General features: G+C 41.5%; 2 protein-coding genes across 2 annotated transcripts; one reads left to right on the plus strand and one right to left on the minus strand.

Annotated features, from left to right (window-relative positions):
- Positions 1-18,245: 18,245 nt before the first annotated feature.
- On the minus strand, positions 18,246-44,577 carry ccdc85al (coiled-coil domain containing 85A, like). Its single transcript, XM_079673715.1, has 4 exons — positions 43,580-44,577; positions 40,906-42,010; positions 21,155-21,212; positions 18,246-19,299 (listed from the first exon to the last, which is right to left on the minus strand). Exons 1-4 carry the CDS (start codon positions 43,823-43,825, stop codon positions 19,281-19,283), a joined length of 1,428 nt encoding a protein of 475 aa, XP_079529841.1. The 5' UTR covers positions 43,826-44,577; the 3' UTR covers positions 18,246-19,280.
- Positions 44,578-45,721: 1,144 nt separating this feature from the next.
- On the plus strand, positions 45,722-59,381 carry sec23b (SEC23 homolog B, coat complex II component). The gene is made up of 19 exons (XM_079673611.1): positions 45,722-45,903; positions 47,721-47,948; positions 48,747-48,804; positions 48,939-49,025; positions 50,699-50,935; positions 51,828-51,907; positions 52,029-52,173; positions 53,882-54,040; positions 54,296-54,411; positions 54,499-54,622; positions 54,751-54,831; positions 54,953-55,042; positions 55,278-55,384; positions 56,163-56,316; positions 56,490-56,567; positions 56,716-56,877; positions 57,009-57,095; positions 57,580-57,801; positions 58,457-59,381. The coding sequence occupies exons 2-19, from the start codon at positions 47,728-47,730 to the stop codon at positions 58,544-58,546; spliced, it is 2,298 nt and encodes a 765-aa protein (XP_079529737.1). The 5' UTR covers positions 45,722-45,903; positions 47,721-47,727; the 3' UTR covers positions 58,547-59,381.
- The last annotated feature ends 4,382 nt before the right edge of the window (positions 59,382-63,763 follow it).

Below are 63,763 nucleotides of genomic sequence, written 5' to 3' on the forward strand. Positions count from 1 at the left end.
CTCTCCACGAGACCGACACCTCATCCAGCATCTCCGGGAAGACTGGAAGGAGTTGCCTCTTTGTCCTCGCTGCAAGGGGCAAAGTCTTCCCCTCGTAGCGAGACCTGGAGGTCTCCTTGGCCATTTCAGGCCATAGGATGTCCAGCCTGGACGCGGCACGTTGACACACGGCCTGCAGGTCCATACTCAGACAGGGCAAAGCTGGTGCGCTATCGCCCGGGAGAGCAGCCATCGCTCCCGGCTTTGCAGCCTGAGCTGATGACACGAGGACATCATCGTCTTGCTCATCCGAGTCGGAAAGGAACTCAGAGGTATCCTCTTCGTCCTCCATGTAGTCCAACTCCAGGACATCATCTGCGGGCGAGACCATGGTGAGGTCCAGTTGGGAGCCCCAGCTTGACACAGCGCGGGGCTCTGCTCTCGCGGCTGTTGCCGCCAACGGGTCCCAGCCTGACACGGCGCGGGGCTCCGGTTCAGCAGCTGCCGCTGTTATTGAGCCCCAGCCTGACACAGCGCGGGGCTCAATCACCGCGGCGGACGCCCCCATGTCTTGATTGCCGGCCGACGAAACAGCGGACATGAGGGGGTCCTGTCCCGACAAGCTAGCTTGGCGTGCTAGCCGTCGGCAGAGGCTCTTGATGGTGAAGCGGGCACAATGCCCGCATGAGCCGGGGTTGTCGATAGCCTCCTGGGCGTGTTCCAGCCCGAGGCAGGACGAGCAGACCTGGTGTGAGTCTGTGCCTGATATCTTCAACCCGCAGCCGCAGAGCCGAGGCTCCGAGTCCCTGACTCCTCTGGTGTGAGGGAGAGAAGCGTCCATCTCGTTCGCCGTGGTGACGGCGTGGTAAGGACCCGCTCGTAACAGGTACGTTGCTGAGAAAAAATCCTTCCCCACCTGTCGTTAATCCGGAGAAAAAAACAACGGTGTAGAATTTTATTCTCAAAGAATATTAACTGGTGTGTTAATACCCTTTTTATCTTCCCCTCCTCTGGTGTGACAGAGAAAAAGAAAAAACCGTCCCCACTACCTTGGTGTCGGTAGTGAGGAAAGGCAAGCTAGTAACAGGTGTGTTACCAGCTTGAAAAATCAAAACCTTACCTTTAATTCCGAAGAAATAAACGGCGAGGTAGATTGCAACACGAACTGGTGTGTTAGTATTAACAGTCTTCTTGCAGAAGTATATATAAAAGTAGCCGGCGAGCGCCCGTCGACCGAAGTTAGCTTGGATAGCTTGGTTCCGTCTGTGGATTGTGTGAGCTAGCCCGGCTACCAATAGAGATGTGCTCTGAAGCGAGAAGAGGTGTTTGAATGATGCATGCGGCGTAGCGCAAGCTACTTATAGGGGGTAGATTCCCTGACGCTGACGTCAAGATCACCAGCCAATCAGGATTGGCGTAATGAGATTGATGCTTCTGTTTGCTCCGCGATGAGGCGCATCCCATAGTGAGACATCGAACGGAGTGTTACGAATGAGAACAGTGTTTAACAAAGGAACTGGCCCTAAGAGGGACTACACAGTCCCCTCTAGTGCTGCGTACCGGTACGCCGGACCGGTACTGGACTTGTAAAAAGTTTCGGTTCAAGTCCGGTTAAAACCGGAACGTCGGGAACCGGTACTTACGTATATTCTCCTTTTTGTTCTAAACCATCTAAAACCTTCCATAGATCGAGAAATTTGCGCTGAGTAAAGATGAAAAAACATAGTTTTGGCTTCTGATATGGCGGCCATTACTGAACTTACGAAGTCTCGCAAAATATCGCAACTGCTCGCGAGATCTGTGTGACGTCAAGGGAAGCTGGCTTAGACATAGTGGACACTGACAGCGTGGGATGCTGGTTGCCATATTTGGGAGTGTAGCTTACTGACAGCATGGGATACTGGTTGCCATATATGGTAGTGTAGCTAAGCTAACTCCTTTGTATGTATGGTGATATAGTGTCTGCCGAAAGAGCAACACTTCACCCAGACAATGTCAATATGCTGTTGTTCTTGAACAAGAACCCATAGACTTGTACTCTTGCATATTGAGTCTTGTATGTACATCACTATGTATGTAGTTGTGTTGTGTAGTTAGTAACACATGTAGAGTTCTAGAAAAGACATGGTGTAGACACAAGTTGGAAGGGGGCACAATAAACCTGACGAGTTTGAATTCGAGTTGATGCTGAGTTTATTTTCAATTGATAATTAGCTCAAAATAAGTTCACTTTAGTTACTCACACAACTTGACACAAGTCCGGACTTATAAGTCCGGACCTGAACCTGAACCTCTGGACCTGAGTCCGGACCTGAACCTGAATGTGAGTCCAGGTACACAGCACTAGTCCCCTCTTAGGGCAGAGCTTGTGGTTCTGCTGTTTGAATTTTTCTGCTGTATAAAAGTGCAGAGTGGTGGTGCACTTGCTCATTGTTCTAATTGGAGAGTAGTCTCCTGGTGTGATTTTAAAATAAATCTGGGTGTCGTCTGCATAGATGTGATAGCTTAGATCGCTCTTTTTAATAATTTCAGCCAGAGTTAGCATATAAATATTAAAAAGCAAAGGTCCTAAGATGGAGCCTTGAGGAACCCCGCATGACATATTTGTCAAAGTTGATGTGTAGTTGCCTATTGAGACAAAGTTTGTTCTTTCCTTTAAGTAGGTACTAAACCAATTTTGAGCTGTTCCTGAAACTCCCACCCGGTTTTCTAGATGGTCTAGCAATACGTTCTGGTCAACAGTGTCAAATGCAGCGCTGAGATCTAATAATACTAACACTGATATTCTGCCACTGTCTGTGTTCAAATGAATGTCATTTAAGACCTTTACAATTGCAGTTTCAGTGCTGTGGTTAGGTCTAAAGCCCGACTGAAACACATCAAAACCGTCATTTAAAAACATGAAATGACTCAACTGTTGAAAAACAACTTTTTCAATCAATTTGCTTAAAAAAGGAAGGTTCGATATTGGCCTGTAGTTATTCATTATGGTTTTGTCTAGGTTATGCTTTTTTAGGAGCGGTTTATTTACGAAAGTTTTCAGGGCCTGTGGAAATACACCTGATTGAAGAGAGTTGTTCACTATATGTAGTATATCTGAGGCCATGCAGGGAAAAACAGTTTTGAAAAATCCTCTCGGAATAATATCGAGGCTACAGGAGGAGGATTTCAGATGTTGGATAATGTCTTCCAGGTCATCAGCATTTATCAGACGGAATTGTGACATGGTGTCTGAATTGGCTTTAGGTGAACACAGGGACAAAACATTAGCTGTACCTGATGCAGAGGCACTGACTGCCTGTCTAATTTGCATGATTTTGTCAGTGAAGAAGGAGACAAAATCATTGCAGGCCCTGGTGGATAGAAATTCTGGAGCTACTGAGACAGGGGGGTTTGTTAGTCTGTTGACGGTAGCAAACAAAGCACGTGAGTTGTTTTTGTTTTTGTTAATGATGTCAGAAAAGAAAGACTGTCGTGCCTTTTTATTTCCTGATTATAGACGCAGAGTCTCTCTTTATATATTTTGAATTAAACTTGGAGATTTGTTTTTCTCCACCTGCGTTCAGCTTTTCTGCACTCAGTTTTTGCTGTTCTCACAGTCATGGCTTTTCTCCATGGAGATTTTTTCTTGCTAGATACTTCCTTTATTTTAATGGGAGCGATGGCATCCATGACATTTGTTATTTTAGAATTAAAATGATCAACTAGCTCATTTACTGAGAAGTTAGCATGGGCAAGTGAGGGAGTAAAAATCTGAGCAAACATTTCCTGTGCATTTTCAGTTAAGTGACGTCTAGTGGTTACCTCTTTCTTAACAATTGTATGGACGGTAATATAGCCCTCAAAGAAAACAGGAATGATCGGAGAGCGCAACATCAGTCACTACAACCTTAGAGATGTTCAGACCCTTTGATAAAATTAAGTCCAGAGTGTGCCCCTTATTGTGCGTCGGACCCTTGACATGCTGAGTCAGTCCATAGTTATCAAGAACAAAAAACAGTTATTTTGCCCCTCTGTCCTGGGGATTGTCAACATGGATATTAAAATCACCAACAATGACTAGGCGGTCAAAGTCAATACACACTATAGACAACAACTCGGTAAAATCATCAAAAAAGCTTGCACAGTATTTGGGTGGTCTGTACTGTAGATGTTTAGGAAAAGAGCTCGAGAGGAGCATTTCAACTGAAGGGCCACATAATCAAAAGAAGCAAAGTTTCCATACATAGTCTGCTTGCATTGAAATAAATCATTAAACAAAATAGCTACTCCATCCCCTCTCTTATGCAGTCTTGCCTAATTCATAAAACTAAAGTTGGGAGGAGTTGATTCTATAAGAACAGCTGCACTGTTGTTTTGGTTGTTTGTCTAACCAAGTTTCAGTTAAAAATATAAAATCCAGATTGTGCTGGGTGATAAAATCATTGATTAAAAATGATTTACCTGCTAAAGACCTGACATTTAATAGAGCCAGTTTAAATGGGTTTGATATACTATCACTCTGACCGCCCGTGATAGACCGTGGAGCACGCGGAACTTCTGTTAAATTCGTCAAACTCAAACAGATCCTTTTGGACTTTCTTTTTCCAACCTGAGTCACCAACCTTCTGTGTATGTTGGTTAAAACAGAAATGGGTCGCTGTACTGGCATAGAAGCGTCTGGTCGTTGGGTGTCGCCAGAGAGCGAGATGGCAGGCGTCAGCAGCATCGGCGAAGAAGAAAAGTTTCTAGCAGTGGAAACGGTGGCCTGAGATGACACTGCTGGAAAGGGGGGTGTCACAGTCTGTTCCATCTTTCACCAGTAGTTTTCCATTCACCTGTCTCACCTGTTAACCACACCCACGTTTTTGCTCACTCTCTTTCTCTTCTGCACCCATTAGCTTCACTGCCTGTATTTAAACCCTCACCAGACACACACCCGTTGCCAGATCGTACTTTGCCTTCATGCTAGTCTTTCACGCGTTTGTCACCAGATTGCCTACCCGGTTCCGACCCTGCCTGTCCCCGACCTGCCTGCTCTGCCTGATCCCTGATCCTGCCTGTCCTTGGACTATCCTGCCTTGCCTGCTGTCTGACCCTGCCTGTACCTATGTTGACCGCCTCGCCTGCTCCCTGACCGGCCCTGACTCACCTTCTGCCCGCTGTCCTCGGTTCGTTTGCCTGTACATCATCCGGTATTCCTCTGCTCTGGCAGGGGTTAGGGCTGGGCGATATATCGAGTTTACACGATACATCGTGGATTGCACTACATGCAATGTCGTAAATGACCACATCGTGAACATCGAGTATTATGTTGTCAAATCAATTTCCCGCCGCGGCCAAAATTAGCTTTCCTTTCTCCCTCATAGACACAGTCACACACGCAGGCACACACGCAGGCCCCGTCTAACTTGCACACAAACATTACACACATGCACAGTGACAGAGAGCAGGGCTCGACATTATAAATGGCCCGCTGGCTCGGGAAGCACTATTTAGACACCCCGGGCCAGCATAACGTACTTTACACTTGCCCGCTCGGGCCACTAAAAATATTGCTTAAAAAAAATAAAATTGTCCTGTGGTATTGGTATTTTGACAAGCAATGTTGTTAAATTGTTTCGTTTATTAACGCTACAACATAGCGTTTCGTGAGGTGGTTGTCGTTGTTGGGTGAAAAGCAAACAGCTGTTTACTGCGGAGCCAGTGCGAGCAGACTCCCGTTTTCCCGTGAAAAGAAAGTCACCGGAGGAGTTAAAGGAGAGTGACAGGGAGCATAAAAAGAAGAGGGAGAGAAAGTTTCAGCCAGCTTGATCGATGGATTTGTTTTCTAGTGGTGCAGTGACGCGTACTAAAACCCTTTTATAATCTATCGATTAGATTTATGATTCGAAAATTATAAAAGTAGGGTAGACATGTGGATATTATCCGGCTGAACAAAACGTGCATTTATCAAACAGGTTTGTTTTCCACAGACCTTATTTCCAGCTATTTTCCAAAACCCTATGGAGAAATCCCATTGCTTTCTTGTCGAGGGAACCAGCAGCTTACTTCCTGGTTTTAGGACGCGTCACTGCACCTCTCAATATGATGGCAATATAAACTAGGTCTTCTGTCGGCTCTGTACATCAATGCCGACCTATGCTGACAAGTAAGTGAAGAGTAGACAATATAAAAGATATTGGCTATAGGGAAATGTCCCAGCAGTTTAGGAGAATGAAGGTTCTAATCTAATCTAATACATAGCCATTACATGTCTAACTCCTAATAATGACAGGAAGACAGAAAGCGCATTATACTAATAATAATAATACTACTCATAATAGCAGACATTTTTGAACAATGACCACAATATCATTATTTTAATAAACCAAATATGAACAATTGAGGAAAATTAGGAAGAACTGATGGTTCAAATGTTGTAGTACAAGTAGTAATGTAGTTAGTTCATAAATTACTATTGCAACAAATGTGTTAATTTTCTTCATTATTATTCGTCTTTTTTAATGCAGACATATGTTGCAGGGACTACTAGAATCATCATACTGGCGTGACTGTAAACATCAAGGGGTTAAATAAAAAAATGTATGTGTTTTAGAGGACATTTCAGAATGTCGCGATATATATCGTATATCGCGATATAGTCAGTAAATATCACGATATCATTTAGAGACCATATCGCCCAGCCCTACAGGGGGTGTGTGGAAATGGAGGGGAAATAGTCAGGGAGACGTCTGAACAGTGTGATGCATGTTAGCCGCTAGCATGCGGCTACCCAACCTGCTGGGGTGGATTCCATCAGTGTTGAAGAGGGCGGGTCGGTCACAGAATAGATTAAAATTGTCAATAAAACCTAAATCGTGAGCTCTGCAGGCGGATTGGAGCCAAGTGTGGAGGCTGAGGATCCTACTGAAACGCCCTGCTCCGCGGGCCAGAATTGGGATCGGACCTGAGATAAAAACCGACTTTTCACAGCTCCGTAGAAGATTAAAAAGTTTCTCAAAATCATTTTTTGTCAGCTCTGACTACTGGCGGGCTGTGTCATTCGACCCAACGTGGACAATTAGTCCTTTTGACAGATGACGGGAGTGAGTGCAGCAGCCCCGGGAGTTTATCCAGGATTACCGGGACTGTGACTCCAGGGAGACAGCGTGTGGCTGCATTGAAGAATCGGATGTTTCTGTTTATGGAATCCCCGATTATTAATGTGGTTGGGGCGAAAAGGTGACAAGGGCTGCCAGTCATTGAGGGTGTGGTGACCGAGCAGGAGAGTGTTGGGTGAGACAGTAACAGCTGGGCTAGGAGAGGATTTCCTTGCCGGCTCAGGGCCCGGAAAACTTCCCGAGTGTCTCAGCACGGCCTCTTTGAGGAGTTTACGACGTGAGGAGGTCGCCAGATGGGATGAGGGACGCCGAGTTGACTTCATAGTGGCCTGGGAAGCAGCAAAAATACTGTCGGCTGCCGGCGCAGGAGTTGCGGTGTCGGCAGGGTGCAGATCTGGACTGGTCAGTGCCACGGAAGCATCAGCTGGATGGACCGGATCATCTGGAAGGGTCAGTGCCGCGGGAGCATCAGCTGGATGGACCGGATCGTCTGACAGGGTCGTGAAGCGGTTCTGAAGGTGTAGGCGAGGCGGTGAAGTCTCCCCATTCAATAAGCTCCTGCGCACCACCTCAGACCACTACTGCTGATGGCCAGGTGTTGAGGAGTCGGAAGGCCGTGGACAGGTGGAAGGATCCCACAGAACTGTGTCATGGATAGCTGTACTGAACGAGACAAGCTGCTTAGACTGCACCGATGCCACCTCCATGAGACTGGACACGAGAGAGTCTTTTTCTTTCAGCTCGTCAGAAAGCCGTCTGATGTCCTTCTTAAGGTCTGTTGTGTATTAGCTCTCTGAAGTAGCACATAATCCCCAGGGTGTTTTGATGGCATTTTTTAGTGTAAAAGGTTAGGGCAATTACTGTCCCATGCACCAATGCCAAACTGCGTCAAGCTTTATACATATAAGCAGGGGTGGCTAAATGTTTGTAAGCAGGAGAGCTAGATGCTAACAGGTAGTGGGAGCCTGTAAAAAATTTGACTGTCTTTGTCCGTGTCAAAAGCAAAGAAAGCACAGCCTTTTTGCATTGTTTTCCAAACTGAAACACGCTTTTACCGTTTTGTCTTCTCTTTGCAATGCTTGATCGATTTGAAACCAACACACTCTCACTCCATAAACGTCCAGGAGTGACGCTTGATCAGGGTCCCGTGGCGTGCAGTTGTGACGCTCCTAGGCTCCTTCAGCTTCATAAAGGGACGCAAATAGCTTTCAACTGATTGCAATGTATTCCCATCTGCGGCGGGATTTGACGCTCATGGAAGCACGGCATTCGTTTGTGTCGGCTGCCCTTAAAGGCAATGTGAGCGTCCATTCCCATTGGATAATGGAGAATTGTACACCCGGAAGTAAGTATTCCCCTTACTGTCGATTGATTTTACAGTGATATCTGCACTACTCATCGACTAAAAAACACCAGATTATCCTTGTTAATTACACAACATTGATTGGTTTAAATTGTGTGCAATGCTTTTTTATTTTTCCCCTTCGATTTGGAGAAACAAATATTTTTTCGGAGTAAAGGATGGCAGAAGACACTACACTATCCAGAATCCCCAGCTATCGTTTAGGACTACACCATGTGCTCTGTTTGACAAACCCCGTGATTAGTTCTCAAGCTCTGTGATTGGTTGACCTCCAACTGCATTCCATTAATTCCAATGGCTGGCGTCTATGTCACGTGATCTTCAAATTTCTCCCTGCAGAAAAATAAAACATGGCCGAACTTCGTTTTACTCTCGGTGGAAAATGCCTATTTTAAAGTTAGTATGGCCATTAAAATGCGTTTTGATGTCATTTGATGCGAGAAATATGAGTTGTTATTTCAGATTATGCGTGCAGTGGATGTACACCGCTGTTCTCTTCTTATTAGCGTCATCGACAATATAATCCTTGAATCCAAACTTGACTATTTTTTGAGTAACGCTAGCCGCTGCCATGTTAACTGACACTCTTGCCTACTAGTGGGTTGCCAGGTTTGCGCGCATAGCGCTATAGTCACCCAATCACATTTCGAAACAACTAGACGTAATATCTCAATACAAAAACAAACGCAAATATTTAATTTTAAAAAGTCAAGTCCATGAATACAAAGTCAAAGTCAAGTCAAGTCTTTTATCAATGTAAGTCAAGCAAGTCTCAAGTCCAAAAATATGCGACCTCAAGTCTGACTCGAGTCAAGCCATGTGACTCGAGTCCCCACCTCTGGTATCTCATGCGCACGAGAAAGTATATCGTGCGCACGAAAAAGTATATATCGTTCGCACGAAAAACTAACCCATTATCCCGTTTTTTTTTTAGAAAGTTACCGGTGCGCCATGGAGGAAGTGGAGCACACAGGAGACAACCATTTAATTGCAGACTGTTATGTTTACGTGGGGAAAGGACAGTGCATACATTATTTGAGATATATTTCAAACTCAGACTTCATTTTAAGGACATTTCGGCCAGGGGTTTGTGGTTAAAACGTAGCAGCCTGCGGTCACTCCAGGAGGCAGCGGAATATGAGGGGCCGTGTAGGCCAAAATTCAAACTAACCTTGCACACACACTACTGAAAACATCTAGCCTTGCACACACACTACTGAAATACTCTCACATTCACTACTGAACACCTCACACACACACTACTGAAAACATCTGGCCTTGCACACACACTACTGAAATACTCTCACATTCACTACTGAACACCTCACACACTACTGAAAACATTTTATAAGCAAGACAATAAATGGCAAAGATATGTAGAAAATAAACGTATTTGAGATACGTTCATAACAAACGTAACATGGGAGAAAATACGTTTCTAGCTAAACGTAATTGAGAATGCAGTTTAGTTCTGTGGGAATGTAATTTTTAGGAGACAGCGGCGGGCAGCATTCTTTCGCGATCTCAAGTCGTCTACAACAGCGGTTCTCAACTGGTGGGTCGCGACCCAAAAGTGGGTCGCGGACCCGTTTCGAGAGGGTCGCGGATGTGTGAGTGAAAGAAAAAAGAATTGGAATTCTTCTTTTTGGGGGGGGGGGGGGGGGGGGAAGTCAAACTTTTATTTTGAAGGCCCGATTTTCTAACGCTGTGCATGCAGTAGGCGTTGGACTGGAAGTACCGGAGACCATAAACGGTTTTGAAAACTTCTGTCACATAGTGATCATCTTCTCAATAAAATATCTTTGCTGATATTTTTGCGAGTCTTCTGGCCAATCAGAATCAAGACTGTTGCCGGAAGTCCCCACGGAGAATAACTTTGCGGTAGAACTCTTCTTTATACATCCATGGGTAAAACTTCAGATAAAAATGAACACATAATGAAATATGACCCCCGGTTAGATGATTGACAGGTCACAGAACAATGGGAGCTATCTACCCTTACCCACAATTTAAAGTAAGTCACACAGACTATCTCCTCTTTACTCTTATCGCAGCAAGATGTCAGAATGAAGTGAAAAACAAACAATGGCATAAAATATTATTAATATGTCGTGTAGTAATACATTTATTTATTTTCTTCTCAGAGTGTACCAGAATGCATAGTTTGTTAGTATTTCTAAAAATCTTCAGCTTTGATTCCATCATCTCATTAAACCTTTTTTAAAAGCATACTTTAGTTCTGTGAAGGGATATAAGGGATATATGCACTGTACTTCACTTGTATTAATATTGTATGCTGAAAAGCGAATATATTACAGCACGTTTTTTTGTTGAATATATTTGAGTGCTTCAAAATGTTGGGTCGCGATGTATTGACCAAGTAAAAAGTGGGTCCCGAGGCCCATGCGTTGGAAAAAGCCGACATAGGGGACCTTAACATAACGTCAACATAGGCCGACCTGGGGGTGAGGATGTGTTGGTGTGTGAGGTTTTCAGTAGTGAATGTGAGAGTATTTCAGTAGTATGTGCGTGAGGTTAATTTATAGTTGCATGTGTGAGGTTTAATTTTCAGTTGTGTATGCGAGGTGTTCACTAGTGAATGTGAGAGTATTTCAATAGTGTGTGGGTGTGAGGTTAATTTTTTGTTTTGTGTGTGTGAGGTTAATTTTCAGTTGTGTGCGTGTGAGGTGTTCAGTAGTAAATATGAGAGGATTTCAATAGTGTGTGTGTGTGTGTGTGAGGTACATTTTTAGTGTGTGTGCGAGGTGTTCAGTAGTGAATGTGAGAGTATTTCAGTTTTGTGTGTGCAAGGCCAGATGTTGTCAGTAGTGTGTGTGCGAGGTGAGTTTGAATGTTGGCCTACAAGACCCTTTATAGCGGAACGTGTAACTCAGACTCTGAAAGAGCAGCACCAGCGCGCAAAGAGCTTTTACGCACCGCCTACACTGTGTTTACCTTCATTAGAACAGCTAAAGAGTGACCGCAGGCTGCTACGTTTTAACCACACACACCTCTACACCAGTGTTACAAAAGTAACAGAGTTACAGTAATGTATTACTTTTTGCTTTAAGTAAATGGAATGCATTACTAATGAAATGTGGGTAATATACTACCCGTTACAATTCTCAGTAACGCAGTTACAACACATTTTAACCCGAAATTAAATGGTGTTTTGTTTTTTAAGAATTCACCAACATCGCAAGACATTCAGACACCAGAGAAACATTGTGCGGGTAGATTAGTAAACCTGGTGTTTACGTAAGGGATAATGTGCAGCGAGGCGTCATTATGAGGAAAAGAAGACCCGACAGGCTGATCATGGAGCCCAAAGCGAAGCGGAGGGATATTCATGAGCCTGAAGGTTGTTCTTTTTGTCAGACCATTTACATGCACACAAATCTATATAACACACTAGAGGAAAGGGAAAATCCCAAAAAGCCTAATAGGGATGTTTGCAGATTTGTCAGGACAAATGCATGGCTGTCTTACAATACAACCCCAGTGCTGGTTATCAAAAGCCTAGAAAATATTGTGTTGTGATGACACCAGCACGACAAGACAGATGAAACACCCTGTCTAGAAGGAGCCGTATAAATGTGTCCCCACACTGAAGTTTGTTTAATAAGCCCCTCCATTCCAGCAAAGATATAGCACGAGTAATGAGAGATCTGTTATCTCTCCGTGGCCATTAGCCTTAGTGTGTGAAGTCATCAGAGGATGTAATTAACTCCTATTGTACTAGAGATGGGTCATTAGCCAGGAGTCTTAGATGCGTGTAGCGTTGACGTTATTTGGTGGTGACCTACATAAGGGGTGAGACGTTAAACACTCTTTGTTGTGAGACTGACAAGCTGTGTTGTGACGCAAAGCCTGTGATCACGCTGGAGTTAGGTTTTTTTTATGTTCACCTACAGCATGCAGATGAGGCTCATTGTTTCTCCATTTCTTATGCGAAATCATTCATCACTTTACGGAGAGCTTTTGTGAGTCACAGATATGGAAACAGTAAAATGCCAGTCTAGGTCTCATGCATGTGTGCATTTATTTAAATCAGTGTAGCTTAACGATGTCCCCAGAGAACCAACTGTCAGAGTGCAAGGAGAAAATCATAAAATGTTTTTCTTCTTCCTTCCTGTTCCTCCACTTGGCCTGTCTGACGTGGTTTACATTTCACACCACAGGGAGCTTGCTGTGATGCCAACCATTTACATAAATGAATGAGGTTATTTCATGTAGGAGAAATTTGAGACTTTGCAGTGTTACTGTAAATCATAAAGGGAGGATGTGTTTGTTTGTTTCCGTTGTATCTAGATGATCAATCATTGAAAGCCCCATTGATATCCTTGCTGCTGTGTAAATGTAATAAAACCCCAAACATCCTGGCAGAGCAGCTGAGGCTGAGTATTTTGACAACAAGCCACACGTAGTCATACAGCTCCCTGAAGCCACATGAGACGTGGTCACAAAGGGATTCAAGCAGCTGTCAAAAGCTGTATCTCGAAAAGGTGCTTTTTGTTTGATTATGGCCAATTGTCATTTTCTTAAAGGTGACCTATCATGCAAAATTCACTTTTGTACGTCTTTTATACATGAATATGTGTCCCCGGTGTTCCAGGGAACTCACCAAGTGTCAGAAAACGCAACCCTCTCTATTTTCCTCCATACCCAAATCTCTTAAAAAGGGGCTGCAACTGATCTGATACAGACTGATCCAGATTTGAACACTTCTATGACGTCACAGAAGTGGCGCTACGGCTATTGGGCCAATTCCACCAATCAGGAGGAGACAGCCACGGACATTGCCGTTCGAAAGCGCTGGAGACGCTGTAGTACATATGCCAGGCCTGTAGATGGTGCTGTTCTCACAGAATCAGCCCATGCAAAGACAGTGTTGAATTGAGCAAAATGAGGAATGGCTAAAATGCATGATCTGTTTGGTATTTTGAAAAATAAAAAGTATAAATATGCCTTATATAGGTATGGTCGTCCACTATATTATTAAAATATAGCATGATAGGTCCACTTTAAGTTGTATTGTTTAAAGGTGGGGTATGTCATTTATTTCAGAAACACTTTTTGTTATATTCCATGGAATGCTCTTAACATCCCAATAGCAATGAATATATTAAATGCTTTGACAATAAATACATACACAAATTTCATCTGTGGAAGCCGTAGCGCTGTAAAAACCACGACCAATCATTTTAGCCGGCCCGGCTAAAATAACTGGATGGCCTACCTGCCTGTCAGCCTTCCATCTGTGCACAAACTTATCTCGTGCCCTGATTGGTCATGTGCGCGTTCATGTGTGTCGGAGGAGGGGCTCTGTAAAGAAGTCTGAAGGAAGAGGCAGATTTTTTTCGGCTAAGTAGTTTCAAATTCTAGCGCACTCGAGCTGGTTTCTCCAAAATGACATACCCCACCTTTAAGTTAATTTAACCCTTGAAATGAACATCTCTTTTCTTTGGAGACTTGTCCAAGACACCACAAAAGTTACAAATTCATGTAAATATAAATACAACAGACAGGAAATACAATCCTCTGAATAGACAATGAAGAGACTCAATCCAGCTCAAATAACCAGTTTGATGAAGAACGAACAGTAACACTTTTTAATGAAGATAATTTGCGAAGGAGGAATTCAATTGACTTCTGTATTTATGAACCTATATTGACTTATAGTCTCAGGTTAACTTGACAATCTGAGGACTACCTCTCTCGGTTAAAGGGTAACTCCCTTTTATTACAACTTTTAAAGTTTTGCTTATTAGAATTTAGGTCTTATTTTTATTGTTAAGGATGTATTTCCAGTCGGCAATTATAGTATTGCATTCACCAATTAACAAATGCTGAGATCTCTGAACTCAACAACAGTATGACAAGGTAAGAAACACACACAATGTAATTCAGTTTCTTTGGGTCAGTTGATGTGTTCGAGAAAAGTAGAGGGGAATTAGTTCAAATGGCTGAACGCTCGCTTAGCATGTGAGAAGTAGCGTGATCAATGCCAGAGGACTTTCAACCCCTTCCTCTCTCAGTCTGAGAAACTGAAACATCTGTGTCTGGTACGCTCATTTTCAAATCAAGAGGTCAGCAGTTAGGTCCAACCTTCTGCAGTCAACATGCCGAAGTGTCCTTGGGCAGTACACTGAACCCCAAATTGTTGGTAGTCTACAGTATTGAAGTGTTTGTAGGTTGCTTTGGATAAAAGCTTCAGTTAAACATGCAATGTTAAGTAAAAATGTATAGCAGACAGACAGGAGTACTTATCAAAGTCACCTCGTTATTCGAGACGACAGAAGCTGCTTCGGTCTGAAAAATGTACGGAAAAGGTTTCTATTGAAGTTATTATGACATAATTAAAGTTGCTACGAAAGGTTTGCGGCTGCTGTTTGGTGCATATGTCTGCTGGGGGAGTGAAAAAGAGTGATACCTTGACTTTTACCTGAAGGGCACAGATTCCTAGGAAGGCTCCAGGGTGAACACCAAGTACTCTATGAAGCTACAATGCCCTGAAGTGCTCTTCACAGAAGGAGGAACACTGCGTCCTGACAAAGCTTTTGTTAAGACTGGTGAGCCACAGGGACTGAGTCAAGTCGAAAAAAACAAGCTTCATTTTTGATGCAGTTGAAGGGAATGCTGTTCCCTTTCAGGCCTTGGAGAAGGGCTCCAGTCTCAAATGTTGAGTTTGGATGCTGAAAATGACGACAGCCGATGATAGGATGACAATAAATCTCTACTGGGAATGCATCACTCTGGAAGTATAACTCGTGTTTATGTTTGTTTGCTTTATATTGCTAAGCATACAAACAGTATGACTGAACCCATGGTTTTCATACTTCCACCTGACTTTATCCTCAAAGACATTTTTTGCGGGTTTACCTTCACAATATGTGTAATGTTAAGGAGCTGCAGCTGAAATGTTTTCTTCTGCCATTGAACTTTACTTTACTTTTCAGTAAAAGAGTCAATCTGTCAAGGATTGTTGTATTCACTTTGGCACTTCCATTCAAACCCTTAAGTGTATGTTTCTTTTGTGTTCTTTTTAATGCACTTAATAACATCTATCTCCATTTTCTCTACTCATTACCTCTGTCAGTGACATATGATGTTGTAATCTTCTTGTTCAATGATGGATTAAGAATATTTTGGTCATAAAGCCTTGACAACATATGCCTATTGACCGTTCAAATAAAAGTTATTATCTTGAGCAGATTGACAGTAAATACCACCGGAGACCCCACAGTCTGAAGTCGAAGTGTCACTACAGTATATCGGACTTCAGCTGAATGCATTTGCATGTGGAATGTGTGCTGCTGCAGTAGTTCATCTTGTGTTGACAGGTTTTCTCCGGTTGATCGACCGGTCATCTGGGTAGATTACATGTCTGATCTGCACGTTGATAGATTATAGCGACCCTGCAGCCTGAGTATGGTTATCTCTGGCTCTGGTTCTGACTGGTGTCCCGTTGCTCTCGCAGCTGACAGATTTGGTGTGGTGTTTATAATTTACCCTTGCATCGGCTGGGTATGCAGATGGGGAGGATTGACCTGCTGCGACCTTGGAAGAGTGCCCTGGCGGAGGACGACGGCGACCTCGGGATGGGCGGGACGTGCTGCAATGCAGCAGAGCAGATCAGAGGCACTGCATGCTCTCACCCACACACACACACACACACACACACACACACACACACACACACACACACACACACACACACACACACACACACACACACACACACACACACACACACACACACACACACACACACACACACACACTCAAACATAAACTGAGGCTGAACCACACAACACACACTTACTGGACCTTTAAACAGCCAAACGTATACTGTATAGATGCACACAAATCAATAGTAACTCACACACACACACACACACACACACACACACACACATACACATACACATACACATACACACACACACACACACACACACACACACACACACACACAGCCTTCTGGAGGAGCAGGCGAGGGTGTGTCTTCATCAACCTGCTGCTGTCTGGCTGGCTGAAATACACACACCGCCCACATGACTCCGCATATTTAGCAGCACGTAAACAAGCACGTGCTCCCCCACATTTACCTCCACACCCCTTCAAAGATGCTCACAACCAGAAAGAAAATATTCACACACACACACACAGTTTATAGAGATGTGGAAAGCCTGCTTGTACATAGAAATTATATATAAACGGTCCAAATGCAGTTTAACATAATAGATTATGTATAAACACCCATTTAATACAGTTAAAAACACTCATAGAGAGTATTACTGCACTATATAATGGAATGACACATTTTTGCCTCAGAGTTTTTTTCTTACTACTGTACATAATCTACCACAACAGCACCAAAAATAACTTTTCCTCTGCATCTAAGCAACGTCTCCTTATCACACAGGCACACACATATAAATCTTCAATGCTTTTCTTTCTTTCTTTGCACTGCAACAGTCACTGCTTTACAGATAAGGGGATCACTCTTCCCATAGGAGGACAATATACAGCGGTGCCAAGATATCTGATTTAAATAGCAGCACTCCACAGACCCTCATTAAAGAGATTTTCCGGGGCAAAAGAGTAAACCCTAATCACTCTGAGCAATCAGATCAAACCAGATCAGCCTTAGTCAATACTTCAGCCCAGTGGACGTTGGTATTTGCGACGACCTTGTGCTGACATTCATTTATTTCTTGGGGGCGTTCCCATACAGAACCGTATCCATAAAAACTACACACGTTACTTCAATACTAACCATGAAAAAGTATGGTGGTGTTGTATATTTCTCCCTTTGTCAACAATCCAATGAAAAGACCAAACCAACAACGTATTGATCCTGCTAACAAGTATTTCCTGCCAAAGCCTGAATCTTACTGCTCTGTGCTGCAGAGCTCTGTTTTTGTGCTTAAACATACAAAAAAAAAGCCACACTGTTGCTCTGCGTTACATGTTCTCTCATTATTAAAAAGAAACATGGGAACTATAGTTAATTTCAAATCAAGCAAATAGACCAAATAAATACCCAATAATGTGCATTAATCCGCAGCTGGAAATAGTCCCCAATGAATGCGCTAGTTACTCTTGTAGTATTGTTTTCTAAAAACAACAGTGCCCAGCTTTTTACGGAAATGATTCAGTCATTATTTAAAAATAAAGATAATATGTATTACCTGTTTGTAAAGATTAACGTATTCATAGGAATAAATACATTTGGTGCCAGCGAAATGGGTGTGATTGTGGATTTTTAAAGTAAGGAAATTAACTAGCGCATTGATTTTGGTGGAAAATACATTTTCAGCGTTGCCATTTGACCAAATACTAAACACACACACGGTGTGTCGGAAGTCCTTAGTAGCGTAGCAGATGTTGGAGCACAACTGGATTTAGCCTGTTGGTCAGGATGTGAGGGAAGGTGACGGGCGAACAGGAAGTCCCCGTGACTTAACAGGAAATGTTTTCCTGTTTGACTCTATTGTCTCCCAACTGACAGGATGAGACACGGCAACATGTGATGTTTACCATGTGGTGGTCAGGATGTGTTTCTGCTCGAGCTTTAATGTTTAACTTCATCAGAATCTCTTGTTTTTTAATAGCACTTTTGGTTTATTCTTCAGCACAGATATTGAAACAACTGATAAACAACTTATTCTTCACCTTTTTTTGTCATTGTGGTTTATTTATAGATTTTTTTTATGGGCTTCACACCACTCCAATGAGACCTTTGGCTGCAGGGTCAACGCTGCACACACTCGAGTCATTTTAGTTCACTGAAATAAAACCTTAAACAAGTGATACACTTTTACATAAAGAAGTCTGTTTATTATTTGATAGATATATCATATGCATTTTCATATAATAGTTCTAATACCAGTAAGTCAAAAAATAATAATCATATTATATTTTATTATATATATAGATATATAGAAAACTAATCCAATAATCTACTTTTTACTTGGACTTTACTTCCTTGTAAAAAACAACATGGAGATACGTATAATCTTCTCCCCAGCTTCAATATAGCGCTTCAAGGGAGTAAAGAAGATAATACAAAAAAGAAAAGTTACACCTGAACATTGCATCTTATAGAACTAGAACATCTGTCAGCAGCTAGTAATGATGACCATCTCGGTTTAAGACACAGGAAGAGTTTTTTTTCTTTTCTTTGCAAGAACATCTTTGACAAATATGCTTTTGTTTTTAAATTCAGTTGAAATGGCTGAAAACGTTAAAGACATTGGCAATCACGTGATCCGCTGTATGTGGAGAGCAAGAGACAGAACATTAGATTACACCAGTCCCATTACACACTCTGAAGATGAAGGAGGGGAGGCAGAGAGCGGGTAAACAGGGAGGGCAATGAATCCGGCAGGTTATAGAAAGTTTCATTTATGTGCTTCTCCACCAATGGTGTAACATTTGTAAACAGAGGGTAGTGGCACATACAGTGCAGTCTTCTACATCTTCTCCCACCCACCCCCAGCGTCTCTCCCCTTTTTTCTGGGTACTCTCCAGGAGGTAGCCGCGTCACAGTTGGAAGGGAGAGATATCCACTTTAATCCATTTAGCTGCGGCAGTCTTCGTGAGTTTTACCAACCGTACTAGCATTTCCACCAAAACTCCCCCCGTGTCTCTCAAACTCTCAATATGTAGAAATGAAAACATGGAGGCAGTCAGTTTCAGGGCATGGAAGAGGCCATGGAGGACGGACCGTTCTCAGTCCTGGAGGAAGGCGTCCGGCGGTCCTCGTTTCTATCAAGGCCAGAGACGCAGGAGGGCTGGACCACTGTGACCCCCCCTCCGTATGAGGAGCCTAGCTGGTCAGGTGTGGGTCAAGAGGATGCATCAAAGCTGTAGAACAAGAATAAAAAGAACATATGTTTTTAATAATGTGTAACTTTTGTGGGGCCTTATGGAAAGAAGAAGTAGTTAGGTTACCGGTAGAAACAGGATTTCATAGACAGTGGAAATTAATTTTCAATTGTTTTGTATTGATGCTTGGAATTACACAAACATGTCATTACATTTTAGGGTTAGGGTTGTCGCGGACTACGAATTGACATACAGTAGTCGAATCTGATTGGTTACCTCCTGCAAATAGTTGACTGATTCTAGAATAATGTGTGTTAGCCTGCTAGTTTTCCTCATTGTAATTACAACTTCCTGCTGTTCCCCCCCATTTTGCAACTCAAAGAAGGAAAGCAAAAGGAGAGTCAGTGAGACAAAGGGAACAGCTGGTTATACCCACCTCCCCCTGCTGATTCAAACGAAAAATTGCTCATTAATACAAAATGAATTTAGTGCAATGTGTGTGCTACATTCTTATATGAATAAACTGCAAACAAATGTATGTTTTGGTTTTACAACGGTAGCCTTTGGGAGTTCCTATCAGGCCTTACTGAGGCTGTCACCAACCCCTCCAACACATATACTGAATTCAACCTTGAAGGCAACATTCAATTCTTACAATAATCCATCAAATGCTAATGGTAATATCTTGTTAAGAAATGGATTTTGCCATTTGCCAAAGGGATCTTTCACAATCTGGCTACCCTATGATATGGTCTTAGATTGTCCCTGAAATATAAAGCATTAGAATATGATTATTTAACCATAAATAAAGCCATCAGTCACAATGTCTCAGACAGACAGATAGAGATAGATAGATAGATAGATAGATAGATAGATAGATAGATAGATAGAGAGCAGAAACCATATGAAAGCAAGTGGTTCTAAGTAAATATGATGTACGTCACTGCAGGCTTTTGTGTTGCTTATCAGTGACCGATCCTGGGTCTGTCTCCTCCACAGCAGAGAGCCCAGGGACGGCCACGGGCCCCGGCTTTTACTCTGCATTGTTAGCATATCCTTTTTTTGCTTTTCTTCTGAGCTCGCAAATCTACTGACATAAAGTAAACTTTCATCTGCTCCTCACCTGAGTCATTGATATTTTTTTATGAGGCACAGAAGCAACGAGGATGTGAATGAGAAAGAAAAGAAGGAACACTTCAACCTTAAGGAGAAAGGGTCACCATATATGGGAGAACCACCATGAGCATGTGTCTGAATTATGCACATTTGTATGTGCGTGTGTTCTGGCTAGGGGGGGTGCGGCTATGTGCTAGCAGGGAGGCATGTCTTGTCTTGCAGTTATTAAATATTAACACGGCCATCTTGCCCTCCCACTGGGACCTGATTGAAGATGTAGGATGGTGCACGGGGACAGGATTGGGTCACCTCTAGTTCCGTAGTCCCACTGTAAAGCCACTGTGATTACACTTGGGCCAGAACAAGCTTGCGAACACATTACTCATCTGGAGCTGGGACGCTCGGCTAACACAAGGACTGACCCTGCAGTGGCATGGGATCACAACAGAATATAAATCAAGATATTGTGTTGATCACCTAATGATTAGCAGAAGAACAGAGTGAAAATATTTTATTATTTTGTATGATCCTGACTCAGAGACTTCTTATTGTGATCACAAATACCCTAAAACCCAACTGCTAAATGTAAATATATTTAAAGATTTTGTATAAAGGAAGAGGTCTGTATGTTAAAACAGAATAATTGGAGCTAATTACAGGATTAGGGGCCCTCGTGGTAATTTTGGCAAACACAATGACCTTCAATGGCTGTTCTTCTTCTAAATACTTTAATTAACGCAAAATAAAAAAAAGAGACAAAGTCGAGAGAGGTTCTTACCTGTCCCATAGCTTGACATTTCTACAGTTGTTGGTGCAGCAGCCAGCTGATATCAAAGCTGTAACAAAGAAAAAGGAAGAGACGAGATGTCAATGTGTTGTTTTGACAGGATAAGAGCGCCTCAATAATCAGAGAACAATGAGAAGATTGATTCTTGATTGAGTAAGTAGCTAAAGTCAAGAAGCGATTAGCTAAACTTAGCAAAAAAAAGACTGCAAACACGGGGAAACAGCTAGCATGACTCTGTTTCAAGTTCAGCTACGTGGTATAACTATTTAAACTCTTTATCTTTGTGCCCATCGCTTCTGTAACACAAGCCGGAACCCCCTGATGAATAGCTGTTTGACTAAGAATTTGCCAAATCCTGAAATTTCCAAAGACTCAGATGACAGTTTTTAAGGTTTTGCTTGTGACATAAAGTATATAACGTGTTAATTAGTGAGCTTTAGAGTTGCTGTCTGGTGATTTGTTTACTTTGGACAGAGCTGAGATCTGGCTATCTTGGTTTTAGTCTTAATGCTAAGCTAGGCTAATAACAGAGTGGGCTCCATATTTTTAATTTAATTGGATGTTCAATTTGTACCGAGAAGTCAGAATTTCCAATCCGAAAATGTCTACTGAAACCCCCCTGAAGTCCGATCTCTGACCCGGACAGTTGGGAGAACCTCACTAAACTATTACATAAATGTAGCGAAGCATTTATTAATTATGTTTATTAACACTTCTGGCTTATTTGTATGTCATTGGATCAGTTGTACACACAGTACTGTCCAACGTGTATCCATGGATGGGTTGCTACCATTTTTTTACTTGTGTAATGTGTTATCAATTGTTATTGCTAAGAATGAGTGACAAAGCTCAAATCATTTTGTTACAAACTTTACAATTTAGATGCCAGGGAGGAAGAGCTTTTAAAATTCACTGACAAGACAACACAACACTCACTCAGACGGTTCACGGCCGTGTTCTTTAAATGGTGTTTTTTAGAGCAGCATTTACAACTTTTCCACACCCTCGTCTCGTTTGTTTCAATCTCTGCTGCAATGGTGCAAGCGACAGCAACAACCTTCGAAGAAAATGTGAGTCATAATGTACACACACATGCACACCTACGGGCTGACTGATTTAGACCTTAATCTCAAAGTGTATAAAATTTAAGACGAGGAGATAACATGGAACAATAGCAGGAGACAAATGGGGGCTGAACACGGGAGATCGAATCAGGGCTTTAAAATGGTATTTGCGGTATCTCACAGTGACAAGTGTAAGACATCACACTATCGCTATAAACATCATTATCCTTAAACACAAGACAGGCTATGGACTCTATCTTGACATCTGGACCAAAAACTATTGTGCTGCTTTAAATCATCTTGCCAAGAAAAATGTCAAAGTAAATGGTGTTAATCTAAAGCTGTTTTAGAGTATAGGATACACAGTATTGGCCCTCAAACTTACTGTGAGGTTCTGTTCAGAGCTTGGTACAGTTAAACGGTCGAAAAATGCCTTTGCCTTAAGCAGTGCAAGCTCTAAAAGGAAAATGTTATCCCTTTATACCTCCTTTGTCCTTCAAAACAATTCTATTATCCCCCCCCATGCTTGATAATGCTTTCGCTCTTTCTCTCTCCACCAACCATTTCCTCCCCATGAGCCCATAATCATGTTTTCACCACATTTCCTCTCCTTGGCGCGCTTACACTTCTCATTAAAGATTCATAATGCTCGCGTCCGCCGAGATCGGTTCCAGTAGCCACCTTCCTTAAATCCCCTGCCCTTTTCCTTGCTTTGTTTATCTTTGGAGTGAAGAGGGGGGGGTGCAAAACTGCACAGCGAGATATCAAAACTCCTTTAAAGTGTCGGGGGATGCAGAGGTGGGCTGGAGGGTGTTTTTCGTATGGAGGTCAGGATGTGAAGAATGGAATTGATTTCACAGCTAAAGTGGAGCTCATAGACTGGTTAGAGAGCAGTTAATACATGATCCCATCTCACTTCCTTCTCAAACACAAACAAAGTCCACAGGAAGTTTAGCGGTTAGCTATTGAAATGGTAAAATTGTTTTTGTTTGGACATGCTCTGCTAGATTTTAAAAAACATAGAAGAGCCGAGCAATGACATCCAAGCATTTTCTGAATATGTTTTTGGATGGATGCTGGAGTCCTGAAACATGGATTCATGTTGGTTTTATTGAGGCAAAATAAATATTAGGTAAGTGATTTGGTCCAGATGTGTTCCTGAGGATTTTTCAAAATAATCACATGTCTGCAAGGCATTGTATTAACTTTGCCCTCCCCCCCTGTTCCTGAGCTCATTATCTTGTCGGGACGTCCAGATCAGTTTCAAACTTGCACGATATGTTCCTGTCATTGCATAACCTTTTATTTACCTGTACAACAAAGTAGATACAACTGCAATGTTAGCGATTAGCCTTCGATAAAATCAAAATACAACTCCTAAGAAAACATGGAATTCACTACAAAAAACGTATTCAGTAAATAAACGCAAGAAAAATTCAGTTTTTTGTTCCACGTATCAAGCTATCTCCCTTCTGGGTCTGAGATCTCACTCTCAAGCACAATAACAATTAGTCTAAATGGATTTGCTGTCTCAAGGTCTGTCTTGTGATGGAGCATTCCTGTTAACACGCAGCAGGCATGTGCCTCAATCCAAGAGAATCTTTAAAGTGATCAATGTCTGATAAAACTTTTCATGTGACCCCGTCAAGGAGAAACATACAGCACATTTGGCCCGTGTTTGTTGATTTAGTTATGAGAAGGGCGTTAAAACCAAAATTGGATTTAATAGGATGTGAGAGATGTGTAAAAGGGAAGAGGAGTCTGTGTGGGTCAGAGCAAGAGTCGAGGCTATAGATAATGTGATTACTCGAGAATAATGTAGAGCTTAAGCTCCTTTAAATTTCACCTCTGTACACCAGAGCTCGAGTGAAAGGCTCTAAATGTTCCCACAAAGAGATCTGGGAGATTGGCCGGGGAGAAGCTGCTCCCACGCTGCATAAATCACTGCTCCGGGTGAGGAACAATTCTCCCTCTGGAGCCGCCACCAATTATAAACTCCATACCATTCATAATCCTGCAAATTCAAGTTCTATGAAGATCGGTGCATAAGTTTGATTCAAAAGGAAGCTGTGATCAAAATCAGCTCTAACAAAAATGTTGAATGAATGTATCCGTATTCTTCGTCCAAACCAGTAATCGCATTGTTATTGATGTCTGAATCGAGCCAATAAACACATAAACTTTCTCTCCTCACAGATATTCATCTCTCAATCCTCTATGATCTGTCAACCCCCCCTCACTCCTTCTTCTTCTTCTTCTTCTTCTTCTTCTTCTTCTTCTTCTTCTTCTTCTTCTTCTTCTTCTTCTTCTCTCAACCAACAGGATCAATGCAAGGTAATTTCCCTCAGATCTCCTAAAAAACTGCCATATCAATTATTCAGCCTGGCTGTGCAGTGAAGCCTGTGGAGATGCATGGTAGATCAGTGACCTTCCGTTTAGCTAGCAGTCAGTCAGACAATCAGGGAGACAGCCAGTCAGTCAGGGAGGCGGCCATGTAGGAGAGCTACTTGTCTTGACGTCCCTCGGGCGGCTACAGTCAGTGCTGTTACATGCAACTCTTCCAGCACGAGTCTCTGAATGCATAATACAGAGTGCACAGAACACCAAGAGGAAACGACGCAGGATAGTTAAGGATTCAAGTCAATGTTTGGTCAGTCGCACGGAAGGGCCCCAGTCTTGAGAGTCCAGAATTCTAGTCGATAAACCACTTCAGCCCCCGGGGAATTTCATCGCTTTGGTCGTTTCTGCCGCACTACATTTTAGAACCGATATGCTGATTGGCTACACTGGTAGTCAGTCATGGAGGCATAAGCTGTCAGTCCTTGATGGAGATATACCCTTGTGGCTTGTCTTTCTTTTTGTAATAAATTAAAGGGTGAGTAACTTTGTATAAAGAAATTAAAACTTTAAGTTGGCATTTTCAAGGCTGGCATTTTGAAATTCATGGACATAAAGTTGTCGAAAAAAGTTTTTGACATTTTCTACGATACATATACAGTATAACTACATGACTTCAACAACAGGTGTACTACTGCAAAGTGGCTTCAAATGGCAGATGTTATTAAAGGGTGCCCTAATGGGCTTATTCCCAGGTTCATATTTGAATTTTGTGCCTCAAAACGGTCTTTCTTTTCGTCCTACTGCCTGTGCTGCAGCACCTCTTTTCACCCTCTGTCTGAAACCAGAGCCCAGTCTGCTCTGATTGGTTAGCTGGCCGGCTCTGTTGTGATTGGTCAACCGCTTAAAGCTTTCCCGCCCCTTCGCATATAAATGTGAAGCGCGAGTGAGAGAAACTCTCTCTGGAGGGAACTTGGGAAATGTAGTATTCGCAGACCATTTACATACACAGAAACCTATTTAACACACTAAAGGAACGGGAGAATCACAAAAAAGCACAATAGGGCCCCTTTAAGCCAATTTATGATAATAGAAAATGATGCATTGACTCACTAAAGAACACCAAATGAATATACTGAAGAGGGACAACACAAGTTGGGTCTTTTGTTTTAAAGTAATCGCTCCACATGTTTGGATACTTTTTTTGAGTATCAGTTGGGAGGTCATTAGCTTAGCTCAACGTTAAGAATAAAGGCAGCAAGAAACAGATTCACAAATTTCACAAATCTGTATACTTGAACCTCTATACAGTATATCACTAATGATATAATTAATTAATTGCTTTAATCTGTAAACAATTATCTTTAATTGTTTTAAAGTTAACCTTTTGAAGTTCAACTCTTTGCAACAACAATAATAAAAACCTTTCCCAGGATATGGAAATCAATGGCTGCTCTCCTAGTGTTTAATTTTACATTGTTAATATTTAAGCTCACATTAGCTGTCATATAAGACTAAGTAGAGTATGAAAAGAAGGGAATAAGAGAAAAGTCATGCTGCTTCATGTTATGGTAAGTGTCTTCTGACTACTGTGTAAGAGCTATGATGAAGTGATGGCAGCAGGTAGGAACGACCAAGTATTGGAAGCCGGGGCTTCTGCAGTTTGTCTGACTGTGAGGCTGAAGTTCACTGTGGAGAGAGGAGAGCACCAAACCCACTGGAGGAGAGCTGGATAATTGGAGCCCGGCAGGCTGATCAGGGCTAGTGTGTGTGTGTGTGTGTGTGTGGGTGTGTGTGTGTGTGTGTGTGTGTGTGTGTGTGTGTGTGTGTGTGTGTGTGTGTGTGTGTGTGTGTGTGTGTGTGTGTGTGTGTGTGTGTGCGTGCGTGCGTGCGTGCGTGCGTGCGTGCGTGCGTGCGTGCGTGCGTGCGTGCGTGCGTGCGTGCGTGCGTGCGTGCGTGCGTGCGTGCTTGTGTGTCTGTGTGATTATTATTTTGGCTTTGTGATCCCAGGGAGAGTCAAATGGATCTACACACATCTATTTTAAAAGGGAGAGCTAACTCGTGCAACCACGTGCAAAGTCATGCATGGTGTATAGGCGTCACATTGTGTATATACGCAGGAATTTGAAAGCAACATTGTAAAGTCAACGATTATGGCATTTCATATTTAATCAAAAGAGATCAGCAGATCAGGAATAAACAGAATGCCTCTTCTTTGTTGCTTTTGTCCTCCATGTTCAAACCCCCACATCATGTTTTCCAAAGGCTCATGTTGTCAACCACATTGATGTTGTACGCATCCTCCTATTACTCTCAAAGGTAAATGAAATATTTAAGCGGACATTTGCAAGATAAACTGATGTTGTCCCATTTTAACCCATCACTCCTCAGTGCTGTTAAATAAGGCTGGGATTATGAGAGATTCTGATGCATGTGTGTGGGAGATGGGTGTGGTTAAGATGCATTATTTCCCCAGCTGTGAATGATGTTAAGATTTCAATTATCCCAGGATTCTTTGCTGCTTCCTCCAGCGCCGAGAATCTGCATTTAATGGCTTCTCTCCCCTCAACTCTCACAAGCCTTCGGACCTCCAGATCCATGTCCTGAGGCCAAAACTTGTTTACACTCTCTGACACTGTTTTTGGCTCTCGTCTCCCTGGTGAAAACAACTAATCCTTCTCTGGTTGTGTCATGTTAAAACACCCTTTGAAATTAAGACCGACAATAATGTAGTGTATCATAGAATAATGCATTGAAATATAAAATGCTGTTAGTATTTCATCCGATTTTCACGCCTCAGGGATGAGCTGACATTAGCACCTATGCACGGTGCCTTCAGGAAATATATATATATACATATATATATATATTTCTGACTTCAAGGTAAATGAAGAACCCAAAACATTTGTAAATTGTTGAATAATTAACTATTGAAATTCGCAATTACTAATTCAATCATGTCATAAACAGACGAGATGTGGGCGAGTTTCTAAACTGACATTTTTATAATGTTTTGCTGTTGTTCAATTCAACTTCTATTAACTTCAATTCATTAAAAAAATTAACTTGTTTTACTGTTTTGTTTAAGAATTCAGAGTAGGGTGAGTAATTGTTTCAGAAACAACAGGTGAACTATTTCTTTAAAGAAGTGAGAATAATAGTCTTAGCTCTCTTAATGCACAACTAGCTTGTCTATCTGTTGTGCATTTTTATCTCTGATCAAGCAACGGTGATGAGCTGCTTTGCTGCTGCCATCGCTCTGATGGTTTTTACAGCGTCGCCATCTGCTACCATTGTTGCAGGGATAGAACGTGAGATAACATATCGGGAACGTAACGTGTCAAAACCTCTGCAGCTGAAACATTATTATCCCTCCCTTTCACAACACCCAGGATCTAGTTATCCATTTCCTGGGGCATAAATCTCCTGCCCATATTGTGCATTATGTGCATTTGATGTAACGTTATTCCTGACAGGAATGAAAGACAGGAATGTGTGCGGCTCCCATTATCTCAGACGGATGGGCCGATCCCAGGTGGAATGATTGGCACCACTGTCATTATATTTAAATCATTATCCCTTCTCTTTCAGACAGATCTTTTGGTCTGTGAGATTTCCTCCCAGAGATATTTAAATCAATTCCATTACCTCCTACTGCTCCAGACAGACTGGCTCGTTTCCTTTACTGTTACAGAAAAAAATGACCTCTTTCATCCGACTTTGCTTTAGCTGCAGGTAAGAAATGTAATTGAAGGAATTCTTTTCTTACTTTCAACTGCAGTACACGGTAATTTTCTGAGCTGCTATGTTAATTTTTCTTAATAGTTTCTATAAATGTGGGCTGCTGATTTACTGAGTAATATGCCATGAAACTTTGTATTGGTATTTCTTAATAGTCTAGCGCTTAAAACGACATTAATCAGCCTTTTAAAGAAGAAACACACTTTATTTTACAGATTAATAAAAGCACTGTTGCTCGATTTAATGAACTCGTCTGTTTGACCAATATCACCACATCTTGTCTGGCAGCTTCTGGGGGCTAATGTCAGCTGACGTGAGTCCCTTTGTCAGATATGGAAAACATAACATTGTGTTTTTTATCTGGATACATGTGTTACTGATGGTTTAATAAGACAATGCACGCTTTGTATTTGGCAAAAGCTGATGAAGAACGTCAATGAGTTAAATCGTTTTAATGTGAAGGAAGAAAAGTGTTATAATTTCTCTAACAAACTGCATGATGGATAATGTTTTTGTTTTTTTTAAAGTACATGGCCGTTAATGTGTTGATCAGAGTTTTGCCACTTATTTTGTAATGTTAGAGGATTGGGAAGCATTTAATTTAATTATATTTAGCTTGGATGCTGTCCTCAAAATTGGCTCATTTATGTACAGTGATACGTGTTTCAATATACTGATTCAACTGATTTTGTTTGGGCATAGCAGATTATTAAGTATTAGGGACACATTTGAAGACATCACCCTTGACTTTGCAAATCAATGAATCCAGAAAATACTCTGCAGTTCAATAGATACTGAAAATAATTGGTAATTACAGCCCAACTGGTCCCTGACTGTGTTATTTAAATGTTCCCACACCACGCCGCTCCTCCGCTCCCTTCACTGGCTTCCGGTAACTGCTAGAATCCACTTCAAGACACTGGTACTTGCGTACCATGCTGCGAATGGATCTGGCCCTTCCTACATCCAGGACATGGTTAAACCGTACACCCCAGCACGTGCACTCCGCTCTGCATCAGCCAAACGGCTCGCTGCACCCGCACTGCGAGGGGGACCCAAGTTCCCATCAGCAAAAACACGTGGGTTTGCTATCATGGCTCCAAAATGGTGGAATGAGCTCCCCATTGAAATCAGGACAGCAGATAGCTTACACATCTTCCGGGGGAGACTGAAAACTCATCTCTTTAGACTCCACTTCGATCGATAGAATTACTAACAAAGAATTGCTAACAAAGCACTTATATACTAATAAAGGGCTGGCTTATCTAAAGCCAGTTGAGTAGCACTTGAAATGTTTTAGCTCTATGAAACCTGATGTACTTATATGGTTTTCTTCAAGTTTGTATCTTGTTGGTCGAATGCACTTATTGTAAGTCGCTTTGGATAAAAGCGTCAGCTAAATGTAATGTAATGTAATGTAATTTTACCCAAAAGGTTGGTAGAATTAAACAGTTGATCAGACATTATCCCAACATTGTGGCCAATATTCTCTTAATGCTCTTTAGCAAACTCACTCTTTTTACACTGTATTTATCATCAGATCTTCCTTGTATCTTGATAGGAGCCAAACATAACTCTGAGCACCTTGTGCACTTAGCTACATCTGTCCGTCACCCCCCCACCTCCTTCACTCCCACCTGATATCCTCAGACTGCCAGCTCTCTTCATGACGCACAGCTGAAGTAAATGGCACAAAAGCTAAATGTGGTTACTGCTGGTGACTTTTTGACAGAGGTTCCCTGAGGCCCGGCGCTGCCCTCGTGCATGGCAGCCACTCAACTTCCAGTTAATTACCTGGCCTCGCAAGCTAATTTCCTCTTAGCTCAGTGGGCCGTTCCCCACTCCGACCTGAGAGGAAAAAGACTGCTCCCCATTCCACTGGGTTTGCGTGTCTACCGGATGACTGGGGCTTCTGTGGAACATTTGTCACATACCTCTGGGGTTTGGGCCGGAGCGACGCTAGTACATAACTCACACAGCTACTTAGCCGCGTAGCTGCTGGTGCAGGGAAATGTTTGGATGCTTCCTAAAACAGCCAGCTGCTCGACATGTTCATAAAAAACGCTTTAATGATCTGTTTAAATCAATTTTAACGACAAATCATAACAGTTACATCCACCAGAGTGCCAAAATGCATGACACACATGTTCATCCTGGTTAAATCTGTAGCGTACTGTATAATCATTGTCCTTGCTTCCTCCTAATATATAATTTAGCTTGCCAAAAATATGTTTTGTTCTCTTGTTAGAGACATTTCACACTCCATTTCCCATTGACATTACTGTTGTTAGGAGATTTAGCTGGTATTGCAGATATAAGACCAAAAAGTAGCGCACATTATTTGAGTATCACAAGGCAAACAGGCCAAATAACTGTCTTTGCTCTATTGAGGAGAAGCAAGCTATAAAAGAGACGAAGCTGAGGGCGGCTTGATTAGGAATGACAATGATATGCACGAGAGGTAGATAAACAAAATGCCTAATCATGCACTCCCTGGTTAATGGCTGCACTGATGGCCTATAGGCAAGGGTGTTTGGGATAATTGGCCTCAGGTGTGATTAAAAATTCAAATGCCATGATAGCATTTAAAAGAGATGCGAAAAAGACATCCACTTAGAGAAACAAATGTCTCTGTTGGATTTGAAAGACTGCTGGAGCTTTTAACCTGCTCTCATTCCTTCACTGGTTTAAAGCAGAGAACACTGACTCAAGTGTGAATGAGAGATATTTGTAAAACATTATTAAGGTTTTATATAAAGTCTGCAGTGATAGAAACTAAGGATTAGGAGACATGGATGTATAAAGAGAACTGGATACAGCGTTGGACGCGGGACCCCGTTCATTCCTATAAGAGTTGCTCAGTGGCGAATGAAAATGGAGCGACTGTAGATTCAAAAAGTACCCGTATCTGCACTTGTTTTTTCTATAAGCCCCCCCCCCTCCAATTTGCTGCATCACTGCCGTTCTTGGCTCAGTCAGATGAATGTAAAGGGAAAATAAGTTGTAATAGTTTTAGAACATTTGACAACCTTTAGTCACTAGAGATTTAAATAACAAATCCCGATGAAAACGGCAGGAGAGGAGAAAGTTAACGTTTGCTGTTTCCTGTTAGCATGCGGGGAGTTTCACAATCCTGCTTAACTAAGAACAGAACTAACAGCTAGAAAGCATTGAGTTACATTATGAAGAACTCAAGCTATATTCAGTAAGAATGAAAACACTATTGGGCCAAGGTAAAGTAAAGCTTTATCAAGATGCTCCAATTTTAATTTTTTTGCCAAGAAACTTCAATAAATAAGGTTTTATTGACAAGTATATTTCTGGTATCCTGACCCTCGTAGTCTAAACAAGTCAACCGACACAACATCACTCTACTTTGGTGAGCTAAACTCATGCAGAAAGGAAAAACTGGGATGGAAGCAATACAGATGAAGGTTGTCTGGTAATAATACTAATCCATTTGAATTACAGCAGCCTAACTCTCCCTAAATCCTTTCATGCCATGCAGCTGTGACAAACATTTGAGTTTCTTCAAATGTCGCTTAGGCTGTGAGACTTCACAATTTGTCAAGGGGATGCTTTCCATCCATCGCCCTGGCAGACGAACGAGCGAGAAGAGGACCGAAGGGTGGAATCAGAGGAAGAAGAGAAGATGTGTTGCAGAGAGGAAAATGGAGAGGGACCGAGAGGGAGAGGAAGAAAACATCCAGTAATCCACTCAAATACTTCCTCAACCCTATTTCCACAGCCAAGCTTGGCAAACAGCACTTCCTCCGGACTCCTCCAGAAAGAGGGCTTTGAAATCAGAGTTTTCTCTGTGTCCGACAGCTGGTTGTTCACACTGGCAGCCAATTAGGATGGAAGGAGGGAGACAGAGAGATATCATGGCTTTCATAGTGACAGTGGAGAGGGAGAACATTATCTGAGGCCACAGCTTCAGCGATGATTTCCTGTTGCAAACAGGCAGCAGCACTTCTTAATAACAGCCAGAGGAGCTGGATCGTCTCAGCTGATGCAATTAATAGAAGGAGAATGAATGAGACACTCGGATTTTCTTTGCTAATTCGATCAGATAAAATAGCAGGAAAAATGCTACTGTTCTGCCAGTGTTTGTCAGTTCTTATTAAGTTAATATGATGGTGGCACAGAAAGCTTGATGCACTCAAAATTAAGAAAACATGCAAATAGACACAACACAAGCAAATGAAAATACCTCACCAATTTCATGAAAGCTGCACTGCTTTTCAGAAAAAGGTCAATTGTTTCCAGGGAGGCATAAATAACACTGCTTTGACACATACATGCTTGTCGTTTGTGGTATATGGAGTGTTTGAAGCTGGATTTCCATTAGTAATGTTTGAGTTTTCTTCCATTTAAAAGCTACCATAACATAAGTGGCAATGACCAATATGTTTGCTCTATAATGAAGTAAATGTTGATTGCAGAATGGCTACAGAGGTTATAGAATAATGAAAACAGATAGTTACTGTACATTAGTTCCCTATCCTCACTAGCATTGCTTTCAATATTCTGTTATCCACCGAGAAAGGATCGGTTTACTGCACGAAAGGAAACGGTCAACCATTGCGCAACCAAAACAGGAAGAGGATAGCAAGTTTTCCCTCATTAGCTATCCCTAGTTATGAAAGAGTGTCAAATAACTCTGCAGCTGCTATCATAAGAGGAATTGGGAAACAATATAACAACCAGAGTTGCTGTTTAAAACCAAATACAGAGTGTCCGGTGTTGTTGGTACTTGCTAGCCTCAGAGGAAAACTAAAAGCTTGCAGGTTGTTGGCGATAGAAACATTTGTTTATATATAAAGCAGGCATCTAAATCGAGGGATACCATGTAGACACGACCAAACATTTGCTAAAGATAGTTATTTCAGGTGAAAAAGTAAGTTATTGCTGGCTTGAGATGATAAGCCATTGTTGCTTTACCTCAGTGTGAAATTTAGTAACTTTCAGTGTGGTTAACCTGGAACTGTTTTCATACTGCTTTTCATGTATATAAGGCGTAATACGTCTATGTATCGTAGCAACAGTATCTAAAGGAAGCTGAACTTTGACGGTGAATTGCATAATTGTACTAGTGAGTGTGTGTGTGTGTGTGTGTGTGTGTGTGTGTGTGTGTGTGTGTGTGTGTGTGTGTGTGTGTGTGTGTGTGTGTGTGTGTGTGTGCGCGTGCGTGCGTGTGTATGGCAAGGGCAGAGGTTCTCTCACCCACTGTAGCATCTTTTTTCTCCCATGCAGCCAATTTTTTCCTCCCCCCCATCATCTGAGTGGCTTAGGCTAATATGCAGAACTTGTGATTGCTAAAGCAGAAAACATGATTAAGTCTCTCGTCTTTTTGAAAAAGACCCTCTGCAGCGCAGAGATCCTATAGGCTTAGCGAACAGTCTGGGTCAGGAGACTACAGTGTTCATGGCTGATTATCTTTTACCAAGGGGAAGTCTATCAGAGATGGACATATTTGTTCTGGGTCAAAACTGAACTGAAGGGTTAACAGGGGTAAACAGGCTTTACTGCCCCATCATTTTACATGGCCAGGATAACATTAGTTGCTATTCAGGAACTATTCAGGACCATTCAATTAATATATTCACTTTATACTCCCTGAATAGTCTTAATGCCTTTTCAGGTACGCCAGTGTTATTTACTGGTTCATGCATTTTGTTGGATGGAAGGCTTATTTTTAATATTTGCATTATAGTCATTTTGGGGGGGTCATATCCTACTCCCAGTTTTAAACATCACACAATATAGTCCCCTTCCCACCAGACAAACAACCCACTAACATTGGCCTTTAGTCTCAAGTTGGAAAACGTACAATCGGCATTGATGCCCCGGACAAATGACTCTACAGTTATCACGTAAAGGTCACAAGACGTCACAGAATTAGATGCAATTTGTCATGATTCACAAATGCTGTCCTGTTTGTCAAGGTTTTGAAGAACTCCTGCAAATTGATAAACATCTACGCATTACAGCAATTGCATAAAGTTATTGATTTGACATTTACTGAGGGGAAAAAAGGGACCTGCTGACACCCAGCCAAATAGTACTATTATTATTATTACTTATGTTTGTGCACAATGAATGAAATGTAATGGAAGCCACAGTTTAGGTAAGCAGTCTATTGCCTATTTTTAGCGGCTTGTCATGTGCTTAAAACCCTGCATATATGCGCTGATGTAGTGTGAAAGGGGTAAACGTGTGATGAGCTTCCCAAAACATGCAGAAGCAGTGTGTAGTAAAAGGCCGTAGAGGTCAGAGTATTGTTTTGCTTTCATTTTGGATTTTGTCAGGAATTTAAACGGCCTGAGCTGTCGAGTGGACCAGGAACATGAGACTTTTATTTGTTTGGATAAAACACTACAGTGACCCTGGATGGGACACTCTGGCACATCCATACAATTCACACACACACACACACACACACACACACACACACACACACACACACACACGCAAGTAGATAAAAAATGAAATAATACTGTTCAAAGGGCTTAGAGGATAATCCAAGTGAGTAGAGTGTACTACATCGTCACAGGAATTTAATTCCCTCTTCGTCCAAAAATGGACATGGCAGTCAGGATGGGTCAGAGGATGGCACATGGACATGGCCACAAAGCTGCTCTCTTTACTTCTCCTACTTTACAATACACTCTATTACAGCTTGTCCTCCTCCAAAAAACGACCAAATAGGTTGATTGTTGAGCAGTTTATTACGACCCATAGTCACGTTTTAAAGTTTAGCACCTCTAGTGGTCGTGTAAGAAACAACAATTTGCGGCAATCGCAAACGCTCTGGAGGGTCGTATATTCACAAATAACCCTCTCTGGAAAATCCTAAATTGTAGAATAGTTTGGCCATTAAAATGCTTTTTGATTAGATTTCTAGCGAGAAGTGTATATTGTACTTTTAGAATCAACGTCCAATGGATGTGTAGGATCTATAGTTTGATAGATATTACGAAGATGATTTGAGGTCTCGCCAGGAGAATGTGTATATACTACGTCTTTCCCCTATTAATTTCTATTGACGGCAGCGTCCATGTAAAGTTGGCGTCAACCCTCACGGGGTGAAAACAGTATTTCCGGTCTCTAAGTTTTCATAGTAAAACCGGAAGTATTCCCCTCACTGTCAAATTATTTTACAGTAATATCTGCCTTACTCATCCACTAAAAAACATCAGTTTATCCTTGATAATTACACAACATTGATTGGTTTCAATTGTGTACAATGCTTTTGTGTTTTTAACCTTCGATCCGGAGAAACAAATTGTTTTTTGGGAGTTTAGGATGGCCGAAGACACTACACTACCCATAATCCTCAGCTATCGTTTGGGACTACAACATCCGCTTTGCTTGACAAACCCCGTGATTAGTCCTCAAGCTCTGTGATTGGATGTTGGAGTGGCAGTGCGCCAAGGTTACGCCGAGCGCCAAACAGCTCTTTGAAATGGAATGAAGCTACGGCAGACTATTCAAAACTGGACTGGAACGGGTCCAGCCCCCACCTCCCAGAACTACACATGCTGGCTAATTGTGTTTCGCAACATGTTCTATGGCACGTCTCTACTGGGAATTGTAGTTTTAAAAGACGTTTTCGTATTTCCCATAATTATAAGTTGCCAGTATTAAACTGTGTACAACCCTGGAGGTTTAGGGGATAGGAAACACAGTGGTGTTATCAAATTTAAAACATATAATTAATAAATGGGTGAAAATGGCTTGTGCCCATAATGGGCAGCATTAATATATATACCCACATGACAGCTAAGGTCAGAAGAGCTTTATTTAACAGCTGGTCTTATGTCTGTGACCCCTCCTGTTGTTAATTGATAAGCCTGAAACATGCACTTGTCAAGGTTCAAAGGCAAATTTTGCAAATATGGCAGTAGCCATCGATCATCTTAGGATAAGATAAGATATACTTTATTGATCCCAAGTTGGAAAATGTTTTTGTTACAGCAGCATGTACAACATGCAATTCACTGTTACTTTGTAATTCTACTCCACTACAGTTCAGAGGTTAACATGGTATTTTTACTCCACTACATTTATTTTAGTTACTTGGCAGATTCTGATTAATGATGTGAAATATATACAACCCTTAAAGCAGACTTTAGTTACAGTGATTGTCAAGTACCAAAATAAACTATGCAATATATTAGACGTTAAGTACTTTGTCAGGCTTAATATTTATCTCTAGATACACCCAAAGTGTTGTTCTTATTCAAAAGAAGACCTTAACTTACAGTATTCTTTAATATTTAAATAAAACCTCATTAGTTTGTCTGTTTTGCACATCCTCCTATTAATATCTTTGGACGTCCTGCACTAAACTGTTTCATTGTAGAGAATTCAATAACGTGCTTTAATGGCGGTGCGGGTTAAAAAACTGTCAAGTTTACAGTGTTAACACAATAAATTATACTTTATGAAAATGTTACAAATAACACACAGCATACAATGGTATAATGACTTTGTATTATTAGTGTAGGACACTTATGTATGTATAACATCTGAAGATGTGCAGTTTTATTCATGTTTTCACATAATTCTACAGGATATCGCTATATTATTTCACATATTGTAGTTCTACACATTAATATCTGAGGTATATCCATCATTTAATGGTAAGCTATTGAAATTCTGAGTGCTTCCATAGATGTGACTCCCATCACCCAAAACCCCTGAATATTCTCTCAACTCAGTATTTACAGTCTTTAATTCAAAGAAAATCAGTAATATCTTTAAAAACTACAAGTCCCTTTCTATCAGCTGTGCACCTTTATGGTGTAAATACAGCCTATCTACCAATTGGATCAAATATAAAAGTCAGCCAAATTACTATTGATACTGCAAAGAGACGTATTGTGCGAAGAGAAATTGAAGATGTTGTTTAATTGCTGATATATTTATGATGCACGTCACATATTCAGTTTTGGCGGTATTTCTTCCAGTTTGTCCAGAAGTCTTCTAATCAGGGCTTTATAAAAAGAGAACTACGGCAGATGTGTAATATTTAATGCAGCCGAACCGTGTTTTACAATGCTGTTATGTGATGACTTCCAAAAAGAAAAGCAAGCACACTCGGAATAAAGTATTATTATTATTATAATTTTTTATGTTTTCGGATTTCACATCGCATAAACACCATATCCCAACGTGCATTTTTGCTAAAACATCCAATCACCAAGTTTCAACTATATCTGAGAATTATAGGTAGTTCGAAAACCTCTGAAAAAAGAAATGTGTCTCTCAGAATCTATGGGAAAAACACAAAAGCATTGTACACAATTTAAACCAATTAATGTCATGTAATTAACAAGGATAAACTGATGTGTTTTAGTGGATGAGTATGGCAGATATCACTGTGAAATCATTTGTCAGTGAGGGGAATACGGTTTTATTATGAAAACTTCGAGACCGGAAATACTGTTTTCACCCGGTGAGGGTTGACGCTAACTTTACATAGGGGCAAAGACATACACGTTCTCCTGGCAAGACCTCAAATAATCTTCGTAATATCTATCAAACTATAGATCCTACACATCCACTTGACGTGTATTCTAAAAGTACAATATCTACACTTCTCGCTAGAAATCTAATCAAAAAGCATTTTAATGGCCAAACTATTCAAGAATTTACGATTTTCCAGAGAGGGTTATTTGTGAATATACGACCCTCCGGAGCGTTTGTAATTGCCACAAATTGTTGTTTCTTACACGACTACTAGAGGTTCTAAACTTTAAAACGTGACTATAGGTCGTAATAAGCTGCTGAACAATCGACCTATTTGGTCGTATGAGTTGGAGGACTTGTTGCTCTATTAATACTCTTTATTTTCTTCACTGCATTCAGACGCAATACATTCAGTATGTGCACCTTGTCTAATATTGTATGCCTTGTCACTTTTATACTGTGTTGTGACAGTTGAGGTTGGTGGCCTTGTGAGGTCAGTAGAGGAATAAGGGCCCTGTGGGGACATCCGTTATAGTGATCAACAGCCATTCTGACAGATAACTATAATGATGCACCAATATTACTCCATAGCAACACACACACTCACTCTTTTCTCACACAAATTCTCAATTAAGTCTTTGTAAACATGGTTTAAGGCGATTTGTTGCATGCATTTCACTTGGAGTTCACAACACTCATGCTACAGTGGGGCAAACCACTAGACTCGAGGGCCAGTGACTTCCCGTGTGCACTCACAACAATTTCCAATTAAGGATTTGCAAGGCATTACCGTGGTGAGGCCTTTTTGCAGACATCATACGGGTTTCAGGTTACATCAAGATAAGATTCAAATCACTTATTGAGCTACAGAGCACACAGATAAAATAGAAACAGAATGATGATCCAAGTCAAAGTTGTGTCTTTGCATTAATCCGGCGCAAACTGTAATGTCTAAGGCTGCAATGGCTGTTTTGTACCATAACCCTAATTCTATTCCTTCTTTTCTGCGAAGGAGTTATGCTTCTGCAACAGGACTTCTGGCCCTTTATGAAAAAACAAAAGATAGATAGCTGTTTTAAGTTAATAAATATGTGTTACTCTGTATAGCTGCAAGCTAAACATTTTGAAAAAAATTGTAATGCCCAAAATAACTTTTTTTGCATCTTTTGTTTCGATCATATAATCAGGGTCTAATAGCATTGGCGACACTACTTTCGGTTGATTCTCTGTTATTTGGAGTGTGCACCTTGTTGTGTGAGATCATAAAACAGCTTTTTAAGTAAGAGGTCGATCAAATCTTAAATTTCCAAGTTCCTGTAAAGTAAAATTGTTCTCCAGTATGGGTTGAGTCCAAAAACACAAATAATTTCTCATAATTCAGCTCAAAATTGTCATTTAGACTGGCAAATAAAAACATTTCTTCCTTTTCTACAACTTCTGTTTGATTAGTTCTGTCAATAAATGTATTTTTACTCTTCAAACCAACAAGGGGAAAAAACCCAGATGAGAGAAAAATTGCATCATCATTTGTCAGACTCCGTAAATCAGCCCCAAAGCTACAGGTGACATACAACCGTTTTTACAATAAATACTCAAAGAAAACTGATTTTCATGCGAAAAATATGTAGAGTGCTCCTTTAAGGTCATGCTAATGTTAGCAAAGATAGCACGCATTGATTTGTCTTTGCTTTGCAATTGTCTTTTTTACAAGGAGACATAATAATCAATAAGCAAAAATTACTCACTGTTCCATAACAATTGCACATAATAGCACATAACTAACTATTGGCCTTACTACATGAGAGGTTATTGAACTTCTTCCAGGAATCACTCTGCTCTGTGTACACTGTTTCTCTTGTATTTTCAGCGTCATATTGCCAAGGCAGGCAGATATTTCACCTTGAGGAATTTGTCCTTTAGCTTCTGCCAGCTCTGTGCCACTCAGCACTTTTTTCCCCCTAGACTCCAGAAATCATTATCAGCCACTGTGGGGTATTTAAACAGCAGCCAAGTTGATACTTTGATATTCCTCCTCCTCTCTGACACCCTTAACTCTCCCTGATCTCACTGGGAACAGATCAGCGAGACGGGAAAGATTTGGAGGTAATTTGTCGTCTTAAGAGGTGCACGTGTGTTGCAACGCTACATCGCACACTGATATCTGAACATGGTTCATTTGAGTCCAATATGTTCAATTTATAGAACGTTAAAAATAATCAGATAATCTGTTCCCTTTACTTTCTCCCTCATCTACCGAGCCAACCCACATTCCTCTCGAGACGCCAGAAAAAATCAATAATCCTGTAAATTTTGCAACAGTCAGAACGAGGAAGAGTATCTGTGTTTTCTCAATAAAATAAATTTGTTCGACTGAAATCGCCTTTAACACTTTTGTTGATTTTCCTTATTTATTTATTTTTAACAGTTTTTACAGAGATGGTGTCATGAGTTCATGTAAGACTTTGACTGTATAAGATTATTCAAAATGTCAGCTGGTGAATTTAAAGGTATAACATGTAACATTTCTGCATTCAAATGGCTGAACACAATTAGAAATATCTTTATACCTATACAATTTGGCAAACTTTAGCTAGAATCTGTTATAAATTGGATCTTATCTAGTTTCAAACCACATTTTTACGATAAATTATTTAGATCTGGAATGTTTCCAACTTTACATTTTAAAAACATCATCTGACTTCTGGATCTAATCATAAAAACAAGCCAATTACATTTTAGCCATTAGCTCACAGCCCCTGTGTTACTCGGGGAAACATATATTTTGTACTTGAAGGTGCTCTGTTTGTTATGGAAAGGAGGAGAACGCTGTGGATAATTCGGCTCCCCTTTCAAACCTTTCGAACAATGAACACTGAACGAATCCTAACCCCAGAGAAGCTAACTGCAATGACCTTTTGGTGAAGACAACAACTCCCATGACCCATGCTTCATCACAAAGTAACCAAACTTTGTCGTTGGATATTGTTTTAATCGAGAAACTCCTAGATACAGTTAAAAAACTAAAATTGCGTGTATAAGGGTATGTGCGCATGAGAACGTTTCTGAATACATTTGAAAATTGAGACATAGATTGACCCCATGCACTCACACACACACACCTACCATTCATGCCATTGTAGATGCCCCGATGGTTTGGCGACAGCTCGTCTCCAGCCGGCCTCCTCTGCCCGTCTCTCACCGGGCTGCCGAACTTCACATGGTCGGGACTCAGACTATACTGGTGCCTATGAGTTTCAGGGCTGCCCCCCTGGACCATGCATCCCTTTTCGTGGTGCTCTGGGGCCCCTAAATGTGCCTGCCTGGGCTCTGGGCTCCCGCAGCCCAAACTGCTGATGCTGCTCCTGTGGTGCCTCTGATAGAGCTCCCCGCTGCCCCCCTGACCCAGGAAGTGCTGCCTCTGGCCCAGGAGCAGGTCAGAGGTGTGGTGCTTGGGGTGCTGCTCCGGACTGCGTCGGCCCACGTTCCGCCCGTATTTTTCCGGGCTGAGGCCCCGCATGACTCGACTGTGGTCAGGCACGGATATGGAGCCACAGCGGGGGCGACAGAGCTGGGGCAGGGTGTACGGGTACTCCAGGCTGGTACTCCTGTGGCGTCCTGCAGGGTGCTCAGGGCTGGACACATCTCTGTCTCCCCCGCCTCCTATTCCACTGATGCTGCTACACCTGGGTTTGTGCACCAGCTCCGGGCTCCCTTTCTCTCCACCGCTCCCAACCCCACCCACCCCTGGAGCCAGGTGAGGCTGCTTGTGGTGAAGGTGATCCGAGCTGTCAGCACTTCCTGCACTGGAGGTGCTGCTCCCGTCCCCCACGTCTCTCATCAGGAGCCCCTGCCCGGGCACCAGCAGTAGACTACTCTGGCTGTCGATGGAGTTGCGGCACCCTCCCATCCCTACACTCCCTCCCCCTATGCTTCCTCCTCCGCCACCGCCACCGCCACTTCCTCCACCTACCACCCTCTTCTCCTCGTCAAGCAGCAGGCAGAGCTCCTTCAGCTCCAAATTCTCCCGGATGACCTCCTCCTGCCGAAGCTCCAGCTCCTTGAGTTTCTGGAGGTAGAGGGACACCTCTTTGCGCATGATGCTGGCGCTGTAGCGTCCTAAGCGCTGCCACTCCCTTGATACACGCTTGCCTTTCTGGCGGTCATCATCCAGGAAGCAGCACAAGTCCCGCAGCTCGCGGTTGTCCTCCTGCAGCTTCTGGTTAATATCCTGAGGGAATGGGAAGAAAAGCACAATGGACAAATGAGTTTAACTGGCATTAGGGAGCAGATAGAAACCAAATGTGATTTGGATTTGGTATAAAACTAATGAATTTGTTTTCTATTGATTTAACTCTGACTAAATCGTAACAACAATTGTCCAATTTCAATCCATTTCACTGCTCTTTTATAGATTTCAGTATGCTGTATGCAATCATAATGAAATGAAATCCTAATCCACTCTATCTTTTCCCTCAAAAGCACTCCTTCCCTATGTGCCATTCAACGTGAAGTATTTAATGTAGACTGCAAGAGATTGGAGAGGGCCTTACATAAAACTGAAAGCAGTGAAATCTCACAGCCCATACATTTCACACCTAGCAACGTTTACTTAAACATCTCCCCTTCACCTCCCCGAGAGCTCCTTCTTTATACCCTTGCTCTCCCGCTCCCTCCCTCTCACACCCTCCAGCTCTTTCCTGTGTAATTAAGCAGCGTGGACGGGTGGAGAGGTGACGAGGTCTCTGAAAGAAAGGCAAATGATCCCCATGTGTTTCATCTGAGGCTACTTCAGGCTGGGTCTCAGCTTTAACTGCAAATATTGTGGACACTGTTCCACAACCCTCTTATTAGCAGTGCGGAATATGAAGGCAGTACAAAGGTTATGGAAAAGGAGAATACTTGCATAGACTTTGGAAGCAAATGCCACGTTGTTCTAAAGGCAAATTGAAGTGCACATGCTGTAGATTTACATGCAGGGATTGTCTGGGAATGTGAGGTGTGTGTAGCTCACACAGAAAGAAATCTGGACTCCAGATTTGAGCATTGGCATATGAACAGAGAGACGTGATCTTCACTTGAGCATAAGAAGGATGGACTTCTATTTCAATGGCCTTTCAGCACTTTAACTTGCTTTGTTGTTCTATAAGCTGAGGGTAAGGCTGTGTGATGTGGTTGTATGCAACGTTCAAATTATTAAAAAACTCAATTGTAAAAATATTTGTTATATTACATTTTGCTACATGTTGTTTTTTTCACTATGATTTCACATAAAACAGTTTATTTTGCACTTAAATTCCCAAAATGGCGAAATACTGAGATTTTTAAGTATTTAATTCATACAAAAATATGCTTTACTGTGGTTGTTTCATGTAGATGGTTTATTTATTGAAATACTAGAAAAATATAATTGTGATGTATCGTTATTGAGATGTCATTTTAATAGTATTTTTGGCCATATAGTCAAGCTCTCTTTAGTTTAGAGATAGCCTACATTTTGTAAATAATTTCCATTTCTTTGTTAATTTAACTGTTTTTGATGTTCATGTATTTCCAGGAAGTTAAATATAATCTATAGACTCTCCTTAAGCATACCATAAAGTATGCGTGCACGCAGTGTTCATTCACCCACATCACACTTTCATGGAGGCCTGTACAATGGCACGATGAACTTCAATAATACCATCTATTCTCACACCATGTTCACTAAAAAGCAAAGCATCCGTCCTGCCATGCGCGCTCTCATGTGTGCTCCAAAACCTATGATCTCATCTTTCACCGATGCGCGCCCCCTCCTCACCTTCAGCCCCCTGATCTCGTTCAAGTGCAGCTGGAGGCTGCGATTGACCTCTCGGATGAGATTCCCGTGGTCCAGAATCACGCTCATCTTGTCGGCCTCGGACCGCCTCAACCGCCGCACCAGATCCTCCTTGCCCCACTTGAGCAGCTCCTCGTCGGTCAGGCCGGAGACGTCCTCCGCCGGACTTTCCGTCTTCGCTATCGACAGCTGGAGCTGAGGCTGGGGCGGCGGAGTTGCTTTCTCCATTGGCACGGCTCCTCCGGCACCGACAAAGAGCAGAAAATAGTCCGAGGCTCCTTGGCAACCTCTGCTCGCATCCGCTCCCTGGTCGACTTGAGGTGTAAAACGGTTACCGGCAGAAAGTCAGTCGCATAGTTTGGCCTTTTTTGTTCAGTTCGCTCGCGACACTTCCACTCTCGGCTAGAGCAACAGCTGACGATGCCGGCTGAGCGCGATACAGTGGGAAAGCTGCTGTGCTGTCTATCACTGCAACATCCTCACAGCCACATTACAGTGCTACAGTGCTTACAGTGTGAGTTATCGTGTCGGTTTTGTATCCAAAATCGATCCCAAATAAGTGAGAAAAGCTTCCGCGGACATTGGATGCACACACCTGCCGCCTGTAGGTCCAGCACACTGCGAGGGAGAGAGGGGAGAGTCTGCTGTGCACGAAACATACAGAGAAAAAGAAGAGAGGGAAGAGCTCTCCCCCTTCTCACTCCCTCTCTAGCTCTCTCCCTCCAGGGGTTTATGCTCCACCAAAAGTACAGCTTGGTTACAGCGCCACTTAATGTTCACAGACAGTCTAAACAAGCTGTGCGAAATGCTGAGTTCACTTTCACTCTGTAGGCTGTTTTAAGTGCAAGTGGGAAAATGCAGTATTGTTGTAATGTGTTGACCAGGGAAACACTTATAGTATAAACCAAGACTTTAAAAACGTAGGTGCAGACTTTAACTTTAATTTCATAGCATATTTCGTTTTTGTGTTTTTCTTTTATAAACTAATACCCATTCCCAGATTGTAGGATAAAGTAAATTTCAGTTGTTGTCTAACAGTGTTACAATGTTTTATAGTTTTTAAAGTTCAAACGATGGATTTTGCCATAAATATATAATAGGCAAGATATTCTCTTTAAAAGTGGTTTTGGTGCACACACACCAAAGTCCCAGTTAGTGAGCCAAGCCTTGAACGACGCACAACCATCAGTTTCCAGCAGTTAACTCCAGCACCATGGACAGCTGTTAATGGGAGCAACAAGGCTTTGGCCTTCAGATATATACACACAGTAATTATGCTAACAACACACAGCAGTGTGTATGTGTAGGTTACCATTTGCTACTTTTTTCTGAATGGATGTTACTACTGGGAGCAAGGGTGAGCAATAATTGTTAAGGCTGATAGGAGTAGTGATACAACCCCTGTTTAGTGAAAGATTTAAACGTGCCTCAACTGTGTGAAATAATTATATGTGAGTTTGTCAAAGTGCTGGGTGTTTACTTTTGTTAAGCAACAAGTGCAAATCACAAAGCGTATCATATTTTTTAAGATGATGATATCGATTAATGAATGAGTTGTGCAGAGTTATGTGCAGTGAAGCTTTATTATTAAGTATGCCACTTAATCAAACCATACACTAAAGAAGGGTTTAGCATGAAGTCTCTTGTAAAAGAAAAAGAAAATTAGTTGTAGTAAAGTTTCTTTATGTTCTATTTCAGTAACATTCAAATTATTGCGTTAGAGTAAAACGTATGAGTATGACATTCTCTTCTTAGGGCCTACAGAGTAGAAATAGACAATATAAATTATGCAGCTAAAAAAGGATACAAGATAGTAGGTCCACCTATGTGAAGACATTCACACAGTGAATAATTAACTTCAATCTGTAGCCTTGTGGTCGTTTGGGATTAATCACCTATCTAGTAGCCTACACGTAACCAAGACGTGAGATAGCAAAAAGCAAAAAAACGATCAAAATGGTCTAATCACGCCTTATCAACAATGATAACTTCAACAAGCTCCTTGCATCGTTTCCGTTAGCGAATACTTTAAACTCAATTTCCCACAATTCCCCTCTTCCCATGCGCACGCAGAGCACGCCCTATTCACGTCACGGAGAGAACAGCCAATAGGAATCGCCTGAATTTGGAGTAACACGTCATTCTAGTAAAGTGCAGCAGGAGCCGGCTGACAGGGAGTGATCCCCTCACCATCGTCTTTCTGTCATTTACACCCGTCTGCTTTTATCTCCAAATGCTGTAATTTTCACCAAAAAAACCTGTTTGCTTTGCTCGTGTCTAGACTTGAGGCCAACCTAACATAAAAGGTAAGCTTTTGACTTAAATTTGCTCGAAAGTAGGCCACCCGTTTCGGCTGCCATTCATGAAGGGACAGGAAGTGGGCTAATGCTACATTCCGTTAGCTAGCCCAAGCAGCGAAACGTTAGCTTGTTTGACTTACATAGCAACGTAATAATGTAAGACAATAAAGGGTACCGTTATATTCATGTGGTTTCGATAACACCACGGTTACAATACTATAAATGATGTCAGAAACAGCGTAAGAGTGGATATTCTACACGAAAGAGACCAACCTCATTTGTGATTATACGTGGCCTGTAGCCTATGTTATTGCATTAAAGGCAATTACTATTTAAAAAAAAAAAAAAAAAAAACGTTACAAAAATATCAATCATTTCTATGATGTAATGAAATGTCAAGGTTTGCCTCTACCTATCCCTAGAAAGTGTAATGACAAATTGCCAAATACCCCCTGACAACGTCAACGTGCAACAGATATGGCAGGGCAAAGCTCACATTCTCTGAGAAAAACATTGAATACAGGGAAACTGACAGTAGTTGTTGATGATCTATTATGATTATATTGTGATATGTTGAGGGTCTTTTTCTGACCATAAGTCTAAAATGAACATCAAAACTCTCAAATGGAGAAGTTGAAACAGTACATTTTTGTCCTTGATTATTATATTACAGGGCTAATGCAAAACACTGTGGATGCATTTATGGCAATGGTCTTTAAAGCTAATGTGACTCGTCTGTTATCTTAGGTCAGACAACTGTGACCTGCAATGCCTTAATGTAACATTATATGATCTGGTGTGACGAGTTGATTACGTAACAGAGATTATCAAGTTAGATTGCCAAATCTTTATCAAGGGAAAACTGCAAAGTGTCCCAGTTCCGTCTTGTTTGGTAGTACATTCAATGTTATCTGTCGTTGGACTGTTGATTAGACAAAACAAATGCTTTGAAGATGTCACATTGGAAATCTATAGAATTAACAATGGGGAGATAATTGGTGGTTCAATAGATCCTTTTAGAAATATTTTAGAATCAGAATGTGGTTTATTGCCAATTAGGTTTTCACATATAATATAGTAGCTTTATGCTAAAATGTTGCAAACACACTTAGAAAAAATAAGGAGAATTATTATGTAAAAATATTTCTAAAATCAAAAAAAGGTAAACAAGAAAAATTCATTTACAAAAAACGATATACAATTTGAAAAGCATATCTGCATTCACTTTGCAGCCTTGCCTAGTACACAGTTGTGTAACCTTTAGAAATATACATCATATTATATGTTCTGAAGTCTTAAGAGTTCTTGAGAGACATAAAAGATTGGACCTTTTGTTTTGCCCCTTGAAAACTAGCTGAAATGCTCTTGTTTTGCCCAGGGAACACAAAGTTCCTCTGGCGACAGTGAGAAAGAGGGCGAGTCGACAGTCACTACAGCAGCTTCTTGGTGACGCTTCTCTAAAGGCGTCATCGATATTTCACTGACACACGCCAACAAATATGTAGCCTAAAAATATCTTGGAGATTCCTCTGCGCTATTTTCCATCTTACGAAAAAACACGTTTGTCAAGTTTGCTGATGTCACACGTTACACTTCTGCGTCATGCTATCTTGAATCTGCATCTTATTTTAGCATGGGAGTGAAAGGAGCACCTGTATAAAGAGTGGCTCACTGTAGCAAGAGGTTAGACTAGCAGAAAGATCACCTGTAAAGAGCTGCTCACACACTGCAGACACTCAAAACAAGTGTCACTGGGACTACTGAGAGTTTCTCTATTGGACTTACACCTGACTGAGATCTATTGGGCTCTTTCCCTACTGAAGCTCTGCGATGGCGACCTACCAGGAGTTCATCCAACAGAACGAGGACAGGGATGGGGTGAGATTCAGCTGGAACCTGTGGCCCTCCAGCCGCCTGGAGGCCACCAGGCTCGTGGTGCCCGTGTCCTGCCTCTTCACACCGCTAAAGGAGAGGCCCGATTTACCGCCGGTCCAGTACGAGCCGGTGCTGTGCAGCCGGGCCAACTGCAAGGCCGTGCTCAACCCCCTATGGTGAGTGAAATGGAAAACATTGCAACAGATGGGAATTTTTTCAATGTTTGTTTCTGCTGCCAAGCATAAAGAACGGTCTTTATACAAATCGCATTGTGTATAATAAAGATACTTTATATTCTATTTAATTCTTTATGATTATCAACCTTTAATTTGTAGATGTAGCTTTCTTTAATGCATGAAAATGGTGTTTAACCTACTGTGCCACTGCCTTTTGTAGCTCTGTAACTATAAGTACATTAATTTATTATTGATCAACAGAAAATAATAATAATTGTAATATTTCTTGCAAAATCAGAGACTGCTATTTTCATTTTCCAACATTTTTTATTAACCTGAAAATGTTTGGGTTTTGGACTTATAAAACAAAACATTGAAAAACATGAATTTGGATTAGTAATATTTGGGAATGGATTTTTCTTTTTCATTTTCTGACAATACATAGACCAAGCCAAGCGCACCTTGGGAATAAAATAAATAAATAATTTAATCTATAAGAATGTTGGGCCAAGTATTGGATAATGAAAACAATCTTCAATCGTAGCCTTAGCCTAGTGAACACTATGTTTTTTTCATTGTAGTATTCCTTAAGTAAAAGAAAATGGGTTGCAGGGATATGAATTAGGTGTTTGAATCTTTGAATATATTTTACCACATCAGCGTTTCCAAATGCTGACGTGTTACAAATTCTAGGTGTGGTACTGCAAATACACCTTCACTATTTACTTAATATAATTCACAGCTGCACTCCTTCCAATTGGATGCAAGCCCTAAACTGTTTTGTTCTCTCCTTCACAGCCAAGTTGACTTCAGAGCCAAAATATGGGCGTGCAACTTCTGCTTTCAAAGGAACCCAGTAAGTGCTGACGTCCACAGCCTACTTTAATTAGATAACAATTGTTTCCATAACTCTGCGTAACATAGTAACATAGAGTAATGTGGACTAGCTGCATTCCTTTTATTCATGTGGTTCTGTCTTTGTCCCCGCAGTTCCCTCCCTCTTATGCAGGAATATCAGACGTGAACCAGCCGGCTGAACTCATGCCACAGTTCTCTACCATCGAGTACATAGTGCAGGTAAATATTACACATGTCTGCACTCTGACCCATGCATGCAGATTGTGTGTTCTTCAGGTGTTCCGTGCCAAGGGGAATAATAACAATTTCTGATATTGGCCTCTCTACGTGAAGTTTTCTTTTATGTCAACCACCTCCCCCCCCCTTCAAGACACCATCTGCGGTCACCGAAGCCTGATAAGGATGCGTGTGTACAAAACGCAGCAAACTCTTACTGATATGTGCTGGGTCCAGGCTCAAGGGCATATGGCACTCTCAACTCTTTCCAGGACATGCCGGGGGCCTGCCTGCCAGTAGCTTTGACGATATCTGTGTTGATAGGTAATAGATTGAGAGCGGTGAATCAGCTTAGAAACAGGAAGCGCTCAAACTTTGTGAGTTTATCAAATTTAGCAGTGATTCCATGTCAGCCACAGCTTGCCACAAAAAATTGGACTGATGGTCTATTCAACAAACGTACACTAGCTTTATTAAATGTCAGGTCTTTGGCAGGAAAAACATTTTTAATCAATGATTTTATCACTGAGCACAATCTCGGTTTTATGTTTTTAACAGAAACTTGGATTGAACAAAATAACAGTGCAGCTGTTCTTATCCAATCAACACCTCCCAACTTCAGTTTTATGAGTCAGGAAAGAATGCATAAGAAAGGAGGTGGAGTTGCTATTTTGTTCAATGATTCCTTTCAATGCAGGAAGACATCTTATGGGAACTTTGCTTCTTTTGAATATGTGGCCCTTCAGCTGAAATGCTCCTCTCGAGCTCTGTTCCTAAATATCTATAGACCACCCAAATACTGTGCAAGCTTTTTTGATGACTTTACTGAACTGCTGTCTATAGTGTGTATTGACTTTGACCGTCTGGTCATTGTTGATGATTTTAACATCCATGTTGACAACCCCCAGGACAGAGGGGCTAAAGAACTGTTTTGTGTTCTTGATAACTATGGACTGACTCAGCATGTGACGGAGCCCACGCACAATAAGGGGCACACTCTGGACTTAATGATCTCAAAGGATCTGAATATCTCTAAGGTTGTGGTGACTGATGTTGCACTCTCTGATCATTCCTGTGTTTTCTTTGAGAGCTCTATTTCTGTTCACAAAAAATGTTCCAAAAGAGGTAACCACAAAGCGATATTTAACTGAAAATACTAGGGAAATGTTTACTCAGAATTTTTCTTCCACACCTGCCCCTGCTAACATCTCAGTACATGAGCTAGGAGATCATTTTAATTAAAAAATAAAAAAGATTATAGATGCCATTGCTCCAAGAAAGGTAAAGGAAGTGACTGGGAAGAAGATATCTCCATGGAGAAAGGCCATGACCGTGAAAACAGAAAAAAGAGTGTCGAAAAGCTGAACGCAGGTGGCGAAAAACAAATCTCCATATCATATATTTGGCTATTATAAATATTTGTTATCGTAGTTCTACAAACACATCCGTGGCTTTGCAACCAATGAGGGCTGCATTACTATTGTTGTGTGCCTTCATGAATAATGCATATGCTTTTCATCAAGTAATATGATATATCCACTAGTGTAAATATATTCAACAAGCACAAACAATAATTCAGCAGCACTTTTTGTTTTCCAATAAGAAAAAGAAAACTCTAATTTAACAGTGCCATCTCCTCAGTGTGTGGAACTCATGAGTGTCCCTCCTCTCTGCAGCGCGGACCCACGGCCCCTCTGATTTTCCTGTACGTGGTGGACACGTGTTTGGAGGAAGAGGACCTCCAGGCCCTGAAGGAGTCCCTTCAGATGTCCCTGAGCCTGCTGCCCCCCAACGCCCTGGTGGGCCTCATCACATTCGGACGCATGGTTCAGGTCCACGAGCTCAGCTGCGAGGGGATCGCCAAGAGCTACGTGTTCAGGGGCACCAAGGACCTCACCTCCAAACAGATCCAGGTGGGTACAGGGAAACGGAGGCATAAAGAGTGTATTAGCAAACAGAAAATACTTGTTTCCAGTAATGCTGTCAAAATTATCGCGTTAACGGCGGTAATACATTTTTTGAATTAATTGCGTTAAAATATTTAACGCATTCGCAGAATGGCCCGCCCCATACATCCCACCAGTGGCAGCGCCAGGGTATGGCTGGGGTAGGCTATAGCCATACCAAGAAATGGCTTAGCCCCACCATGAAAAATGATGTTGAAGTAAGCAAAATAAAGTCCGCCAATTCGCGCGGAGTGAATTACACAGACAGCAGTTAGTAAGATTGATTTCAGCAGTCACTTGTCTGGAAATACCGAAGACTAAAAACGGTTTTGAAAACTTTTGTCACGTAGTGATCGTCTTCTCAATAGAACATCTTTGATAATGTCTTCTGGCCAATCAGAATCAAGATAACGGCGTGGTGTTGTTGCAGGAAGTCCGGACGGAGAATACGTTTGCTGTAGTACATCTCGATATACATCGATACAACATTACGTGTTGATTTCTATCAACACGTAATGAAATAAAACCCCACGGTTTGATGATTGATAGGTGTGTGGGCTGTCTTTCATTTTGACACACAGAACAATGTTATAATAAACATACATACTTGTCCATTCCCACAACAATATACATAAAGAAATGGCACATTTTGGACATAGTTCGAATGGTGATTAATCATGATTAATTAATTTTTAAGCTGTGATTAATCTGATTAAAAATGTTAATCGTTTGACAGCCCTAGTTTCCAGATGTAGGGAGAATAAAAACAGAATGCTGCTTCTCCATATTTACTTTTGACTCCGGGGAAAGCATCAAAGAAAAAAGCCAACTTTTTTTTTTTTTTGCGTGTGTCTTTCAGGAGATGCTTGGTCTAAAGCCCGCCGCAACAGGACAACAAGGGCGCCCACAGGCCGTTCAGGATGCTGAAGCCACTTGCAAGTACGTAGGAGCATCACACCTTCCCCTCTAGTCTGAATAAAGTTAATGGGAGCTGTTTCTAAAGGTTAAATACACACAGTGAGTTTGTCTTTGCCTAAAGCGTGTTTGTGTTCCCTCGTAGGTTCCTTCAGCCCGTGCACAGAGTCGACATGAACCTGACTGACTTGCTCGGTGAGCTTCAGAGAGACCCCTGGCCCGTCCCTCAGGGCAAACGGCCCCTCCGCTCCACTGGGGTCGCACTGTCGGTCGCTGTGGGCCTGTTGGAGGTACGACACACACATATTCACACACACATTCAGATAATATTACATGAAGGTGAAACACGGGGTTATTGTCCCTCCATAACATGTCTACTGTCAGTTTAAAGGAAATAAAAGACCCAAAATTCACATTAAGGTGTTTATCTTACAACATTTAAACTATTTTATTAGTATACAAATACCACTTTTTAACAGTAATTTTAGAGTGATACCAAGAGATATTCCCTGCGTAAAAATCAATTTAAAATGTCAACAAAATATACAAGAATGTTAAACCTGGCTCTAACTAATGGTCAATGTTTTGTTCGGGAAATGGATGCATATTAGCCAATATTTGCATATTTAAACATAAAAACTCAATAATCTTCAATATAAATAATTGTCTTGCTAAAGTCAATCGACTACATTTCATCATATCAATTGGGTCAATATGTGTCCCTTATCACCTGTATTATCCCTCCTTAAGTGCATACAAATAATGCAGGACTACATCTATGCTGTTCTTTACATGTCTAAAAAAAACACAACAAAAAACAACTCCAGACCATACCCGAGTGTATGCTTATGGTCTGGATTCAAATGAATAAGTCACTCTGTTGGAGGCGCTTCACAGTAAGCTGAACTTTATCCTCTTGGAGACGATAGTGCCACATGCAGTGGTTCAGAAAGGCACACGGTGTCTGATGACTATCTGCTGCAGGAACAGTACATGTGCTTTGTGAGTTCAAAGGCTAGTTCCATGTTTGCCTTTTTCCCCCTCATCATCATCATCATCATCATCATCATCATCATCTCTCCTCCTGCTGCTAATCAGCACGGTTACATAACATTCGCTCTCCCCGCTCCCCTCTCCCTCAGCATGTAGGAGGCCTGATTGGAATACATTTGGCTTTTTCAGATTCACTGATTTGTTCAAGAGGCGTTTTGCTTGATGAATGGCTCTTTAACATGTGAATCCGAACAAACAAAAAAAGGCCCAATTTGTTGGCTTATTTATTTGATTGTTCTCCGTGAATGAGTACACTTTGGCCCTGCATAAATGAATCACTGTTTACGTAGAACATGTGGTCAATAAGAGCTTGTTCCGGTGGCTTCCTGGCCTACTTCCAAATGCCTCGACTTTCCCAGACTCCTGGACTTTAGACTTGGTTGAGTATTGGCTGAAAGATCTCCCTTCTGCTGAAACTGATTCCCTCAAAGCGCTAAATCTGACTTTTCACACTCCTTAAACACACTTTAAGTTGACCTGGATTTCTACTTTTGTCATAAAATGTAAAAAAAAGGCATTATTTGAATGGAAATTCATTTTCAATAGCTTTATAAAGCAATGAGTATTCATTATATAATTTAGGTTTATTTTCTCCTTTGAAACCTACCTAGCAACGCTATAAAAGAAGAAGTAACCAACCATATTGAATTTAAAAACATGTGATCATAATTCTTGAAATAAGGCTAGATGATTTTTCTCAAATCTTCTCTTTCAACGGCAAATTCGAGAACTAGGTCACTGATCCGTTAGTGGTCATTATCCAGATCCACTGCCCAAGTACATGGATTTGAATGTGGATATAAATGAGTGCAAACTGCGCTTCATTTGGCAAAAAAAATCTAAAACGGTATGTGACCTAGTCGAGAAAGATTGTGGAGTTTAATTGTAACTTAAGCAGAGGGGACTGTAAAGCAATAAACCACTTCCTCCTCTCTTTATCTCCAGGGTACGTACCCCAACACCGGGGCTCGCGTGATGCTGTTCATCGGAGGGCCCCCCACCCAGGGCCCCGGCATGGTGGTGGGAGACGAGCTGAAACTCCCCATCCGCTCCTGGCACGACATCCAGAAAGACAACGCTCGCCATTTGAAGAAGGCAACCAAGGTGAGCAACTGCATAGGCGTTTTCAACTCTACTTGTATTTGAGTGGAATACTCCTTTTACACATTTAGTTTAATGCCGTTAACAATCTTGCTGCAACATTTTGAACGACAACTTTATTGTTTAGGCCGGTTAAAATTGAATTATCAATTTAGAAAGTTGACGAAAACAAGACTGGACGTTCCCCAAAAAAGCAATAAAGGCAAACACAATTATCATGTTCACTGACAACAATCCGTGTTCATTTGTGTCCCACAGTACTATGAAGCCATGGCCAACCGCACAGCAGTCAACGGCCACTGCATCGATATCTACGCCTGCGCCCTGGACCAGTCGGGGCTGCTGGAGATGAAGTGCTTATCTAACCTCACCGGGTACGTCAGCCTCAGTGTCAGGGATGTGTGGTGATTCACATATTAATGAGATACTTTAGATCCTAACTGATTTATTTCTTTGATCAGGGGGCACATTGTGATGGGCGACTCCTTCAACACCTCACTGTTCAAGCAGACCTTCCAGAGGGTCTTCAGCAAAGACTACAACGGAGACTTCCGCATGGCCTTCGGAGGCGTCTTGGAGATCAAGGTAAAGGAATCATTTAAGCATTATTAACCAATGAATATCCTCGTTTGATATGTTTTATTCCATTTGATTCAAAGCGTTGATAGATCTACATTCCTATACTCATGTTGTGTGTCTTTCTGTCTTTATAGACGTCAAGGGAAGTGAAGGTTTGCGGCACCATCGGACCGTGTGTTTCACTCAACGCCAAGGGTCCCAGCGTCTCAGAGAATGTGAGTCCCTGCCCCCCCTCCCCCCATTCAGTGTCAGATTCCTTCCTTCCCACAATGCACTTGTAATCCGAGAGTTGCCGCATACTGGCATTCATCACAATGTCTCCTCTGTTTTGTGCAGGAGATGGGTACCGGGGGCACGAGCCAGTGGAAAATATGCGGACTCAACCCCTCCACCACTCTGGCCATATTCTTTGAAGTGGTGAATCAGGTAAATATAAACACACTTCCTTGAATTTGATCTCGTTAGCTCTGAAGGGATTACTGTAGACTGATGACAAGTCTCTAATCACATCAAAAAAGTGATTTAATTGTGATATGATGAAGGCTTTGTTTAGAGAAACTCCTCGAACAATGGTTTTGTTGTTCCTCGTAGAAGAAGGCCATTTGTTAGACTTGTGCAAAGAGAGATGTCTTACTGTGTCTTCTGTTTTTTGTGTGTGTAGCACAATGCCCCCGTTCCCCAGGGGGGCCGAGGGGTGATCCAGTTTGTGACCCAGTACCAGCACTCCAGCACACAGAGGAGGATACGGGTCTCCACCGTCGCCAGGAAGTAAGAAGACCCTAAAACATTACAGTATCACATGTGTACCTGGAACATTAATATAAAAAAAGGTTTCAATTTGGATGTATTGAAGTACATTTTTATGAAGAACTTATCCGTAGTCTTTATTACCTTCAGTAGATGATTGGCTACACACAGTATCGGGAAGCACACAGGGTTAGTGGCAAAACATATACGAAGAAATGTTCTCTTGAAAGCCACCAGACTCCATTGGGGAAAAAAACAACACATTTTACCCTTGAACAGCACAGGAGGTGCTGCTCTTCCTCTTCCTTGATCCGTTAGTTAGTCTGTGTTATTGTGTGACTTAGTGATTCCATCATACCCTTTAAATCTCCAAAGTCACACAATAAAACAAACAAAGACATGGATAGAGGCAGCGGTGGACAAGCTACTTGTGTGTTCTGTAAGGTCAAATTAATGTTTGGTGGCTTTGAAGATGGCTCTAGTTACTCTTTGAAAAGGGTAGCATGGAAAAGAGGTGAAAATATTATAAATATATTATACACTGAAAATGACATTTTTCGGTGGGTAAAATGTGCTGTGCTGCTGCCACCTCCACAGCAGTATATTGCTTATCTTTAGTGCATTACTACTGTCTCTTGACAATAAAGAAAGAGACTGCTGGATTAAATATAACCTCCTCTAAAAGGATGTTTACATTCCTGTAGATCCTGGCGACGCCTTCAGAGAGCTGTTTGCATGTGTGTCTTTAAACAGCACTCCCAAGCTCACCTGCAACACCTTTTTTTCCTTTGTACCCAAGCTGGGCTGACGCGCAGACTCAAATCCAGCACATCGAGTCGTCATTCGACCAGGAGGCGGCCGCGGTGATCATGGCCCGCCTGGGCGTGTTTCGGGCCGAGTCGGAGGAGGGGCCCGACGTGCTGCGCTGGCTCGACCGGCAGCTCATCCGCCTGGTGAGTGACGCTCACACACCTCCATATCTGGGCTCTGTGACAACAATGCATATTTAGCATTCTTAGGATTGTGCGCTATAAATACATTCCACAATCTGTCACGTAGGATGTTCCAGGTTATCATAGGTTAAAGTGTGTTCAGTAATTGAACCGTGTTCTGTCTTTTTTTTTAGTGTCAGAAGTTCGGACAGTTCAACAAAGATGATCCGACCTCATTCAAACTGTCAGAGTCTCTGTCCCTCTACCCACAGGTAAACATGGAAATAATTGACTAAATGGACTTTTCCACCTATTTCTAGCTCGGATTTAAATGTGATTACTCATTATAACTCTGTCCCCACTTTTATTGGTTTAGAATACGCTTTAATATAACGTTTATTTCCTCTCCTCCACCTTCAGTTCATGTTCCACCTGCGGCGGTCGCCCTTCCTGCAGGTGTTCAACAACAGCCCCGATGAGTCCTCCTACTACAGACACCACTTTGTCAGGCAGGACCTGACCCAGTCCTTGATCATGGTGCAGCCCATCCTCTACTCATACTCCTTCCACGGACCACCAGAGGTCAGCCTCACACCCTCCACACCATTAGTATCATCACTGTTGGAGAGGCGTCGGCCTTTCCTTCAGAATGTCTGAGAAATGATGTGTTTGGTGCTTGAATGGTTTCCAACTGGATGTGTGTCTCTTCACAGCCCGTCCTCCTGGACAGCAGCAGCATCCTGCAAGACCGGATCCTGCTCATGGACACTTTCTTCCAGCTGGTTATCTACCATGGAGAGGTGAGACAGCAGATCAAAAACACCTGTCCCCATCTGTCATTTACCTCCTTAAAGGGACAGTTCACCCTAAATTAAAGTTGCCAAAAAAAATTATATTGCATTTACCTTCTCTCACATATATTAAAACTATATGGTGTTCATACACAAATAAATAAAACAACTTTACAGTAATTTGTCTTTCCCAATTGAGGAATACATTTTTTTTAAAGCTTTTATCCAGGGTTGATCTCCAAAAAATGTTTACCAAACTATACCGTCATATGAGTGAACTTGAGCCTATCAATAGTATATCGGCGGGTGTAGTTTGTTTGAAATAAAATAGTTCCATATAAAAATTCTACCACAATCAATACTACAGATACGTGGCAAAATATGTTGTTTTGATTTTTGGGATAAACCGTCCCTTTTAATGTCTTTCTAGAAAATATCATTAAGTGATACAGCAGACATTTCTTAATGAAGTCCTTTATCTCGTCACTTCCAGACCATAGCCCAGTGGAGGAAGGCAGGCTACCAGGAGATGGCGGAGTACGAGAACTTCAAGCAGCTGCTGCTGGCCCCCCTGGACGATGCCCAGGAGATCCTGCAGGCGCGCTTCCCAATGCCGCGCTACGTCGACACGGAGCACGGCGGCTCGCAGGCCCGCTTCCTGCTCTCCAAGGTCAACCCGTCGCAGACCCACAACAACCTCTACGCCTGGGGACAGGTACGCTGTTATACGCTACAACTGCCGGTGTTTTAAACTTGAGAATAGATGGCTTTCAACTGAGCATATGAAAAGAAATGCATCGTGCTGCTTCAGTCGGCTGAGGTTATTCAACCCTTAAATGGAAACACAAATTACTATTTTGTAAATATATTCCACCGTAATTACTTTGTTATTACACCCATTTTACACATGGACACTGCCTGTCAAATGACTGTATCCCCCAGGACACAGAAACAATATAAGGGTTAAAAACAAGTACAGCACCCTTATAACCATCTATCTAAAAAAATAAAGACGTATCAGAAATCTCCTTCTGACGTCCAAATCAAGAAAAAACAATCTGTCAAACCGTCAGCAAACGCAGGCCTTGGATTTGCTAACTTCAGATTTTAAGTGTGGGAGATTGAAAGCTAAAAATAGCATTAGTCTCTTATTTCCCAAGTGAAAGGAGAGCTGAACCCTAATCTGGCGTTTCACAAACACTACGTAAACTTATACAGCGCAGATTAACAAGAGAACAAGACCTTACATAAGCTAATCTTAGCTATAAACCTAATTACTTAGTTTAAACAAGCACAGGATCAGAGTTGTCACAAAAAGATCTATCCGGAAAGTGCGTTAATAACTCTTCTTCTTCTTTCTCTATCTGCAGGAGACAGGAGCCCCGATCCTCACCGATGACGTCAGTTTGCAGGTCTTCATGGACCACTTGAAAAAACTGGCAGTTTCCAGCTCAGCATAGACGTCTCTATTCCACCATTTAAGGGATCCATCAACATTTCCTCCATTTCTGTAAAGTAGACAAACCCACAGTCTACTGTATGTGCTTGCTTTTCCTTTCCGGAGTCACATGTGACATATCCATGCTACAAAACGAACAGAAAAAGATAGCACATTCCTTGAAAGACAATTTTACTCATTTTCATTTCCATGTTATTTATGAGAAACGGCTCCACACTGTCCTCATGCAAGCAATATCACATGCTCCATTTCTCTTTTTATATTTGACAAGCAGAATGATTAGACTGATAATTAATATTTTTGTTTTCTCTTTGTTCGTTCGACCCAAACAAGTGTCTGCTGCACCCGGCTGACGGTGCTGTTGTATGTGTTTTTGCTTTGTCTATAGCTAAAGATGATATGCCTAGAGTTTTCTTAATAATAAATTATAATGGTACCTTCTGACGCTGGTTAAGAAATGCTCACATTGATGGCTTGTTAATCACTTGACATACTGATAGGAAATCCCTCCCGGATTGATAGTGTTTTCCGAGAAAATTCCTTCTGAATAATGAGGATTAATGTTCCGAGGAATGGGAGTCAATCACACCGACTCTGTTGTCAATGACGAACATCATTTCCATGTATTTTTAACTTTACGGGTGGCTCTATAGTTCATTCCTCTCATCCCCGACTCGACACCATCTGGCATTTTGCGCCCAATGATTTCCCAAGTGTCTTTGTAATCAAACTTTAATACACCGTGAGACTGTATAAAAAGGCAACAGTTGTTTGATTTAGACCCTGTCTGGATTTGAAATGCTATCCATTATAAAGCCCCGTCGGCAGAAAACGAATTATTTGTGTGTCTGTCCTTGCACCAGCATGCACATTCAGAAAGCATATTCACAGGGTTAGAAACTACCAGTGGTGTGAAGTTATATATATATATATATATATATATATATATATATATATATATATATATATATATATATATATATATATATATATATATATATATATATATATATATATATATATATATATATATATATATATATACTCAAGTATTTATGTTTGAGATTAGTTCTTCAGTATTTTAGTTTTTTGCTACTTCATACTTCTACCCCACTACAATTCAGAGTTAAGTCGTGTACTTTTACTCCACTACATTTATTATATGCCAGTTTTCTTTGCAGATTTGGATTCATGATGTGAAATACAATCAACACTTAAATCAGACTTTAGTTACACCTGGAGTAAATGCACAAGCTACGCTGAACTATACAAATTCATTAAAATCCACCTTTACCAGCTTTGAGAAAGCCTTTAATGCAACACGAGTTAAAATCAAAATATGTCTTATCTATATTATAATCTGCATAATAAGTGCTTTTACTTTTGGTACTTTAAGTATATTTTGATGCTAATACTTTTATAATTGTTCTAAAATAACATGTGCAATGTTGGACTTCCTACACTGGTATTTCTAATTTTACTAAATACAAGATACGAGCAGTTTTTCCATCGGCCCCTACACACGGCGGCGTGCGTTGCCGCTTCAACGCTTCTGCCCATTCAATTTGAATGGGGTGACGTCACGATTCGCCGAACTGCATTGTGGGAGTAAAGCGTAGCTTCTCTCGCGGTGCTCGCTGCAGAAGTAGAGCAATGTTCTATTTTTGCCGCCTCGACGGAGGCGTCAGCCAATCGAATCATATGCCAGTGCAAGCTCTAGCCAATCAAACCGCGTGCTTGTGGGTCTGGGGCGAGAGATTCATGTGATTGGTTGTTGGTCGAGTCTCAGCCCCCCCCGCCGGCAAGCGACAACGCTGCAGCCGCAGCAAGCAAGACGGTACACGACACGCCCCCTACACGACGGTACACGACACGCCCACCTGACACGACACTACAGTGGCTGAGAGACGTTGATACCGCACATGGCAGATTAAAAACAGACTATATATAAAATATTGATATTAATATTAAAAACGAATTGCAAATGTTATTGTAGCATTTTAAGTCACTATTAGGCAAATTAATTAATAACCTACACTATCCGTTAGACACACAACAGTATATGACTTTAAGCACAAATCATTTTGTTTAATTAATAAATTAAAACAAAAAGGTGGCTTAGTCAACTTTATATTTTAGTATAGCCTACATATAAAATAGGTAATAATGAGATCATCTATAACTTATGTTTTTCTAACTGTCTAAACTGTATTTATACATAAATGTAGATATTTATGAACATCTAAATATAGTTGTTACAGGTTTTAAGATTAGAAATAATCACATCATAGGGTCATTAAGGTTTCAAACAGTTTCATGTAAGGTAGGCCTACTATAACATGAAAACATGATTTTTAAAACACATTTCTGAATCTCACATTAGCCTGTAGTTTAGTATATTATTGATATGGGCTGGACACCCCTTCACAATGATCATTTACTTTTTTAGACCAAATTAGGAGGGCCAGTCAGGCCACTAATGAGCTCAATTATTGACATTTATTATTACTTTATAAATTAAGAGTACTAGGCGTCTATTACAAAACATTTGAATTGTTCTGTACTTTAAAAACATCATGGCTCAAGATCCTGATTATTCATACTAATTTGTGAATTTAACATCAATATTCACTCTTCAAAACTGAAACGACACCAACATTTTTGTTAAAGCATTGCAGGCCTAAAGCTCCATGTCAGTGACCTATATTTTAATTTCTTCCATCAAACTTTAAAAATTGCAAACAGCACGTTTTTAAAGATTTAATCTTTTAAGAAACAAAATATCAACTTTGAACAGAAGAGTTTTTTTACCTGAACTCGATGTGCCATATTGTTTGTTGTGTGTTCTCTGTAAATCTCCATGTATCCTTAAGTATCCTTGCGTCAGCGTATCGCGTGTTGGGCGCGCTCTCTTCTGAACATATTTGGAAGTACAGCTTTCTACAGGTTCAACCTTCACCGACTGGCTGCGGCTGCAGCTGGACCCTTCTCAGTTCTTTCACCACTGGAAACTACTGCTCTAGATTCTTCACATCCAGGTCACAAAGGTTACGGCCAGTGGTGTAGTGGTCCCTGGAGAAGTGGGTATACTCTTAGTTTTGCAATTTTTTTTAAGCAGCCCATAGTGCAAAGGATTATCGCCCTGTTTTATAGTGACATACTCTATTTAGTTCACCCCAAAAATATTAACCCAGTATAGTTACTCAGTATTACTTACACACAGTGGTGGACAGTAACGAAGTAAATGTAATTCGTTACTGTACTTAAGTACTTTTTTGAAGTATCTGTACTTTACTTAAGTATTTCCATTTTGGGGGACTTTTTACTTTTACTCCACTACATTTCAAAGTAAAATATCTTACTTTTACTCCACTACATTACGGGACATCTGTCGTTCCTTCTCATGAGTGAATTATTTGTTATATAAATAAGCAGAGCGTTCCACAAGGTTTAGGAGTGTGTTTATGGGAATTTTTGACCATTCTTCCAGAAGCGCATTTGTGAGGTAATTTAACCAAGAGATTTTGGACAATTCCATACTCCCAACTTTGAAAACAGTTTGGGAATGGCCCCTTCATGTTCCAACATGACCGTGCACCAGTGCACAAAGCAAGGTCCATAAAGACATGGATGACAGAGTTTGGTGTGGATGAACTTGACTGGCCTGCACAGAGTCCTGACCTCAAACCAATAGAACACCCTTGGGATGAATTAGGAGCACAGCCTGAGAGCCAGTCTCTTCATCCAACTTCAGTTGCCGCTTCTGGAAGAATGGTCAAATATTTCCATAAACACACTCCTAAACCTGGTGGAAAGCCTTCCCATAAGAGTTGAAGCTGTTATAGATGCAAAGGGTGGACCGACGTCATATGAAACCCTATGGATTAAGAATGGGATGTCACTTAAGTTCATATGCACATCAAGGCAGGTGACCCAATACTTTTGGCAATATAGTGTATATATATATAAATAAATATCACCACAAATATTGAATATCATCATTAAAATAATTCAACAATAAATTCAAAACGATATGTTACAAAACAACAATATATAGTTAACAATGAACAAAAATATATACATTTTACAACATATCCATGAAAACCAAAGTGACTCTCTCAACCCAGTGCTGGGTTTCTAAGTAAGTGCTCATATTACAGTATTTTCCAGACAGACTTGCTTTCTGCAGGAGTTTTCACACCGCATTGCCTTGAACGCATAGAAGTGGCAGCACGGTGTCTCTTCAACCAGGTCCTCATATACTTTTGAGGATCAAACATAGAAGTAGGGGGGCCGTTGATATTAATCATCATCAAGTTTGATATGTTTGAGATCAGTAGTACAGCCCTTTTGTCTGAGCTTATATTGTTCATAAGGCTAAAGTTCCTCTCACACTCTGCTGTGCTGACAGGGAATGTCTTCATACAGTTCATGAGTGGTTTTAGGTCCTTGGGCTCACTATTGGGCTCTTCCAGTAGGTCTCGCATCCCATTCAGTGCTTGGTCTGTGCACAAGTGAAATCGCTTGCACAGTCGCTTAACCTGGTCTTCACCATGGCGAATGCTGGGGTTTGATGGCCATTTACTCTGATCAAGGATGCTGAAGTCCTTGATGACCGCATCTTCGAAAGACAAGCGTTGCTCAAGATTGTTCACAAGGCTTTGTAAGAACTGGCCTGGATTGATTGACTTCAGCTTTGCATTTCCTACTAGAGCTATAGAGCGATACTCCCCAGCCTCTTTTGCCTCTAAAGCCTCACAGTATTTTTCACCTGGACTCTCTTTGAAAGACTGTATCACTCTGATTGAGCATTTCAGCAGATGCTCTGCTCTGAGGAGAGTTATAGAATGAGCTTGAAGCTCCAGTGACAGGACACTTAGTTCATGGAGAGTGTCATACATGAGCCCAAGGTCACAGATAAATTCAGGACTTTGAAGACGGTATAATAAACCTCTGTACATTTGTTTCTCTTTGGTGGACCTCATCTCATCGGAAAACGCATTCTTAAAGTGCTGCACAAGACCTCCCAGGGATGTCCACACAGCACGAACAGTACGAAAGCTACTGCCCACCCAGCGTACATCTAAAACTCTGCCAATGCGAAGAAGTTGTGAGCCTACTTCAGCTGCTGCATCTTTGAGTTCACGCTCATTTTTGTTCGACATACTATAAAGTGAATATAGCTTCTGCATAAATATTTTAAAGTGGTTGACACCCG

This window comes from Notothenia rossii, assembly GCF_949606895.1.
Source record: "Notothenia rossii genome assembly, chromosome: 1".
NCBI lineage: Eukaryota > Metazoa > Chordata > Actinopteri > Perciformes > Nototheniidae > Notothenia > Notothenia rossii.

Excerpts from the sequence above, each read along its gene's own strand:
- ccdc85al (XM_079673715.1), bottom strand. The coding sequence starts at position 43,825 with ATGGAGAAAGCAACTCCGCCGCCCCAGCCTCAGCTCCAGCTGTCGATA. Across the intron at positions 42,011-43,579 it reads ACGAGATCAGGGGGCTGAAG|GATATTAACCAGAAGCTGCA; the intron begins GTGAGGAGGGGG and ends CCATTCCCTCAG. Across the intron at positions 21,213-40,905 it reads CATCTACAATGGCATGAATG|CTTTGATATCAGCTGGCTGC; the intron begins GTAGGTGTGTGT and ends TCTTTGTTACAG.
- sec23b (XM_079673611.1), top strand. The coding sequence starts at position 47,728 with ATGGCGACCTACCAGGAGTTCATCCAACAGAACGAGGACAGGGATGGG. Across the intron at positions 49,026-50,698 it reads CCATCGAGTACATAGTGCAG|CGCGGACCCACGGCCCCTCT; the intron begins GTAAATATTACA and ends TCCTCTCTGCAG. Across the intron at positions 54,623-54,750 it reads GAGGCGTCTTGGAGATCAAG|ACGTCAAGGGAAGTGAAGGT; the intron begins GTAAAGGAATCA and ends CTGTCTTTATAG.